Below are 72,089 nucleotides of genomic sequence, written 5' to 3'. Positions count from 1 at the left end.
ATATGTATATTATACCATAGAAAAGAAATGAGCAGATATTTATGCTGAGTTAGTCCTTCGGTGCTCCAGTCATATCAAGGCATTATTAGGAAGGACGCTGTGCAACCACCAAGAAGAATGGTTGAACCATCAAGACCTCACAAATTAAATGGAGCTCAAGAAACAAGAGGCGGTTATAACACAGAGGCAGGAGGAGTGTTACAGGAATTTGTTTCTGCCTGTGGAGCCGCAGGTGAAGCACGACCTTTGCATTTTGGCAGAACTATTAGGATACTGCATGGTCATGGGCTTTCTCCAGAAAGCTCTGTTATCCCATTTCTGGCATCAGCCAGATGTATTTATGGAATAAGCGTAGGTTCCAGAATTTCAAAGATGTATGGAAATAAAACAAAACCGCCGCCGACAGGAAAAAACCCCAGCAAATGCTTATTATTCCAAACTTCTCACAGTTGAGAAGAATGTTGTGGGAGGGAGTGTGTTTATATTGTGGATTGTGCGTTGAAGGCAAGTGGTCTTAATAGATTTTTGGAACATTTCTCTGAGAAATACACAGTGTAACTGCATCTCAAGGATTTCTGCTGTGTTGCTGTCTAAGCTCTTTGTGGTGGAAGAGATTCCGTGTGCCCAGTTCCTCTCTCAGTCAGCACGTGAGCCACTCCACTGGAGACTGTGGTGTTGCACCCCTTATTGTTTGTGTAATTAAGATGAGAATCTACCTCCCCATAATAAGTTTAAGGTGATGAACCAGTAAAATACAAACTGGAAACATGTGTGCAGCAGCATTTTTATTTTCTTACCCAACCACCTGTGGGAAAGCTGCGTAGAACTCTCTTCACTAATTGCCTTTCATTGCAGACCAAACTTACCTCCAGCTGGGAGTGCTGCAGGGGCCAACAAATCTCTACACATCTCATTAGAGGAAGTCTGATAGAGGGCACACCATGGTCACGGTGTTGAGCAGGAAATTGGCTAAACGAGGAGTGTCTGGCATCAATGAAAAGATCTTTCAAACCATCAAGTTATGGCACAGCTTTTACTGAGGTAAGACACATGGTATATTCCCAGGAGGAGCTACTGGGGAGTCTAAGCTAGGCATGAAAGGGATTATCTCCAGAGATCCTGTGGAAGGACAGGGGCTCCTCTGAAATACTCAGTGATGCTGCTACCAGAAAGCCATTCCAATTACAACAAACAGGGATGGACAGGGAGAAAAAGTGGGACAGCATCGGTCATAAGGCTGTTGTGGTTTGTTGATGGATTTGTGAAATACTTGCTGGTGTAGCACCCAAGTGCTCTGCTTTTGACATGAAATGGAGCCTTGTGAAGGGGTGGATGGCAAACCTGCTTATCTCCAAGCTCGTAACTATTAACATAAACCTGGAGTGAGGCAGTTGAGGTACTGATGGTTATCATATGTGTTCCTCTCTTGCAGTATGCATTGTCTCAAAGACCCCTTTGAAACTCATGTACTGTGATGAGGGGAGGGTGGCAGGAAAATGAAGGCCTGGCTGTAAAATGAAAATCATGCTTCACAATGTGTCAAGGATCTCTTGGCTTCCTTTTTGCTAGTCTTTTGCAAACTAGTATTTTATAGTTTTTTCTCAAAGAAACATGTAAAAGAGATGCATCTTGGAATATCAGCTTGGATAGAGCAGTAAATTGTAGCTTCATACACATCTACAGCGAATTTCCTAACCACCAGGCAATCAGTTCTCTGGTAATGTTTCCCTTTTGTCTCACTTGTACCCTGATGTGATACCTTTGTGTTTACTCATTGACTCACAGCTGAGACCTAGGAAACCTTATTGAATAGTAACCGTGCGCAGTGTACAGTTAAGAAAATCCTGACCAGTTCTTGCACATCCATTTATAAGTGTCAAACACTCCATTCATCCTCCTCTGTACACTGCTGTGTAGAAGGTCTTCAAAGATGTCCTCTTTTGAAGAGTAAGGAGTTAATTTATTTGTTTCTCTTTTTAGCAGACAGAAGGACTACCTGGGATTCTGTATTCTGAATCTGGTGGCAGAACTGATTGCAAGTTTTCCAGTAAATCTCCATTTACCTGAAAGCACGGTCTTATAATACACACTATTTGTGAGTAACGATTAAAAGGGGCTTCATTTTAATGTCCATATTCATGAAAGGAAAATAGGATTTGTGAATAAAGCAGGATGTTTGCCCACAAAGTCAGACAAATGTATTGGATTCATCATTTGATACTTGCTCATCTGAAATTTTCATTACATAGATGTGAAAGTATATAATTTATAAACAGAGTAAGAGTAAAGAGAGTAATGCTGAAATAAAATAATTTATTTGAAGGATGCCATGAGCAAAAAAAGCATCATATTTATCAGGTAACACACTGATGAGGAAGGATATGAGCCCTCTAGCCCATACATGCAACCTCAGATAGAGAATGTCTTGTACAACTGGTTGTCTTCAGATACTGTCTCAGAAGTTAAAATAAAGAAGCGAATGTGGATTTTTTAAAATTTGTTTCTTTCTTTCTATGCACAAAATTGTTTGTTAGAAATATGCTCTGCAAGAAAAAGTCCAGTTAATATTCTATTAAAAGATAACCACTCTGAATAAGTAAACATAAATTGATTTTCCTCCATTAGCTGTTGGTGCAGCAACTTTGATATCATACAATATCAGTTGGTTAGAAGGAGTTTGCTCCTCATTTGTCTTTTCAGTCTGCTATCCGTCTCCCATGACTTTGCAAATTTTACCTGCTCTTCTCGGAAGCAAAAATGCAGAATAGAGCTTAATATGTTGCAGCAAGTTATTAGAAGATTTTAACTCTGAAAGCTGATACAGCAGCACCAGGTGAGAGAGCGAACAGAGAGTGCCTGGCTTAAGTGATAATAATTAAAAAAAAAAAAAAAACCTTAAAATTTAATCAGGTGATTATGTGGCAATGAGATAACGCAATCAATCTCCAGTAAAACATCTGCAGTGTGCTGACATAGGTTTTGTAGCCTCAGGTCAGCCTCGGTTTTTTCAGTTGCAGATCATCTGGCTAGCAAGTTTGCTAGCTGGAATCATAAATCATTAAAAAGATATTCTGTTATTCCGGGCACTGATGCTCCAGTTTGTTGGTGCTCTTCTCATTCAGGGGCACAGCACAGCTAAACAGGTCATTGTTTGACTTATGCAGCACTTCTAAGAGAGGTTGGTAAAATGTTCAGAATCGCTAATGCCCATTATATGTCCACTGGCAATGACCTTTCTGTGAGATACCCAGAAAAGCACAGCTTGCGCTGGGATTTACCGCTAGGAGAAGCTGGAAGCTCTGTTGTTGCTAGGCAGATGTTATGGATGAAGGTAATGTTAGCTGTTAGTCAAGCAAGAGATGTTCAGGATGACCATATCTATGATATTTTATCTTTTCCACCTGGTATGCATTGCAGATGTGTGTGCTGGAATTTCCTGGGCGCATACTGTGTTCTTGCATCCCTCCTTCTCTGGTAAGGACTTATTATGGTCTCCATTGTAATGGTCCCTGTACTCCCTACCACCAACGATGGCTCCAGAACTGCCCCTCATAGAAATTCCCACATATGTATGAAGGAATACAAGCAGAGCAAGGGAAAAAGGAACAACGATACTGTCTGTAACAGTATCATGAATAACACTTGTGAACCTATCAGCTCTCTGATCAGTGTTCACTAACAGAGAACCCTGCATCCGAGTTCTCATGCTCTGCTGGAGGTTCATCAAGGCAGCTTTGGTCCTGGGGTGGAAGATGAGGGAAGTGAGAACACACGTTGTCATGTATATTAATCTTCTCAATCACAGAATTGTAGGGGTTGGAAGGGACGTCTGGAGATCATCTAGTCCAGCCCCCTGCCAGAGCAGGGTCGCCTACAGCAGGTTGCACAGGAACGCATTCAGGCAGGTTTTGAATGTCTCCAGAGACAGAGACTCCATGACCTCTCTGGGCAGCCTGTTCCTACCTAATTTTCTAGACCTTTACTTCCAATTGTCAATGTTAGTTGAGGCTGTTCCTACAGATGATTCAATGAGCTATTGTTCAGCGCTGGCACCTGGCTATGCCGGGGACATGGAGGGATGAGATGGAAATGTCAGGGTTACGCATGTATCAGAAGGGTCTCGTCCTAAAAACGGGTCCAACCAAATAAAGGCCTCTACCTTCATTGGCCTGCATAATGAAAAGGGTGCCATGGTGAGTTGTTTAATGTATAGAGCTGTAGAAGGCAGCAGAAAAATCTTGCACATACATCAGTAATGGGTAGTTTCCTATATAAAGGGAATGAAGGGACTTCCAGGCATGATGTATTTGGAGAACCCAGTGAGTGACTAATGGATGAGTAACTGTGCATGATGACTTAATTGCAATGCCTGGATTTGTGCATGTTGAGTCTTTGTGGAGACCTTAAATGTGTATCTTCAGCTTTCAACCTACTTCTGAGCCTCCCGTTTGATTGTTCAGATCCTCCCCCCATCTCTAGCCCTCTGAAGCACTCATGCAAATAGCACGCTTCTCCAGCAAATACCCTGGGCCACGAGAGAGGCAGGCTTTGCTAAATCTGTAAAACCTGCCTCTATAAAATCCCATGTAAGTGACTTTGTCGAGCTGCCTTCTCTTGCCGATGTTCCGAGCACACCACACCACCTACAGCACAGCTTCATTTCGCATGGTGTCTCTGGGGCAAGCTGCATCCTCAAGTTATTGCCCAGAGATAAAGAATGAGCAATGCTGCAAAGAGAGCAATCATCCTACCAGGCATGTGCAGAGAGCTGGGGCTGCAGAGGAAATCTGCAAATAAATGGGAAAAGTAAATGGGTGACTGCAAAACTGCATACCTGCCTCAAGTGTGGGACACCAGCCAGGGCCGAAATACCCCAACTTGGGGAGGTACTGCTGTCTGCTCGAGCACTTCAGAAGACCAGTTTTCTCTTGTTCATACTTTTTAACAGTAAATCACAGTATATAAAGCTGACTCTGCCATTAAATCAAGAGTCAGGTAATCTGGCTATTCACTTGGAAGGAAACTTCCTCGTTAGTTAACATAAATAAAGCCTTTGGGGCTTGTAGGTGTCAGAGCCAAGGCACAAGGGAAAAAGTGATAAAGGCAGGCAACTGGATGGCAAAATGGGAGGATCATTAAAAGGGTTGGAAATGGACCTGTCACATTTAGTTTTGCTGGTAAGTTGATTATTAAAAGATTTAAAATTTGATGATCTTAGAGAATAAATGGCTTGATTTACAGAGCTGGAAGGGAAGTGCAAAGTGGAGTGGAGGGAGCTGCAGATTCCAGTATATCATATTCATCTCTTTTTCAGAAAACTGGCAATTAAAGGAATGCTCTCTAGAGTTCGTCTTTGGAAGAAGAAAATTCCTTACCAAGGGCTCAGCTTTTTTTGTTGGTCCTCCATCACACCACTTCTGTATCACAAAAGTAACACCTGTGGCTAGTTCAAGCACCACTGAAATGCCCTGTCTAGGAATATGAACAGCGATGTTTCCTTGGGGAAAAAAGTTACAGAGCAGGTTATAGAGATGGACTCCTCAGGGGTAGAGGGCAGTGCAGGCTCTAGGTGCAGCTGAAGCAATGAGAGGAAACGGGGGGTTGTCCCCCTTTGGTTCCTCACTCAGCCCCATTGGCCTCTCCTCTCTGCTTCTAAAGTGATGGCGATGTACACAACCAGGATCTGGGGCAGATACATACACTCCAGACTGGGGACCCCTCTTTGGATGATACCAACCTGCAACAGCAGCTCTGATCAGGAAGGACACTTGGGAATCCCTCCTGAAGCTGCAGCATTGCAATGACAGGAGAAGCAGCTCCTCTGAGGACTTTTGCTCCTCTGTAACCCTCCCAAGGTGAATACCCGAGATGGCTGGTTTTTGTGGGGTTCTTGGAGACATCAAGGATAGAGCAAGGTGCTACTGTGACCTTTAAAAAGCAGATGAGGAACTCAGCCCAAATTGACATCATTGTGCTTTTAAATATTGCCTGAAGATTTGAAGATCTCTCCCTAGCTGGGAGAGAAGGCAGCATTTCCTTCTCCTTGAAAGAGTAAAGCATCACCCAGGGGCTCTGGATCTACTCAAGAAACAAACCAGACAGGAGATAATGCAGTTAAGTGTGACCACCCCTCAGTAGCTTGAAAGAAAATCCATGAAGAAGGGCTCCAACTCACAGGTGTCTGACAGTTTCCAGGCTGTGTCTCATCTGGCTTTGGAAGTAATCCAATTCAGGACAAAACTGGCACAATGTGCTTGGGAAGTTACCCAAAACCAAACAGCCTGGTGCCAGCAGGAGTACTAGCATCAAGGCATGGCAGTCAGATGTCACGCTAAGCTGAGACACCAGTGCACGAGTGAGGATCAGACAAAAGTTTGCATGGCTTCTCTTTTACTTTTTTTCCCTCCACTCCTTGGTTTTCATCAAAAGAACTCATGGGAATCATCTTAAAAAAAAACAAAAAAAAAACCTCTTGACCTAAAATCCCGAAGTGGATTGATTTTTTTCTTGCCTTAAGAGAGATTGCTGGTGCTAGCGAGTGACTCGTTAAACCAAAGACTTCCCTCTGAAGCATCTCTGTGCATGTGAGAGGAATAAAGGGAAATTTTCCTAGAAGAAAAGTCATTTGACTTTTTCACTCGAAGTATTTTAAATTTCCTTTCTTTCATTTTTTTTTTCTTGATGTATTTCAAACTGTTTGAAGGGATTGCTGTACAGCAGCCGCTATGGGAGAAATTAGTCTTTTCTTCAGTCATCAGTTACGTATTTAATATTTTAACAGTGGAAAGAACTTGTCTTTTAGTGAGAAACTCACCCTTTTTTTTTTTGTTAAGTTTTTTTGTTAAGCCTCTGAAGATTCTGAAAATGGACAGAAGATGAAAATCTTGGAACCTATGAAACAAGGGAAAGTTCTGCAGTATATTTTAGGGTTGAAATGTCTCTATTTTGTTCTCCATGATATGTATCACTGGAAATGGTGTGATTTTGCTTGAGACAATTTGGTTAATTCACAGCGACAGCATCCCAGAGCTTTAAGTTCAGCTGGTTCCCTGACAGACTCTGGATGACCTCTGCTTTCATAAACCTGAAGCTACTTGGAGTGAAGGTCTGTCAAACTGTCCTTCTTCATTCAGAAACAGGCATTCAAAAGGGTCTGTCATTAGTCTCCACAGTGTAAGAACTGACACCTCCATTACAAGGTGGCCGTAACCACTAGGTAACCTTGTCAGAAAGGTCAATTAATAAATCCTCTGATAATGGTGACAAACTGTAACGTTCCACATTGCTGAATGCTCCAGATCACTGAATGGGGAAAGATCTGAAAATTGTTTTCAGTCTGAGGTTTCACTCTGCTGGGGAAGCCTTTTCCAGGACAAGAGTTTTTTACAATCCTGAAACTATAAGCAGCAAAAAAACTTGGTGTGTAATATAAGCAAAACAGAAGGGAAACATCTTTTTATGGACAGGGGTTATTTAATTTCGGCTTGGAAGCAGGTGGGGGGGGTATGCTGGTTGGGGCATGACTTGTGCTCCAAGTTTCTCAGCTTAGGAAGTTCCTGGTGTGCTCCCAGAAGAAGAGGGGGACACTGGGTGTTAAGGTCCTCCCTGGGCACTGGGTCAGGAAACAAGAGACATTGTCCTCTTAACATCTGTCTGGAGAGGCACTGGTCTGATTTAGGTGGTTGTTACCAGCTTGATGTGTCTGAAAGCCTGGATTCAGCCCAAGGGAAGCATTAAGCCCAAGGCCATAGATGGGGCTTGAGCATGTGGACAGAGGCTGTCAGACACCAGCCCTTGTGCAACTGTGTGTGGGGAAAGTTAACTGAAGCTTCAGTCCACCAAATGCCATAACCCATATGGGGCAGAACATGTAAGAACTGCCCTTCTAACTTGAGCTGTCTAATTGCAGTTTGTCATCTACTTGCAGTTGTATCAAGGCAACGTTCTTAGCCTGAAGGATGTCTTATTTCTAAACATGGAGACAGAGGTGGCTGTGCCCCACGTGGGTGAGGATAGGAGGGGGACAGGTCTAGGCAGCTCACTGGTGTTGAAGATCAGAAGCTTCCGCATACCCAAGAAATGATTGTGGTATGAAGTCTGCTAATTCAGGGGGAGAAGTTCAAGTATTTCCATAGCAATGAAATTAAAGAATCAATTCCTAATGGATCCTTTGACACCATACATGAAGACTTGATTTGTTCCAGCCACTCTGTATAAGCTAAATTGGTATTACTGGAAGGTCTCCGACAGCCATTTCAATGTGTTGTCTCTATGCAATGAACAACTTTTGCACTCTGGAGGTAGATACAGGAAAAAGAGGGGTAGACTCTCGTTTGGAGTGGGAGTTTGGTTCAGAGTCATCTTTAAAATGAGGAAAGACTTTTAAAAGTCTTTTAGTCATAGAAGGCGGGGTAGAGGAAGCAAATAAATATTGATGAAGAAGGAATCTGAGCATATAACACCACATTCATTAGCTTGCTCTCTCCTGAGCTCCTGTAATATTTTATGCATTTTAAATCAACCAGTTTAGCAGAGGCCATGTTAATTCCTATCACCTGGAAATGTATATATATATAAACATTTTGAAGGTGTTTCTGGAAGCAGGAGGTATTCATCAAGTGTATGATTTGCTCTGCAAATTTTCATTTTAAATTGAAGAATGTTTCATAAATAATGATTTGAAGCCTCAAGAATATGAGGCCAACAGTAATATGAGATGCCCTGAGGCAAATAAACATCCTCACATGCAGAGAGCGACGACCACAACCAGGTCTATTGAATGCATTAAGGCAATTTTATGGCAACCTTGTTGTACCATTTGTGCTCTAGACTGCAGAGAAATGAATCAATTCAAAGTTTCCTGCTAAGTGCTTGGAGAATTTTTATGGCAAATTTGTGTTAAAAAAAATTCTACTAATTTTTTAACAGGTATGCTTCCTTGCTCTTATCCTAGCTTTGACACCGACTCCTTCTGTTGCCGTAGGCAAATTCTGTACATTGATTAAAACTTTGAGCTTTTCTAGAGTTCGTTTTCTGCCTTCTTGAAGAAATTAATGAGTGATAAAGTATGTGAGGTCGAAAACCTTCCTGATGGTTGGATTTGAGACATAACCTTGAGGTGGGACTTTGCTCTTTGATCTCCTTCTCACATAGCAGACATTGCATAAGCAGATTTTTTATCCAAGTGAAAATGTAACAGAAATGTAGGGAGGCAGATTAGGATGGCTAAAATGCTGAATACTTCTGTTTCACAGAATCACAGAATGGTAGGTTTTGGAAGGAACCTTCGGAGATCCTCTAGTCCAACCCCCCTGCCAAAGCAGGGTCACCTAGAGCAGGTTGGACAGGTGGGTTTTGAATATCTCCAGAGAAGGAGACTCCACCACCTCTCTGGGCAGCCTGTTCCAGTGCTCTGGCACCCTCAAAGTAAAGAAGTTCCTCCTCATGTTGAGATGGAATTTCCTGTGTTCCAGTTTGTGCCCATTGTGGTTGTCCTGTCCCTAGGCACCACTGAATCACCTTGAGGTTGACGGGATCTTCCTAGTCCAGATATACATATTGGCAATTCAATCTATTTTACTGTAATGTTTGAGGAGAGACCCATTTTCTATTTCTACAAAATGTCCATTGCAGTGGATGGACGGTTGAGTTGTAATTTCTTGGCATCATTCTGAGTGAGGAGCAGCAGAAATAGTTGCTGATCTTGTACAATGAGAGAAGGCAGGGGGGTTATTCATATCTTGCTGGGGAACTCCTTCATTTCATCCGACTCAAATGCTGTACCAGTCTCAGAGATGAATCAGACTTTAAAAAAAAAAAATTTAAAAGAAAAGGAAACATAACGAATGCTTAGGTATGCAAATTGATAGTACACATTTACAGTTTGTGATATCATCAAAATCTATGTAAAAATTGGAGGATTTTCTGATCAGCTAAACAGCAAGAAATAATTGAGGCTCTAGATGCAAGGTCTGACAACCTTAGAAGTCCTTGAACGCTTTACCAGTTTTACTGCTAGTGTTCCCATTGCCACATCAGTCCCCACATTGCTGTGAGACCAAACGGAAGGCAGTGCTGACAGAGCCCAATTCATTGCTTTCACCTTGAAACAAAAGTCAAGCTGGCAAACTGCTGAAATGAGCTGTTTGATGCAGCTTTTGCATGGTGCCTGGTTGCTTCCCGGCATGTCCATGGTGGTAGAGTCAGCGCGTTGGCCTGATCCTGCCTCCTCAGCACTGAGTCTTGGGGGGGAGTGCAGCAGAATTAAACATGAAAGAAATACCACTGCTTATGTCCTGTGGTATTTCAGGACGCTGTTTGCCTTCATCTCTTATGAAGACAGGCTGAGAGAGTTGGGATTGTTCAGCTTGGAGAAGAGAAGGCTCCAGGTAGACCTAATAGCAGCCTTCCAGTACCTAAAGGGGCCCGGGTTGCCCAGAGGAGCTGTGGATGCCCCATCCCTGGAAACATTCAAGGCCAGGTTGGATGGGGCTTTGAGCAACCTGGTCTAGTGGGAGGTGTCCCTGCCCATGGTAGGCAGGTTGGAACTAGATGATCTTTAAGGTCCCTTGCAACCCAAACCATTCTATGATTCTATGATTCTATGATTTTTCAGTCTCAGTGGTCTGTTTCAAGCAATGTAGCAATCCCTAAAATTAGAGGAGGCTTGTATGTACTCAGAATTGCCGCCTGTAGCAGCGTTATCATGGCTGGCACCTGCCATTGCCTCCATGTTCATGTAGCCTGAGAAAAGCCAGGCTACACGAACCTGTAATGCGTGCTGGTCTTTCCTCTGATTTGTTTCCTTTTGTTGGGGCCTAGAAAGTCCATATGCTTTCCATTGCAAGAAATGTGATGCTAGATACCAGATATGAGGGTATCCTGCATTGTACAATCACTCTCACTTCCCACATATTATAAATGAAAAGAAATTCCACCTTTGGCATGAATTTATTATATTTAGTTGCTACACCAAGCACCACCTTGAAAATCAGAGATCCAGCACAGTTAAAGGTACAACCAAGTAAGGAGAAGATACCAGCCCCAAACATTCATGTGTTTAATTCTCATTTTAATTCAGAAATGTTTCCTGACTTTCATGAATATGTGTGTTATTTATAAGCTTTTGCTAAATACTGTTGACGAAAACTTTTCAATCTGTGCACTGTTTGCAAACTGTTTACTCCAAATCATCACTATTCATCATATGTGTTAGCTCACGTGGCCTGTTTTTTGCATCCTGCTTGGATGCCTGAGATACATTCATAGGAAAATAATGAGTAGTACTTCTTCAGTACAATCTGTTTAACATTCAGAAATGTTTTCCGGAGTGGGAAACAGTTCTCCAATTCACAACTACGCAGAATATGAAGAGTGCGACCTGTTGAATAGAAGAGCTTTAAATTAGAATCTATATTAGATTTGATTATTCTGAAATATATTCATGAATATTTTACTTAGCCAAACGTATGCCGTAAAATATTTAAAAAGGTAGTCCTGACCCACGCTAGAAATAACTTCAGTGTTCAGTATGAATAATGACAGACACTTTATGCAATAGAATTTCTCTCTGCATTCATATTATGCCCGTGTACAATACTAGCATTTTTCATTACTGGAATATGTGACACCACAGAAATGTATAATCTTTACAAGTGAACGTGCTCAAAGATCCAAGTTTCAAAGCAATAAAACATGTGGGCATCTTTACTCGGATGACTTAAGTTAGGCTTAACATAATGTAAAGATGAGCCTGAACAGAACCAACTTTTCCCCAAGAACTGTTTCCCAGAATACCAGAATTAGAACCAGGTTCCTGACTTTCCAACATCATGCTCTGAATTTCTTTAAAATGGTACCTTCTCAATAATGTTAATTCCCAATTTAACTCAATCTAAAGTAAGTTTCTTTAATATTCCAAATTATCACTTTGTTAAGGCCTGCCATGATGTAATCTAGTTTTGTTACTTTTCATTGATAAATGACATGAACGCTTTTGACATCATAATTTCATAGTGGCAATAACCTGCAACATCAAATATATGTTTGTTCAAAGAATTTTAAAATTATTCAATTATTGAAAGAATCTGATTTCTGCAGTACTTTGGCATTGTTTTACCAAAACCAGTTTGTGTTGAATTTTTGTCACCAAAAAAGGGAAAGGCTTTCAGAAGTGAAGACGTATGTTTTGACAGTTATTTGAAAAGAAGAAAGAAATAATAGTGCCAGAAAATGAAAGTTGCAAAGTGCTGAGCTTTCAAAACTGATGTGGAAATCATATTGAAGAGGATGAAATAGAGTAAAGAAGACGGATAGCTCAAGAGTGAAATCTGGACAGAAAGTGTACTTTAGTATGGTAATCTGTTGAAATTCTCAAAAAGTGAATCAGAGCTGTATTTTAATAGAATATGAATGATTTATACATATCTCACAATCTACTCTCCAGAAGCATAAGCAAAAAAAAACGTTTTTAACCTTTTGACATGATCAACTCCACATCACATCTCTGCTGTGAAACTTTAATGTTCTTTCAGGCTTATCTCCAGCTGCAAAATGATTATGGCAAGTACCCGAACCTCTTTAGCTAGTCTTACAACAGCTCTTTTTATTTGTTCCGCTGTGTGGTTTTTGCACGTAAAGTACACTGTCAGCACCATTTAAGGGCACCATTTGAAGTTAGATGCCTCGCACTTTTTTCAGTGGCAATAACTATATATACTGTAGTAAATAGAAGATATAAAAGCAGACGTGTAAGTGGTCTTGAATCTATGCATCCTTCTGAGAAGCGTTTAGGCATTAACTCACGAAGGAATAGTGTGGAAATCTTGCATATTCTTTCACTATTCATTTCCCCAGTACCTAAAAATATTCCTTTGCTTCACCATTAAGTGAAGCGTGATGAAGGCAAGGTGAGCCAACATGAAATTGGAGGATACTCTTCTCTTTCAGAACTAAAATATCCAAATAGTTCAGTATGTACTGATATACGTAAGCCAGGACCTGGGTTCAAGGGAGCCATGAGCAGGTGGTTTCCTTGGAAGTGGGAGAGGATTTGTGTAACTTTAGGGAAGAAGCAGGATTTTGGGAATGGGCTTCTTTTAACTGCAAGGAGAAGAGAATGGAGACTTCCATCGCTCTGAGCAAACCTCAGCATCCAGCAATAAACAAAACTTTGTTAGGCCCTTTTGGGTCTGACGACATTCTGCATGTTTCTGTCCTCTCTTTTATGCATGTACAAATGAAGACTACAAAGATTATTCTTTTTTCTATTCCTTTTTTCAGTGAAACAAGTTAATCAGAACTATTTTTAGAATTTATTTTTTCCCCTTCTCTGTTCTCGCTAAACTTTAGTTGACAGGTTTCCAAGCCTGCTTTCTCATGTGCTGTAAATAAAACAAAAGAATCAGTGTTGGAAGATTTCTCCTACACTTATATAAGATGCACAGAGAACAAATTCCAAAGGAGACAATCACAGATGTCCTCAGTATGGAAGACTACATTTGGCTTAATTTCCAGGATTAATGACTGTGCAGTTAGTTATTGTTAAAATTGGATTTGCTGCCAAGTTTGTTAAAAAGTATCAGTAATTAAGCTTGAAAATATTTTCTTCCTATGTAAGCTAATGCGGTCATATCTTTGAAGTCATCATGCATCATTATTTGATTGGTACAGCCGAGATTTTAGAGGCATCCATGGCTATTCTTTTCAAATAATTGAAATGCCTTAGTGTTTTCATTTGATCAGTTAAATTTTTAGTTATTGGAAAAAAATTAGATATTCTGATGCCAAGTAGAAGTAGCTTATGTATAATGGAAAGTAATAATTCAGTGGAATGACTGTTCTTGATGATGAACAGTGCTTGGAGAGAAAAGCTAAAGACCACGACAGAGTCAAAGCTGCTCTTCAGAGTACTAATGAGTCTCCTTCTCCACAGCATAACGAAATAAATGGGACTTAAAGTTACTCGAAGAAACCCTTCCTATTAAGAGAGAGGAATGTGTTACAGTTGAATCAGATGCTGGCAGCAGAGAAATTCTGCAAAACAAAGGAAAAAATGCCTCCTTTGTTTGACCTAGAAATTGTATAGGAGATAGATGTAGTCCGTAGGGCTGTTAAGGAACAGTCAGGTTGGGATACACAGGAGAAAGCCACAGCAGGTTTTGTGAACCACAGCGGAACTCAGCTCAGTCTCAGTCAAGATTATAACAATGGTAGATACTGTAGACCTCCTCCTCCTTACTCTGTCTGCTCACACAAGGAAAGCAAGACACTCAAAAGACAGTAGAGTTAGACAGCAGGGATACGTGGAATTATCGCCTTTAAACTAAGCAGGCAGATTTTGTAGATGGGATTTTGGTAGGTTTTTTTCATTGTTGCTGTTGTTGCAAAATGGCTAATTTTATGACTGTCTGATGGAAGGGGAATACTCGAGTCCCAGGTCCAACATTCAGAGATGCTGTGGTTTAATAACTCCCAAGGGTCAGCCAAAACTGTTTAGTGAACCACTTATCTTCTCACTTGAGTTGCATAGCCAGGTTTCTCTTCCTGATAAAACTTTGATGAACTTTCCCTTGAACAGCTGCATGGAAGCAGTATTTGATGGAAGGCTCAATTTTGAACTGATGCAATAGGCTTCAAACTATCTTTCCAGAACCAAGGTCTTGCTAATTGCCCTATAGCTTCTTCTTAATGTCTGCAAATAAAACAGTTACACAGATTCCAAATTGCCTCTCTTAAAAGCTGGATATTAGTTAAGCTTGTTCCTATAAAAGCACCTTAAGCATCTTTACTCACTCATTTTCTTATTTGTTTATGCACTTGCGCTATAAAAATAGTTCATTAAAAGAAAAATGAAGATCATATTCAGATGCAGAATAAAGTCTCCTCAGTTACTGAGCTTGAAATGTTGCCATAAAAAACAATGCTTTCTGATGAGACACATTTTGTAATGTTTAATGAAAGGTAAAATGAAGACTTAAAAAAAAGATAGGTCATAAAAAAGCCCATACTTAATGCAGCACAAGGGAGAGAGATTCACGGTTCTGGTGCACGCACATTTGGGAAGTGGCATATCTGTTTTAACTCGGTCGAGTTTGCAAAATATGTTTTAGATGCAGAGTAGCACTGATTCATTTTTTTCTTCCTCATCTTTAGCACTGAATTCTCTCTCTTTCTTAAATTTTTATATACATATATACATAACCTGTGTGTGATATGTACATTTATATTTGTCATATTCAGGCGAACAGCTAGACAGCATCCTCTGTCTTAGCATTCTCTAAATTTCTACAAATATATGTGCGTGGGGTGGGGTGGGTTTTTTTTAGCTAATGGCAATGCTTTTATTTGAGATCCAGTGAGTAGGGCATTTCACAGGTCCCATGGCCACGTAAAAGATCCTTGGAGACATTCAAATCTTGACTGGACATGGCTCTGAACAACCTTGTCTAGTCTAACCACCTTTGAGCAGGAGGTGGGATTAGGGACCTTCAGAGGACCCTTTTGACCCAAATTATCCTGTGATTCTGTGATACTTTATTTCCTGTAGGCCAACTGGGACAGATTTAGCGCTAGTATGAACTTGTTTACAAGACTAGATTCCCTATATGGAATTATTTTGGAAGTGAAGAATTTAGCAGCATTTGAAATGCAAAGGAAGGCAGTCAGCGCTTCTATAGAAAAGACCTGAATGGGTTGTCTCAGTTCTTGTAATTTAAAATTAATAAGAGAATTATGAGGTTGAAATTGTTCAAGAGATATTAAAAATGAGTGGAATTCAGAGACAACTTATTGATGATAAAAGGAGGCAATAGTAGGATTATGAATAAATAAAGTGAGGGTAGTTCTTTTTGTTCGGGAAGTCTTTTGGTGAAATTAAGGGAAGTATGAGGGCAAGAGTGTGATCTAGGTTAGCAGACTGTTATCATCTGCCTCCAAAAGATATCTATCCAATCTTCTTTTAGGTGACTAGTGAAAAATTTATTCATTCTTTCTTGTTCTAGTCACCATAACACAGCAACATTTCAACAAAAACCTTCTCAACTAAATGAACTGAGATGTGTCACACGCTAGAGAGACCAGAGTTCATATGTCGTATATATGAACTCTTTCCTCTAGTATGACATTTAAAAACCCCAGATACCCTTTCTAAGTGGCTATAGGCTCCACATTAAAGTTCGTGTCTTAAAAATTCAGTACATAATTAACTTAGTATTTTCTAAAAACATTACTATGAATTTATATATTAGTTATTCAAAGATAATTCTTGCAGCTCATGTCATCTATTGTTTTCACCAGGCATATTGGCTCAAAAATAAGACCATATCAGCAGAAGTAAGTGATGACAAAAAATTTGGGATTCATTATCAAGGTAGAGAAGTATTGGATTAACATTGAAAAGGAATTTCTGGCTACAAAGACTGGAAAAACTGCCATAGGATGAAATTTGGGGGAAGGTTTAGAAGTTTTAAAGGTCTGTTATAAGATGAAGTCTCCTCAGCAGAAAAAAAAAAAAAAGATAGAGACATATGAGCTGTCTTACAATGGCTGTGACCCACCAGAGCAAGGCTGTCAGGAGAAAGCACACTGGGGTATTTTAGGTGGGATTTCTCCTTATAAAGAGGGAAATTTTAATGCCGTTGTAACAGACCTGGAATACAATGTATACCTCTCATCAACATTATTCAAGAGAGATATTAAAATTAGAAGAGGGTTACTAGAATGGAAGAATAGAGAAACTACCTTAAAAAAAAAAAAAGAATTAAAAGCTTGCTTTCTTCAGACTAGCAAAATGAAAGCTAGCAGAGGATGTAATCATTGCTTATAAATATCTACAAGCAGGTAAATTCCAGGAAGAGATAGAAGCTAAAGGACAAATGGGGTATAAACTGATCATAAATATGGTTAGGCAGGGAATTAGAAGAAGCCTTGGAGTAAGAAGATTAATGCAGATGAGCCGTTCACTTGGAGTAGTGGGTACAGATCACATAACTACTTTTAAGAGGGCGTTTGATAAATGCGTGACTGGGGTGATATGACATGACTTCCTGCCATGATTGAGGACTGGAACTGATTACCCAGGAGATCAGTTCCTAAGTGGATAGATAATTGGCGGAGAGATGAGGGAATAAGCCAAGCAGCACATAGTGTGGGGACCCGAATAGAGAGAAAGCCAGAGATTAGAATTCATTTAACCATTTAGGAGGTAGATCTATGGTTTAAGAGAGTTTTCTACGTTCACCCTGTAGACAATGCAAAGGAATCAGCAATTTCAAGGGGCAATTCATCCCACCAAAACAGAGGCATATAAAACTAGGGGATGAATTATCTTCTGAAGTGTGTTTTCTTTTTTTAAGTCCTTCTCTGTTGAAAATAGCATGAGCTTAAAGGGCAATCTTAGAAAGCCAAGCCTAGCTTTTTTGGTGGCTGTAGTTAATTGAAATAAATCTTGCCATATCTAAGGGAAAATGTGTGAACAAATGGGGAGTTATAGAGGGAGATGTGAGAAATTCTGCTGCAGAGAGGAAAATAAAGAAAGTGCTTTTGCTTAATTCCTGTAGTTTTATAATAACCTTGATAACTATTCGGCATTTAAATTACTTTTGCAAGTGATTTCCTTGGCAGGAGAAGTGAGTTGACAATGACAGCAGGTTCATCAGAGAATGCTTGCTAGAGATGTGTGTTAGAAGAGTTGAAAGGTGAACGTTTCATCTAAGGTTAAGAAAATCATTCTTTTATCTTCTGTCCACATTTCTTAAAGTTACAAAGCTGTTGCTACCTAATTTTTACTTGCATTTGATTTTAGGAGAAATAGAAGTTTATACGCGTATTTTAAGAAATTATTTTTGGATCAACTGACTGTCCCCTGTCACATTTACTATAAAAACGCAATTGTTTCTTATGCTAATCTGAGTGCTGAGTTCTGCACAAGTCTGCAACTGTGCACAGGATATTTTCCTTTAATATTATCCTTCAGTATATTATAGTTAATTACCATAATACAGAAAATGCACTTACAACAGCATTTTGCAATTTCCTCAAAACCATACTGACATCAAAGCTTCTGAGACACATGAATGAACAATTTCAAATGCATGCCAAATTGGGCAAAAAGACAAGGGGCAAGATCAATAGCATATACCAAGGAAAAGGAAAATGCTTCTTTCTTATGTAAAGAAACAGTGATTCTTAACAAAGATCATTAAACATTGTATTGTTCCTGCCATGCCACGCAGATGAAAGCTTTCTATTTAATTTCTGTAGGGAGTTGTTTGTCTGTGAGGGTTTTCTTCTCAGCTGTGACCAAAAAGCCCGTTCAAAGTTACTTTCAAAATACCCATCACACAAGCACACACATGAACGCTCTTTGTCCTTCCACTTCTTCTAGGGGTCCAACTCCTCACCTGGGAAGTATCGTGTCTTCCTACCTCCCACGCTGACCTTATTCAAATTATTCAAATGGAAGAACTACTTATACCTCTAGGGAATGGCTGAAATACTGATATCAGCTGTTACCCTCTCCCAAGGCAGATGCTAACAGCAGTGGTTTACCTTCTGTGTCAGGTGGCAGAAGCCAATAATGAAAACATCTATTGTTGTCTTTCATGGTTGCCCTCAACTTGTCACAAGCTCTATGTAGTTCCAGTTGAAGTGATACAATCCCTTATTGTAGAGTGGGATCCTTTCACCAAGAAGGTGAAAAATCACAAGCTTTGTGTTCTGATCATTTGAGGTGATGTCTTAATTACGTCAGTCCTTCTTTCAGTGGAGAAGATTTTGAGATTTTGTCATTTCAGAGAGAAAGATGTTGAATAGCAATGTATGAAGTTCTGCTGCTACATCAACTCATGCCACAATTTCCATTTCCCCTGGAAACAATAACTGATGTATAAAATTTGTATAAAACTTGATAGTATGCTGCATATTTCAAGCACTCAAGCTAGGGTAGGCAACACATAGTGCTATCTCAGCAGGAGAGTTACTTGTCTTTAAAGAAGTGGATGTCCAGCTGGCTTCCTAGAGCTGTTGCCTTGCAATTGGCGATTCCAAGGGAATGTTCACTGCAGTGAATTTACTGAGCCTAGACAAAGTTGGCCTGGTTGGGTTAGTTTGTTGGCACATTTGCATTCTGCAGCAGAAAGAGGTTTGTTTTAATTACTTAGAAATGTTGCATGCACACAAATCATTACCAACCATTTGCTTGTAATGCAGACACACTAGGGGAAAAGCTTCTGCCAAGCGAATATGACTAGGCCAGTATTGTACTGTGATTGCTGTCTTGCAACTGCAAAATCAGAGGGTTTTATTACTTTTTGGACTGTTTTTGGCCTCCCAACTGCCCCTAACATTGCTGGGTTATACACTTGACCTGAACATCTGCAGCAGAGTGAGGAAAGGAGAGGGTTCCCTTCACACGAGTCAACCTCCCTCCAGCACTGGAGCTGCCTTGTGTTTTAAAGGTTTCAGAGCAAAGGAGGACAGAGTAGGTAGAGCAACTACAAAAAAGGAGAACTGTTTTTTTAAAGTCTTTTTTCCAGTCCTAAAACTTTGTTCAGTGTGCATTAATATGTAGATACTTCTGGTTGGACAGTGCCTGGAGGAACCACCAGTAATAACTGATATATAAAGAGAGTGTTCAGACATCTCATCTGCAATCATGACAATTGTACAAATACAAAGTAAATGGTTGTGCCTACTCTGAGATGCCTTTTTCTCGATGGATGAGACATAAAAGGTGGCTGACACAAACAAGAGGACTAGATGGAAGAGAAAAGGGAAAGCTTTTGGCTGTAACAAGCCGCAATAACACACACCAGCTGTGTGCTCGATGTTTAGTCCATTGGTAGCAGAAAGCACACGAGTCCCAGCTTACTACATAGACAGTCTCTGACGTGATAGCCATAAATTTCCCAGCCACACACAGGGTTTTTTTTCTCACAGTCTGCCATTTTGTAGGGTTTCTGCCAAACTGGAGAGTGGATGGGGCCAGAGTCAATGTAGAGGCTGAGGAGATCCAGCCATTTAGGCTGGACCAGTTCACTGTTTTGAAGGAGATGGGGACGGTCAGACTTAGCACTACATAATGAATTATATCAAGTCATTGGAGCTGTGGTAGCTGTCTCTGTGCATCCTCTTAATTCGTTGCATTTTGTCCTCAGTAAAATTCAGGTTTGTTTAAATGACTGTGGGGTAGTACCGTGGACAGACTGTTACTACAGGCAGGAAACATGTGTTGTACCAACTCTGACTGGCAGAGGAACTGCATCGCTCTGGAGCAGCAGCAGGATAACACGCAGCACCCAGAGTGACTCCAGAGGCTGTGTTTGGGCAGCTGAACTTTATTCCCAAAATAACTGAGTCACAGCATAATTCCTTTGCTTGCTTTGAAGCGCGTAACACTTCTGTGCAGGGTTGGCTGAATCGATAGGAGACTTATAGTTGCTTAGTGGTGGTCAGACAACAGCCAGAATGTGGTGGAACACGTGAATATGGAGATGGTCTGTATGTCACAGTATTTAATGTGACCAACACCAAGTTTCAAAATGTAAAACCGCAAATGAAACCCTGATGGTAGAATTTATTTCCAAATCAAGACATCTATACATGGATGACACTTCTATTGAAACCTCCATGAGAGTCACAGGAGGAGTAGAATGGAGTTGTCTAACCACAGTTATCTGGTACCATCTGAGACATATTTGAGGTACATCTCAGCCATCTGTATATAGCTGTCAGATGTAACAGAGGGTCTGGAGGAGGTTGTTTAGTTTCTTGAGAGGAAAGTGAAGAACAGACAGGTTACCTGAGCATCTAAATTGGTTTACTGTGCCTAGGCAATGCAATAGGGTGAGATCTGGTCAATGCAACTTAGAGGGCAATCCTGGACACACTACAACACTGAGCTGCACCCAGTTTCCACTGATTGCATTGGCTGGATCTCCATTACCTGGAATGGGAGCTTGAGTACCTTGCTAACATTTACTAACCTGCATCTTAACGCCTCAGTTGAAGAGCCTCAGCCTGGAGGTCTGCCCCATCCAGTCTTCCCCTGCTTCATTTCTCCCAGTTATAAAATGTGTCTGACAATACTTCTTTCTGTCAAAATGTTCTGTCCTGCCTACTTGGACTATATTCTTTCTGCCCAGCCCATCTTTTGCTATGTATCTGCAAAGAGCCTTTGTCATATACAGGGGTTTCTATGAATTTAATACAAATAATCAAGAAGTACTTTAATACTTAAAACATTTATACAGATACTCAGAATTAAAAATACTTCAGGTGGTACCATAAGCACACTTTTTGAATCCCCTGTTCCCCTTCCAGTGCTCATCACTTGTCTGTTGTGTCTGGCTATTTTAGATCTTAAATCTTTAGAAGACTCCTCTTTGCCCGCTCAAAATATTTTATCACTTCAAAATTACTTTTCCTCATTGTCCCAGCAACTTTCAGTGATGTGACAGGCATGAAAACTACCAATTAACTTTATACAAGTCCTTCCACTAATTCCAATAAAAATGTAAATCACCATTAACAATTCCTTTGCATGGTTAAATATGAAAAAGGAGAAGAATGGCTCTTCTGTTTTAGTGGCCTAGACTGAAAATAAGGGTTTACTATGCTGATCAGAGATTTAAAATAAATGTACCTGCTCTAAAATCTAGGCAGCAGTTCACTGTACAAGTATGATATTTAATCACAGCAGGGTGGTCAGGCTTCCAGGGATGTTATAGCTGTGTTAAGACTAAAAATAGCGATGAGTTAGCACTAAAGTACCAGCCTGCTTTTTCAATGATGTGTACTCAAATGTTAAGCACCTTAACTTAGTGCCTTAAAGATATGTGGCTTGAATATTTATTACATGCAAAAGGATGAAGACATCTCATGTAGTGTTTGCCTCAGGTACAGCATTAGCTGGAGGCAGACCTTTTGTATTTTCTCTTACTGAGCTCTTGTTCACACAGAAAAACACCCTGTAGATCGATTTGAGCTGGGTTTTATACTTATGCAATCTGCCTGTCTTTGGGTGGGCCCCCAAGCTGTGAGCAGAGCTTGAGGGGAGCTTGGGTACTGAGCCAAAGTCAGAAGAATGGATGGGAAGCTTGGAAGAAGGAGGACTGAGGTTGCCTAAGATCGTTCCCAAACTTGCTTTTCATCAAGCAGGGAAGAGATAGCTGTGGTATGCTCTTTGGACTCACATAGCAACAACCATCTCTTTAGGCTCTCTGATGTCCTCCATGTAGCCATTAGCAGCGTGCACAGCTTTGGCAGGACCACTGGCTTGCATGAAGTGCAGGGAAGATGTCCTTATGGGCTGGAATGGATTGAAGCAATAATCTTCCTCCAGGGAAGATAGAAGTACCTCTCTCCCCTCTTCTCTGAGTCAGTCCTCAAACCTCTGTCTGCTCTTCTCCACGTCGTGGTGGCAGAACGTTTGGGCTGCTTGGCTGCAATTAGCACTGTCACTACGCTGATACAAAGTGAGGAGCAGCACTTTGTTGATGGCTCATGAAATTATGTGGGATAGAACAGAGTCATGTAGGTGGTTCTGACTGGAGCTGCCAGGACCAACTAGTAAAATGACTTTTTTTCTGCAGGAAAAGAGGAAAGAGGGCTTTATTCCATGTTAAAAAGCAAATTACAAAAACCCTAAATTGCACTTTTTGGAGCCTTCATCTGGTACGTTCTGGTGAAAACAGAATTATAGATGTTCTGGCTAGCAAGAAATCATTTCATCTTACCTCTCTACTGTATATGAGCGCAGGAGCCAGGACCTGGTTTCTGAATATCTGGAGAAAACAGACAGGTCTTGGACATATAATATGGGTCCCCATGTTTATGCAGAGGGAAGACCAAGGAGAGTGCCTCATTAGCAGCTTTTTACATCTTTCCAGAGGACTGTGGAGCTTCAGAAGGATTAATACTACTAACTACTTTTGGGAACTGAGTTCATACACATTTACTGGGAAAAAAGAATGCTGAATTCACTTCCTCTGTGATCATTCCCCTTTTGTGTTTGCTTTGGCAGACCTTCTAGCGAGCAAGTACATTGCCGTGTTGCTACATGGATGACATTTCTCCCCCAAGTTTCTTTTAACTCAATATTAGCATTTAAAAGAGGCATTGTAGTTCTCCAAAGTTACTTTTTTTAAAATTTCTAGCATTTGCAAAGAACCAGAAACATATTTAGCCTGGGCCTGAACGTCAGGTTTTCTGCCTGCACCTTAAACGGGTCTGTATTTGTTGTCTCATCTTTGTTGCTTATGACCTAAATTTTATTAATTTCTGTGCTATGTCTTGTTAGGGAAAGGGAGGTTTTGTGTCTTCAATTGCTTTTCAAAGCGAACGTTTATGGTGTCCAGCTGAATCTTTTCTGTGCCTGTTGCTTTGTCCCATCTCTAGATGAGGACCTCCCTATGGTGCCTGCAGGTTGATTCCCTCCCAGGATATCCTACAGATCCTAGTAAATATCTACCCTTCTTCCCATGGCTTCTTTCAGCCAGGCATCAGGACTTTGCTTCTAGTCAGGTCTGGGGTTGGCACTGGGAATGGTTCAGAGAATTTTCCTGTGGAGTCCTACTCTATAATTCTTACCAACAACTTAGAGTTTGCTTCCAGAAATGCATTTCCTCCCCTCCCATAATTTGTGAGCCTTCACAGATTAGACTAGAAGAGAGTAGACTATTTAAGCTGGAAGGGACCTACAAAGATCATCTGCAAGTGCCATCCTTGATACAGCACGCCTGCTAGGTGCAGTGAAATGTACAGCAAAGTGTGCAGGAAAATGAAGCTTCCTACTAGATTTCTGTCTTCATTCTGGTTTACTATGAGGTTTCCTGTGACAGTTGTTTATTTTATTTGTTCTCCCCACCTCACGACTCTCTTAACTCTGTGGATTGGGGCAGGGAGGAAGGGAAGGAAGTATTTTTCATGAGGAATGAACGGTCCTGTAAACTCATCCCACAGCAGCTGAACTCCCAGTTGGGAACATTACAAAGCCCTACTGGCAGCTCGCAACGTCCTGAAAGCATCACTGGAGAGACATGGATGCTGTAGATGGCTCTGAAGTGCCCTTCTGGGGTGTTTAATTCTCTCTATTGACCTGCACTGACTTGGCTATTACCTAAGATAGATGGTTGGAAGCATGCTGCTCTTGTTAAGCATTTCAACAGATGCCCAAAGTAATCACTCTATACATGGCCCTTACTTCCACATCAATAAGTGGGGATTTTAGAATTCCTGTGTCTAATGGAACTGTTATTAGGATACCGTGAGGTGCTTTGCTGCCTCCTTAGAGGAGCTGTATAATAGCTGAGATTGATGTGTGTTGACAACAGAGATCATAGCCTGAATTATTATTCATATTACAGTGAGTGAGACGCGGAGTGCTTAGCTCCATTGTGCTAAACCGTGCATGAAGATAAAACAAGAGAAGATCTTTGCTTTTTGCAGACTTGGAATAAAACAATTGAAGGATACAACAAAGAGAGGAAGAATGTTACCTGGTGATCATGAGATAATCATGGTCGCTGTGATTACTGGACTGTTGAAAGAATGGCCTCATTTTTCACATCAGAAACTATTTGCAGAAAATATTCATCAGAATTTTTAACATAACGAATTAAAGAAAATTGTGTTCTCCTGTACTCACAGGGCACAATTTATGAAAGAGAAGTGTCTAAATTTGTTAAATAAATTATTCACTTGGAAGTAACTGCCAGACTTTTTCTGATGTCCTTCACAGCACTGAGGTATGAACTCATAGCTCAAAGACACTGAGGAGTAAATTTAGATTTAGCTGAAGAACAGCATTCTCCACTTAAATGGCGTGTTTCAGTGCATCTTTCAGTGTGACCTCACTCACAACAGTGTGATGGCACTGTAACATCATCACTTCTCAAAATAGCTAGTTTCATGAGCAAATAAACAAGATGATAGCCTAGTTTCCTGTGGATCCATAAGGGGGAGTGGATTCTCTAACTTTTATTAAGAGTGAGGCCAGGTTGCAGTGACTGGTAGAGTCTCTCCCGTTCAAAGGCTTGCTAGACAGGCAGGCAGTTGAGACACACACAGGTTCATACTCATAGCCACTCACAGACCATAATGGCTTCAGCTTTATTTTCTTGAGAAAGCAGACAGAAAATGTTGAAAAATATCCCCCTATTTTTTCCAGTTCTTACAATTTTATTTATCTCCTATGTACAGTACCTGCTACTGATTCGAATAACTGAAATCCCTACCTAATTTATAAGCGCTCTTAAAACAAGAAGTGCAGACTTCATGTTTCAGACTCACAGTTGTCGTATTTCTTCAGAACATATATTTTTTCTTGAATTAAATATCTGAAGAGCAGAAATAAGAAGAAAAAAATTAAGAGGAGCATGGTCTAATCCCATGGAATATCAAGTTCTAAATGAATTTGAAAGGCAAGGGTGACTAAAGAGCAATAAATGGGGTAGAAGGCAAGCTGGACTTATGATTAGGAATGTATTAAGTTACCCAGCAGCTGTCTTATGGGAAAGAACTAGATATCAACAATGTGGAGTGTTTTCTACAGCTCTTCAATGTGAATTAGCGCTATAATGGGAGAAATGGAGATGGGTGCAGTACTTAGAGAGGTTGCAGAGAAGTAACTAACTGGTTGCAATGACAATGAGTATCAGCACCAGTGGGTGTTACTAACAGAATTCCTTAAAGAAAAATTTTAAGAGTAGTCATATTTAGTGTTTTATAATGTTTAATATTTTCTTTTATAAATTGGCATAAAATTGGGGGTTTGAAAATAACATTAACTTGCGATAGTAATGATGCAGCCTCAATGCAAAGGGAGCTGGGTCTATCATGAGTGAGGTAGGCGTTGGATGACTTAGAAGGTTGCAGTGTAGGAAATAAAATCAAATACAATCCGAAGAATGCCCAGGTCATGTGGGACTGAAGACAGGAACTCTGGCAATGTGGCAGAGCTCATCAGCTGGAAATGACTGAGGAGGATAAAAACATGGTTGTCTGCAGGTTAGCAATGGAATACCAAGGTGGTTAAACCACGGAAAGGGTATTAAAGGGTACTTGTGTCTCAGGGCAGCGGACACAGGGAGTTAGAGTGCACTGAAAGCACGTTATCTTTATGCTCAATGCAAATGAACTCCAACTGGAACTTGCAGCTAGGAGTTAACTTCAACGTTAACAGGAGTGGGGAGCCTTTCTTAACTGGAGCGTCTGAAAGAGCTTGGCTTGCTCAGACAAGCAAAAACCAGTCTGGCCAGAGCCGAGGCTGTCTTTTAGCTTAAATAGTTCTTTTGCCACCCAGGTATTTACCCTCCTGGTGTATTTATAGGCAACAATGTTGGCAAGAGAGCAAACAGTTATAAAGTGACCAGAAACGCATTTTGGCTAGGAATTGGCAGAAAGTTTCTATCATCAGAGGAATTAAAGCTTTTCAGAATGAGAAATGGGGAAGAATCAATCTGATTTGTTTAATGAGGGTGGTACATTGTAACTCTGAATATAAGGGAGCTGGACTTGCTGACATAAGACATCGACCTTCATTCCAAGGTCATAAAAATTTGTTTCACATGGATGTTTAACTGTACATTTTGTTTCTGTATTGCCAGCAGACTGGCTGGATGGGAGTTCTCCTGAAGTTCTCTTATTTATTTGTGTACAGACCATTTATTGAATTTTTGAAATTCAACTGAAAGGCCTTTGCCTTTTTAAAAGGCACTTGTGAATGGACTTGGGCTTGCTTGTGCATTTATTACTTATGATCATCTCTGATGGGAGAAAAGATAGGCAAGGCATGATTCAACCACTTTTTTTTGGTGTTAAGTCCCCCAATTCATGTTGTGCTAATACTGATGCTGTCAGAGGTCATCACATGGCCAGTGGTGAAGGACTTTGTCTCTTCTCAGGAAAGCAGAACTGGGCATGGGGGCTGCATGCATCACACACATTATTCTTTACCCAATATCAAATGTGTATGCTGCTTTCTTTGACCACCACTCACCACAGGCGTAGGCATTCAATAACTACAAGGGCATGCATATAAACAGAACTAGGAATTGGTAGTTATTGCTGCATCAGACCTCCACTTAGAGGCATAGGGAACATTTCACCATGTCTCTCACTCTGAATTAGTTATCCATATCTGTTTCTGTTCTGTCCCTGTTACCTTAATGAATTAAACAATCCAGAAGAGAGACATGCATGGAAGAGGAATAAGCCCTTGTATTTATGGATCCATGTACATACAAGAAATTTGACTCCACTGCCTGCAGTCAAAATGGTTTGGATACAAGCTTTTGGTTTTTACTGTTCACAGATGTCTACACTTTAATTTGATCATTTTTTTCACCTTTCTGTTACAAACCAGGAGGTCTAGATTTTGGCCTGAAACATTCCCTGTTACAGAAAAATCCATTTAACGGTGTTGTGTATTAATAGCTCACGTGAACCAATGTATAACTGATTCTTTAGTCCACATTAAGTGTGTTGTCCTGGGCATGTTGTGTAAGTTGCACACTAAAGCAGGAGCTCTGGCCTCTGCTCTCACGCCTAGTACATGTTCTCTGTCTTCCCCTTGTGCTCAGTCTACTGCTTGAAGTTTGGAACAGAATAGCTGAAATAAAAGGTCTATTACGGCATTTGGGGAATTATTACTGCTTGCTGTATCTTCAGTTCTTCCCTTTGGGCTGTTTTCCTTTTGCACTGTTTTTCCTTTGCTGTTTTGAAAGGGCTGATGTGTACTCACAAAGTCATGTCTTCTCAAATGTACTCAGGAAAGGGACTCCCACCAGCTCCCTTGGCAATGTATGAGAGCAGCCCTTCTTCTCTCCAAGCGACGACTTTCAGAAAGTTACTGGAAATTTCTCTAAGGTCACCTTATTCATCCTTCCCCACAAGAGCTTCAATGCTGTAAAATCTAGGTCTGAAATATGACAATCCAAGGCTGTCTTTCCTTTTTGCAGATTACCTTTTCTATAAATATTACTTCTCTCATCCCAGTCCTCCCCACATTAGTAGCTATTAATGTCTTAATAACACTAGCATTCATTAGGAAAACGCATTTCACCTTCTATCACATTCAGATCAGAACCCATCTTTTTTTTTTAACTTCAGAGAAGAGATTTTTTCCAGGAGATGCTTGCTATTCAGAGATTGTATTTCACGTTGCAATTGAAAGGGATTTAATGACCCATTTATAATAATTAGAGCTGTCGTGTTTTTGTTCTTAATACATTTTGTGAACGACTAACTGCAGCACCTCCCAGCTGGCCTCAGTAATGCTTGATGGGGCTTTTTGCCCCACCAGGTCTGGAAAGTTTCATAAAAAGAGTAATTTCAAATAATGAAAGTTCAAAGGGTGATGTGTAAGTCTTTATTTGACACACCTATACAAATCATTTGTCATGCCATGGAATTACTGGAATAGACTAAAAGAATTGAAAGAACGAAGTGTTATGTTGTCTTCCACAATTCAGTGTTTTATTTACTCTATGACCTTATTTTTGAATAACATTTTAGACCTACCTGACCTAACACAACTAGAAATTTTAGCCTCAGGCTGCATTTGCCAGCTAAAGAGCATGACTGTGTTATACCAGGGGAATCTATAATGGTATAATAGCTTCATAGGCAGGCTAAAATGTAATTGATCATCTATTAAGAACTGGGAAATAACTGTAGTTGGTCACCCAGCAGGAGCTGGTTAGGAAGAGAATTAATGAATTTAAAGTTATTTCTCTCACCACTTTACCTAAACATCGTACTGTAGTCATTCACTCATTCATTGATTCATCTTTTCATTCATTCATTTATGTTCTCAGTATCACTAAGCATCGGTCTCTTGATCTCGAAATCTGCATTTTCTTTTATTTCTGTCACTTTTCACCATGTTACATGGGCTTGTACTGGAGTGTTTTGATGAATGGAATATGAAAGTGCTAAGGGAAGAATAGCTCTTTACCTGACTAATCACACTCTAAAATTCAAAGCAAAGAATAATTAGAAAAGGATGTCAGTGAAAAATATGTTTGCCAAGTGGCTTTACCAGCACTTAGAGCATGCCAGACCCAGCTGGTTACTTTCTTGATAAAAGAGACGCAGTATATTTCTGGCTTCTGGATGTCAGTAGAGTGATTGAATTGACGCAGTGTCAACTTCCCTAATGATGCAAAAAGATCAGGAATTAACATATGCGTTGTAAAATGTTCAAGGAGCTGGATAAACTGGGCATGAATGTGGATTGTATGAAAAAAGAAACTAACTCGTTTCAAAAGGGAACTTGATCCAGTTCCAGAATAGTTTAGCTGATGTGTGTGTCCTACTGGAGGAGGTCTGTGGATCTGGAGACTGAGGAGGTTCTTCTCAGGCCTGCTTTCTTGTTGAGGGAGGGAAGGAGGTGACATATTCGGAGTCACAGAGCAGGAATAAAACTTTAGTAATAGCACCTTGAATGCATCTGTGCAGCTGAGGCAGTAGTAGGCAAAGTCAGAGGAAATTTTTTTAAGATAAGGGACACATCTGCTCCTGAACATCTGTTAGTTGTGTGGACTCAGAAGAAAGGTGTGTCCCAGAGGTACTGCCAGAGAAGGTACAAAATGTTTCAAGCATTCAGCACAGACAGAGCACACCGACACTTAGATATTTTAATGTGTAGTAAGTGCTGAACGTGGATATTATTATAGGGGGACACTGGATCCTTCAGATGCTGTTGGGACACGAAAAATAACCATAATACAAACAATAGCACGCACCAGTAGACTTTAGAATGGGGTGTTTCAGGCACTGTCTTACACTCTGCCAGTCTTAAGCAGATGAGCACAAATTAAATTTCATGCTAACTCACTCTGGGCAATGAGCACCCAAGTTTTTAATTAAGTTTTAGTGAATTAAGGTAACTTAATTAATTTATTTCCCCACACATTTCATAGATACAACAAAAATGTTTTGATAGCAATATTAATCTGCTCCACAGTCTGCATATGCGACAGGCAATGTTGCTGGTGTCATTAGTGGTATTGGTGCAGTGACTACATCCTGGTTGTGAAAGTTGGCAAAGCAACTGTAACAACTAAATTGCCTGGTATAGAATAAATTGGTAAAAACAACAGAATTCAAGTTATTTAGAAGCAAGTAGATGGGGATGGGAGGAAAAACACTGAAAACAGAAAGGAGAGAATGAAACTTTTTACTGTGAGGGTAGTCAAATTCTGAAACAGTTTGCCCAGAGAGGCTGTTGAGTCTCCAATCCTTGGAGATATCCAACGATCCTGAGCAACCTCCTCTAGCTGTTCCCACTCTGAGCAGGTTGGTTGGATGATCCACAGAGGTTCCTTCCACCTTCCAGATTCAACTATTGTGTGTGATTTTGTGTCAAATTATGGGTGCATAGAAACCCTAATTTCTGAGGTTTGTGCATTTTTAATGAGTGCTTGATTTTAGAACATTCTGGGTTTTTTTAATGTAAAGTGTATATGAACATGTGTAGAGATGGGCAGTGGGGACACACACACACACACACACACACACATATAAAAATACAATAGGTGGATGCTAACACTTATATATAGCATGTGACATAGAAGTTGCACATCGTACATGATTACCAGGTCTGTGAAGATCAGTTCTTTCCCTTAGGATGGGCAATGGGGAAAGCACAGGTTTATAAAGAAGGAAACCAAGATTTGTATCCACAGCTGCTTTTTGACCTGCAGCACAACCATGGAAAAGACTCTGACGTTTTGTTGTCTATTGGTAATGCCAGAGTCAACTGTCTCTCAACATGTGTGTATGGAGTAAGATCTCCATCTCAGCAGGAGCTGCCAAAGATACCTGGTATTGACTTAGTCCTTTGCGCAGTAGATGAGAAGAACAAGGGATCACTCTCTAAAAATAAAGTTGTGTTGGTCCATTTATCACGTCAGGATATGCTTGAAAAATGGTGTGGTTTTGGCAGATGTTGCGAGGTAAAGGCTGGGGCAAGAAAATAAGTACAGCCCCATATATTTGTGCGTAAGGTCTCTGGATTGCTCTAGCTTGTCCTTGTATGCACCTTCTTCAACCAGAGCCACAGGGAATTAAGCAGGCAGCAGGCTCAAGAAGGGCGCTAACTAGTGAAATCACGTTTCAATGTCAAAGGCTGAGAGGATGGCTCGTAAGCTCCATCACTTTTTCTCCAAATCTAGAGTGGGTCAACATTGACCAAATTGTCTTCACTTGAGGAGAAAATGAGTGCACAATTAAGTCCTGTTTTAAAGGAGACTGTGTGCCTCATAAATCACTGCTCTTTCTATCATTCTATACAATCAGTCTATCATTCCTACCAATCTCTCTCTGACCACAGCGTAAGCTTGCGGTGCAGAGCATGGTCTGTGGGGCTGCAGTCCAGCCTACATATTCTGTTCTTTCTGGTACAGAAAGAGGAAAGTGTGAGAACAGCATTTCCTGGAAGAAGTCAAATGGACTAAAAGTATCAGGGAAGAGAAAAGAAATGTGGGGTTATGCCCTCTGATTTTTTGATTTTTTTCTGATTAATGTTTCAATTATGTATGTAGTGCTTAAGGCTGGTTATGCTAATATTTTTCTTTTTAAAAAATCTCTGAGTATTTTTATTGGTTGTTTTTTTTTTTTTTTTAATTTTAAATAGTGTCTTTGAGACATGCAAAATATTAACAGGAAGCAGAAGCTTGACCAGAAGAAAGAGAAAAAAATGAAAAAGAAAAAACAAAAAACGCTAAAACCCCCAAATGAAACCCTTGAGAATTTCAAGAGAGGTTTTTTAAATTGATGTGTGGGGAAGCAAGTACTGTTCAGGCACGTGGAAGCAATATCATTCTTAGATCTTATAGATGAGAATGCTGCATGAATAAGGGGAACAAAACTGCCAAAACATGGGATCTGAGTGCCAAAGTCACAAAGAAGATATGGAATAAAATGCAGCATCTGCAGACCGGCTCAGTGCCATGGAATGAGAGACAATCCTGAATTTGAATGGGGAACCAGATTGCAGAAAGAGCCTCATCTGGTCTTCTGCAAACATCTGACTGTAAAAACCCAACTAAGCTGTGAGTTTCCATTTGGTTTTGTTGTCACTCCTAATGAATGGGGGAAAGAAAGTTGCAAAGGAGGGAAAGAGCATGGTACAGAAAGCTTTTGAGAGAGGAGGAAATATCCGAGTGTTTGGACAGTCCTGTGAGTTTTGGAGTCAGATGAGAAAGGAGTCTGAAAACAAATAGTGTGAAGTGTATCTTGTCGACAGACTGCAATTTTCATAGAATCACAGAAGAGAGAAGTGTGGAGAGAAGGACAGAAAACTCGTCCTGGTAAAGAAGTGCAGCCCAACCCAGCTGTGTTTGGGACAGCGGTGCTATCTCTTCACAATATAGTAGGATTTTGGGCAGAAAAGAAAGAGAAACATTTTCCACCTTCAAAGAGGGCTGGGTGTCCAAAGAAAGGCCTAAGAAGAGTTGTGATATATTATGTTTAACTAGCCATCAATGATGACCAGACTGATTTAAGGCCGTTACAGATATGCCCAAGAGGTAGGACAGGGAAATGTGAGCCAAGATTACAGATGCCACCAAGAAAAAGGGAAAGAAAGCCTGATGGGTCACTGACCAAGGGCTGTGGAAGAGAAGTCACTCGGGGCGGGGGGGGTGTATGTGTGTGGGGGGGTATGTGTGGGCTCTGAAGCAAGAGAAGTTGCTGAAAAGCCCTCAAAAGGGAAAAAAATACAAATTAAAACTAGGACCAGTGGCTGTTAATGTTGGAGGAAGCTGACAATCTGATACACAGAAATGAAAAAAAAATCTTAATTCTGTCCTTGTACAGTAATCTTCCAAGAGAAACAGAAAAACAATGAAAGAATAAAGCATGGAGTGAATATTCATGAAAGGAAGAAAAAAAAGTCTTGTACCATTAGAGATTTGTCTAGAGATGGGATGTTGTCCTCCTGCCTCTATTTGTTACAGTTCTTGGCCTGAAGTCCAAAACAAAAGCAGAAAAGGAAGATCCAGCCAAACTGCAGCTGGCAGATTATCATGTATTCCTGGCAAACTGCTGTGAATGTGCCTCGCTTGCATTTTCTTACAGCCCTCACCAGCAGCTACTTCAGCCTCTCCAGTAATGAAGATGTGTCTCATTTACACATATTGAAGCCATTCCATTTTAGCATAAATAATTAATTATTCACTGGAGCAGGAACTAGGAAAAAGTGTCCTGCATCCCAGGTGAATGCCCAAACTACCGTACTATGGAGAAATTCCCACTTTCTCTTGCTCATTAGGTATTAATTCAGCTATGCAAAGCAGAGCAGTGTCAACAGAAACAAATGAAATGGCTCTGTCCCAAATAACCATGCAATGCACTGAGGAGGGCATCTGCAAAGAAGGTGAAAGGCCTAGTTACAAGCTCTCTGCTACTTCATTTGAGAAGAGCTTTTAACGTTGTTGTGGTTTAACCACAGCCGGCAACTAAGCCGGCAACTAAGCACCACACAGACACCGGGCACTCTCCCGCAGTGGGATGGGGGAGAGAATTGGAAGGGTAAAAGTGAGAAAACTCGTGGGTTGAGATAAAGACAGTGCAATAGGTAAAGCAAAAGACGCACACACAAGCAAAGCAAAACAAGGAATTAATTCACTGCTCCCCATCGGCAGGCAGATGTTCAGCCATCTCCAGGAAAGCGGGGTTCCATCATCCATAAAGGTTATTTGGGTAGACAAACATCATAACTACAAACGTCCCCCCCTTCCTTCTTTTTTCCCCAGCTTTATATGCTGAACATGACATCATAAGGGATGGAATATCCCTTTGGTCAGTTGGGGTCAGCTGTCCCAGCTGTGTCCCCTCCCAACTTCTTGTGTACCACCATCCTAGCCCCGGGTGGGGCGGTGTGAGAAGCAGAAAAGGCCTTGACTCTGCGTTAGCACTGCTCAGCAATAATTAAAACATCCCTGTGTTATCAACACTGTTTTCAGCACAAATCCAAAACATAGGCCCATACAAGCTACTGTGAAGAAAGTTAAATCTATCCCAGCGAAACCCAGCACAAACACTTAGGAAGATGTAGCCACATGAATCTTATGTCTTTCATTCTTAAAGAAGAATTTCTAAGAAAAAATGAGAGAAAACGTAGTGCATGGAGACTTTCCAATCCCCTACCCACAGGGACATCAGCAATTTTTGTCTATCGACTCTTTTTTCACAAGTGAAGGTTGCGGGTGGAAAAGAGAAACAAAATAGCAGGACATGAGTGAATCAGAGTGACGCTGGTTTAAATAGGGGCGTTTGATGTGCCTGCTGTACCTCCTACTGCCTTGGTACATGGAACACTATGGGACATCTTTGCAAAAGGTAAACCAAAGGGTAGAACAAATCAGATAATTTTCATGCCTAGGCTAGGCAATGAAATATGGTCATGTAACACTTATATCAACATGCAGCAAACGATGAGCATTTTGAGGAAAATCAGATGTAATATCACCGTTGCCATGAAAGCCAGGTCTGTGGGAGCATGACTCACTGAAAGATCTTTATAGAGCATGCATGTTAGATGGCACAGCTGCAATGACCCCAACTTCTCCAGCCTCTGTTGGGGACTTCCTCACTATAAAAGATAATTGAAAAAACACATCTTCGCCCATATGGAAAGGCTTCCATGGCATATCTGTGCAGTGCAGAGAGGAAGGTGCAGGAGATCAACAGGAAGAGAAGTACAGGGAACAGGTTTGGTGTGAGGGTTTGGTGCCAGGACTGACCTTGAACACTTCCAGTGATGGAGCATCCACAACTTCTCTGGGCAATTTGGTCCAGTGTTTCACCAAACTCACTGTAAAGAATTTCTTTCTTATATTGAATATAAATCTACCCTCTTTCAATTTAAATCATTGTCCCTTCTCCTGCCACTACAGGCCTTGGCAAAAAGTCTCACTCTGTCTTTCTCATAAGTCCCCTCTATACATTGAAATGCTGCAATAAGGTCTCCCCTGAGCCTTCTCTTCTCCAGGCTGAACAGCCCCGACTTTCTCCACCTTTCTTCATAGCAGAGGTGTTCCAGCCCTCTGATCATTTTTGTGGCCCTCCTCTGGATTTGTTATAAGAGGTCCATGTCTTTCTTGTGCTGGGAACCCCAGAGCTGGACACAATACTCCAGGTGGGAGCTCTTGAGAGTGCGGAGGAGAAGAAAGAGGGAAAGAATCACCTCCCTCGACCTGATGGACACTCTTCTTTTGATGCAGCCCAGGATACAATTGGCTTGCTAGCCTACAAGTGGATATCATGTCATTCCCCAGCCTGTGTTGATATTGGGGATTGCCCCAACCCGGGTGGCAGGACCTTCAATTTGGCCTCTTTGAACTTTATGAGGTTTGCTGAGGCCCACTCCTCAAGCCTGTCAAGGTCACTCTGGATGTCATCCCTTCCCTCTAGAGTATCATCTGCACCACTCAGCTTTGTGTTATCTGCAGACTTGCTGAGAGCACACTTCATCCCACTGTCTATGCCATTAGTAAAGATGCTGAACAGTACCTGCCACAATACAGACCTCTGAAGGACACTACTTGTTACTGATCTCCATTCGGACATCAAGCCATTGACTGCAACTCTTTGGATGTAGTCACCCAGCCGACTCTCTATCCATAAAATAATGTATCCATCAACACCATGTCTCCCATTTAGAGACAAGGATGTTGTGTTGGACCATGTCGAAGAGGTCAGGATGGTCAAGATAGATGAAATCAGTTGTATGTGCCTCTAGTACCTTGAGGTCTGACAGATTCCTGTGCCTTTCTCTCCCCTTTTCCTGGGTGAAATTGTGAGATGCGGAATGTTTCTTGTCAGGTCAGGTTTGATTTTGCAGGCTTTGTGGAATGTGAGACAAAGAAACCTCCACATTTCCTATCTAAGCTATGTACTAGGTTCCTATTGGAATTTGGATCCCTCTTGCCTGATGATCAGTAGAAAAAGAATATTTTCCAGGAGGTTATCTTTATTTTTTACATGTATTTGCTATTGCAAATATGACCTACACCTTTGTTTTCTGTTTCTCATAACAACCTTACAATGCTTCTGTCAGCCTTCCATTGCTATATTCGTTTAGGGCTGCCTCATGTGGTGTGGATGCTTTTTTCAGATAGTGCCAGTGACAAAAATGAGCTTTGATGATGAAGGCAGTGAAGCAAATCTTTAGCAGTAACTTGTTACTTCTGGGTTATGGTACAGAGGAATTGATAGCACACCCATGTTTTAAGATAAAAGGAGGCTTTTTCTCAGGAAAAAAAAAAAAGGTAGTCAAACCCAGTGTTTTTATGCATTTGATACTTGCTGTTGTGTTTGAATACATGATATCCAACAAAGCACTCCCCCTAAGCCCATTACATGGGAATGCTGGGGAGTTACAAAAATCAAATGGTTAGATGGTGTCACAGGGGAAGAGTGAAAGAGCTTTTCACCCTGCAAAAGCGAGAATACCTGGGAGTGCTGTGTAAGGATGGGAAGTTGCTTTGCAAGAGAAAGTTCTTGTACAGCACAGTGTCAGGATGTTGCTGGCTATGTGACAAGCTTTGCAAATAGTTTTGAACTGAAGTAGGGTTTGATATATTAAAGCTGTAAACTAATTGAAGTAGGTGCTTAATATGTTAGAACTGTAAATTAGAGTAGATGCTTAATTTAGGAGACTGGGTGCTTTAAGGCTGTACAACGAGCAGTTGCAACAGTTGTACTACTAAATGTCAGAACCTATCTCCTATTTTTTAAGGAAGAATGCTTTAGGACAATATAACCTTGTAGTAGAAGCTTATCTCTCAAAACAAGGGGCCCAGGATTACTGAGAAATGCAGAGACTAGTCAAAGCTAACACTTTTGATGCGCCAGCAAGAATAAAGGGGTAGAGCAGAGGCTTGCAGTTGACCCAGAAGTCACAACGATGAAGAGGAGTGGAGGAAGTAAACTACCACCAGATGTCTCTGAAGACCACCGACAGACTCTAGTGTGCATGCGGGAGTGGGCAGTAACCTGTAATAATGAGTTAATGAATAAGTAATCATTTCTTGGAAAACTGGTGAATATGCATACATAGTATGTATTTAAACTGTACATCTAAATCAGTTGGCGCACACATTAGGTGGACCAATCCCCTATGCGCCTGGCACTGCAATAAAGAATACCTGCTTAATAGTCACCAAGGCTATTGAGTCTTAACTTCGGCATTTCACTGCATCAGTTCCCAGCTTGAATATATCAAACCCTACTTCAGAACATTGCCCAGAGCTGACCACTGCATGGAAAGTTACCTAATGCCAGCAAGAAAGTGCTGTCAAAGGGATCGGATGCTTCTTTCTGATGGCAAGCGGCATCCTGTATATTAGTGTAGGATAAAGGGCCTTTTCCATTCTGCACCATGATCTGGTGGGTGAAAAGTCACAGTGCCTGAAATGAAATGCCTTTAGTTTTCTCTTTTTCTTCATCTGCTGAAGCATTTTCTAGCTTAGTCTGTTTTCGGTCACACTTTCTATGAATTTTTCATTATAAACAGCTAAAGGTTTAGTAAATAATTAATTGCTCCTATAAGCATCTTACAGACACAAGCACCTGGATGAGAGGCATTTTTAATTACGAAAACTGTGGGGTGGGCAACCTATTGGGCTGCTAGGCTTTCTAAAAGCTAATTTCAGAAGGCTTATTAAATGATCAGTTATAAATTAACCCTTTACAGTTAATCTTCAAGGATTATTTGACCACATTTATTTTCAAAATGAGAATTGCAGAGGTTTGGGGCAATTGGTCTAGGCTCCTTCTCTGTCTGAAAATACCTGTGATGGGGCTGGTTTTGGGGCTGGTTTCAGATCAAAGCTGGTTGTATGAGATCTGATCTGCAGTGGGACACGGGGTTCAGTGAAACTTTCCATTGTAGCTCTTTGGAGTCGTGTAGAAGTTCTGGGGGTGGCACCGTTGAAGTCTCGGTCTGGAGAGAGAGGAACGTCTGTGGTGTTCCCGTGGCACTGCACCACCCAGAAAATGAGAAATTGAAACAATCCTTTGCCCTGTCTGTGCCTGGGTCCCTGCAGCCTGTTCCACTGAGTCACGCTTCCCTCTGAAACCTGGGATCTTGTCCTAAGTAAACAAAACTCTTGTGACAACAAAACAAGTGCAAAGAATTAGATCACAGGAGGAAATAACGAAACCTGTCTTGAAAGAGGAACCCAAACCGAACCCAACTACAGGCCTATCCCAAGAACCCTTCTGCCACAAGCGAAGTCTTCGATTGACAAAGACTTTATTTAGCAACAACTCTAAATTCACCCCCTCGCTCACATTCTGAGAGGGATTTCAGCACAGCCACACCTGTGGGAAAAGGACAGTAGCTTTTGCCAGCAGTTGCTTTAGCTCTTTCCATCCGTATCCCAAAAGGTTTCTGGTATGGCTACATGGAAAGGGCAGGGATCAACACCTCTTTCCAGGGTCCTTGATCGTGAGATCAGGGCTGTAAGCTGTCGGAAATCAAGCTCTCCTTGAATGTTTTGAGACCCTACAGTTGCTTCAGCCTCATCTTCTTACAGACTGGGTATTTCTTTTATAATCAATCTCCTTCATATGTTGATAAATGGAGGTTTGAGAAACCAAGGGGAAAAAAAAAAAGAAAAAAAAAGAGAAAAGGCTTCTCACCTGTTTGAAAAATTGCTTCACAGACCAGTAGCCTCCTTTCCCTCCTCCACCCTCCTCCCGTGACTCTCAGCACATTGCCTGGCTGCGTTATTCCCGGTTCAGCTCCCCTCTCCCATGCTGGGGCCAGTCTCCTTGTACAAAGTCAAGTGGCGGCAGAAGTCACGCAAGCAGGTCAGCCCCTGGGCTGTTTGCTCTCGGGGGATGGATCCTGCATGGGAGGTTGGCTTGGGCTGCTGTGTTGGAGCTTCCCTCAGCACCTCTCCTGACGGAGCTAAAAACACAAGGCTGGATTGATGGAGACGTCAGAAGTACATTTTCCCAGAGGTCAACTAAATTCAGGTAATGATGCAATGCTGCAGTGCACTCCTCCTAATCCAATCAAATAACGTAATGTTTTAGGCTCTATCAAATAAAGTTCAAGGTAAGCATGTGAAACGTGGCTGCTCCTCGGCTGCTGGCAGCTTTCCTAAGTGCTGAGAATCAGATCAGAGGAAGAAAAAAACCTCCCATCTCCAAAGAGAAACTTCTACGCAGACACACACTTGGAAGAAAGACAACACTTGAGTGCAGCTTGCTTTGCCAGGCAGTTCTTTTTTATTTATTTTTTTTTTATAATAACTTTTGTTTTACTTTCATCTTCCCATTTTAAAGCCTATTTGCTTTAGGTCCAGATGATTTCTAAAATCGCTGATGAATTTGGGTGCCTCAGTTTATGGGTTGAAACCTTGTCTGGAGTGGGGAGTCCTGATTTGTTCTCAGACGTGAGCAGACTCAGTATGTTGAGGAAACTCAAGCCCTTTTCAAAACACCTCAAATTGAGCATCCAGAAGTTGGTATGCCAGAAAATATTGTTAATTTCTGGAACTCTTTGGCCTTTGCACTTTGGCAAGTGCCCATCTTTGCTCAGTAAAGTCATTGTTGTTCCTTAACCAGTTCAAAATATTAGATTGGGGCATACAAGTCTCTGTATAATCTGTCTGGTATTGCGTAAGTACTGTAATATTATTTCTGTATAAATTTAATCCATCGAACAGTAAATGCACGAGCAAAAATTCATGCAGCTATTGATCTGATTTGTTCCTTATTAAATATTAATTGAAGTTTCTCCATCATGCCCTATGAAAGTTGTCCAGCTGTGTGAGAAATATATGCATATGTATCTTTTACGTAATGCAGTGCATTCATCCAAATAGCAGGCAGCATCGACTACACACTGGTTATTTCCCATGCAGAACATTTGAATAAAAGCAAATTGGAGGTACTTTAAAGATCTATCTATCCGCCACGTCTGTTTAACCCAGTATGACACCAAAAAGATTTTTCTGGCTTTGGAGAGTGCCCGTCCTGCTCCTCTCTTTGCATGTTCTTGTCCCCAGTGAAACACATTTAAGTGCCCGTGGATGTATTTTCAAAGGAGTGAGCCTTGCAATGAGCAGGGTGCTGTGCACCTTCCTCAGGCGATTCCGGGATATGGTCAATTCTTAATTACCCGTGAGGGGATTATCCACAGCACGGATTAACCCTGCTGTGGCTGTAAACCACTCAGGCTGGACCTGCCGGAGGGGGCTCAGATCTGCATCCAGCAGGAGGGCGCTGGCTCAGCGCTGCGGATGCTCCCAGGTCTGGGCTCCCCTGGGATGTCCGGCCGCTACAGGCAGGTTGAGCTTTAGCCTTGCTTGGTTTCGTGCTTGCGTGCTACCTTGCAGAATGAGGACAGAACCGCAAATCACTGTCATGGCAATGAGTTAATCATACTGAAACCCTGCTAAACCCAACTTATTAATATAAAACCTGCCTTGAAGGAAAATGAAGGCCTGAGCTAATTATTGAAGACTGGATTCCTTCTTCTGTTTCAGAGCCCCTGACTTTTGTTTTCTCCTGAACTCGGTGCACATCTCGCCTTTTACAAGCACTTTCCCAGGTTCTGCAATACTGTTATGACAGTGCGATGTATAAGGAGTGAAATGGTTCCTCTCCTCTGATTTATTTGTGTCTCTTGCCTGCTGCAAGCTCATGTGCCGGCCTCTGCCTGAGCAAGTGTTCCTTTGGAATCTGGTTGCTCTCTCTGAGTAAACTATGTGGTTGCCAGTGTTTACTGAAGGGATTTGTTGTCTGGGAAATGCAGCCATTTCTTCCACATTGATTGAGACTCTCGCCAGCCACCGTTTTGAACTGTGCACTGTTTTCTGAAGAGCTCGTTACCCTGGCCAAAGATTTTGTTTCACTCAACTGCAGCTCCTAAGTCTGCTGTGTGGGTCTCAGTTACTTCAGGAGGGCCACAAAGATGATCAGAGGGCTGGAGCACCTCTGTTATGAAGACAGGCTGAGAGAGTTGGGGTTGTTCAGCCTGGAGAAGAAAAGGCTCTGGGGAAACCTTATAGCGGCCTTCCAGTACCTGAAGGGGGCCTACAGGAAAGAGGAAAGCTGGGGAGAGACTTTTTACAAGGGCATGTAGTGATAGGGTGAGGGGTAATGGCTTCAAACTGGAAGAGGGGAGGTTTAGATTAGATATCAGGAAAAAAAAAAAATCACTCTGAGGATGGTGAGACACTGGAACAGGCTGCCCAGAGAAGCTGTGGCTGCCCCATCCCTGGAAGTGTTCAAGGCCAGGCTGGATGGGGCTTTGAGCAACCTGGACTAGTGGGAGGTGTCCCTGCCCAGGGCAGGGGGTTGGAACTAGATGATCTTTAAGGTCCCTTCCACCCTAAACCATTCTATGATTCTATGATTCGTCTATTGGGGTTTTTTGTAAGCTTGTTATTAGATGACTCACTTGAGCACTATGGAATAGTTGACCATGACAGCTCCAGTCATCCCAGGGCTAACCTTGAATGGTCTTAGAGCAGTGGACAATGCACCAGCCTCCATCCTACATCCAGACCTGATCCCTTCTGAGCGCCCCTGGGCACTGCCAGGGAGTGCCTGATGGGATAATCAGGCTAGATCAAGGAGAAGCCATGGCAGGCATATGCTTTGCCTTATTCTGGGCCATATGGGCTTTGATGTTGAGGCGGAAGTGTCTTGCTGTTCCTGAATGATCAAGCCACTCCTGGATGTTGGCAGATACTTCCCATCTACTGGCCCATTGCTTTCCCCTGCTGATGGAGTACTCCAGCCTCACCTGCAGATGCCCTGGGGAAACAGGGATCATCCTGACAGCACAGAGCATGAAGCTGCAAAAGCAAGTGCTGGTTCGCTAACAGCAGCGCAAACCACCTCTGCTAGAGAGGAGTCCTGGATCAGCCTTCTAACCAGACTCCCTCTCTCTTCCTTGCATGGCTAATAAAACACAATATAAGAACTGTCTTTTTCAGGAAGGGAGCTACATTAGATGATATAATCTTTCCTAAAGTTTTATTCTATAGAGGAATGAACCAACATGTCCCAAGGTCTGAGAAATTTTGAGGGAATTTGATTTTGACAAAGTGTGTTTGTTTGGAACAGTCTTTTCAAGGCATCTTTTCTTTGGTTACATTTAGTGTTCTAAGTATACTCCAGAGTGAAAGATGTGCTTTTCAGGGAAGAAATGCATTTAAAGCTAAATTTTATCCTGAGATCTTCCTTTGTAATGCCCATTGCCGGGGCTAAGACATAAATGCAGGAATCTCAAGTCAGAATCTGCCTCTCATTTCTCAGAAAACAGAGATTATGGTAACCTCTTTTTTATTCTTGGGAGAAAGTAACTGGGACAGCTTTAAAGTACTGCAAGAACCATTCATGCACATGATTTAAATCATGCTGTTCTGCTGACAAGCTGCAACCTACTAGGAAATGGGTTTTACTTGCTCTTTAAGTAGATAATTTTTTAGGGGGGAACTGTGAAATGAGGGAATCTGACAGGAGCAGCAGTTATGATGGTGAAAAAGACAGACAAACTTCATAAAAAATATGTTCACTAGGCATTCAGAAATAAACAATTCTTTACTTTCTGAGTAAAAATGACATTTCTAGATAACATTCCCTGAATGCTTATTTTTGTTTCTTTTATTTTTTCTGACAATTTTGTGGGTGAAAACTTCCTTACCTTCTCCCCATTTTACTAATCCTTTGAGCCACAGGGTAGGAAAAAAGTTCTGAGACTTGAATTCAAGGAATAAAGGATGAATGTGAAGCAGAAATGACCCATTCTTGGCCTCACCATTGACTCTTTGCTTTCCCTCTAGCAAGTTTCTCAAGGCCATATACAATACAGTATCCAAAAGATGAGAAAAGTATCCAAAACATGCAGCACGCTGGGTGAAGAGGGGTAAGTCATCCCTGTGCTCAGCACAGAGGTGTCCAGAGTGAGCCAGCAGAAGATGCTGACGACAGGGATGTTAAAATCTTGATTCAGAGCTGCAGAGCTGATTCCTCTGAACCCAGCCTTCAGCCATCCCTCGGAAGTGTCACAGGTCCTTCCTGGCTCCACATTATGTCCAGCCAGATGAGATCCTTCTGGCTTCTCTGTTTTGATTTATGTGGCCTCCACCCAAGTGTAGAAACAGTTTTCAGACATGACGGAGAAGGAGGGGAAAGGAGCTTCCTTCACCCAGAGATGCAGCGCTGGGAAGATATTTATTCCTGCACAGGGCTGGATTAAGTATAACTGTATCTCATCAATGATAAATATCCGTCTAACCTGCTCTTTAAAAGCTCTGTAGGAGGAGCTCTCCAAATTGTCTGAGGTCTTTCTGCTGCCCTTCTTCATCAGCAACCTCTAACAGTCTAATGTGAGCTGTCTATTCTGAAATTTCTATTTCCCCATAGGCCCTTGCATGGGCTGGAAGACCATTGATATAACCCTCCTCATATCATCATTTCCTGAACAAAACAAAGCCACTTTCCCCACGGCCCATTTTAAAAACTGCTATCCTTGCTGTTATCCTCTGGACTCTCTCCAGTCTTTCTACATCTTTGTGGGATGCCTGATACTAGACACAACACTCCAGGTGAGGTATCACCACCAAGATAAAGGAGAATAATTCTAATTACTTCCAGTGTCTTCCATATGTTAATTCAGTTCAGAATGAGATGTGCTTTTTCTGCAACAGCAGCACATTGTTGAGTCCTATTTAGTGGTCAGCTCTCACACTGAGTTCTTTTCCGCAGGATTACTGCTTAGCCAGTTACTTCCCATTTTGCATTGGAATTCTTCTTCCTAAGCAGAGCACTTATTTATTGATTTTGTTTTTATCAGAGCAACTCCTCAATATGTCAAGATCGTTTTGGTTTGTGATCCTGTCCTCTGGGGTCCCTGCAACAGCTTGACTTCATCAGGATATTTTATGGGCCTTTTCTATACTATCCAAGGTATTAAAAATAATACTGAATGAGCCACATACATGAAAGACCCTCACAGGACCCCTTGTAAAGCCGTCCAAGTTTGATATCGAGCTCCAATTAACTTTTGAAATCATAGAATCATAGAATGGTTTCGGTTGGAAAGGACCTTAAATTATGTATTTACCTGAATCCAAGACATGTCTGTAATCTAAACTTCACACCTGTGCACAGCGTTCATTAACGGGAAAGGTTTTAATGCGTGGACACCACTCATTAACTTCACCAGGTCAATGGCCACTTCCTATACACAGAGTGGCAGACAGGGGAGGCTGAAGTTTTTTGCATCTCCTGAACTGTCCTTGTGAAGAAACAAGTTATATGTTCTCACCAAGGCAAAAGATGATAAATCACCCTTCTTTAATAGGGTGGCAAGGCACTTCCAGCTGCCTCACCTTTATCAATGGGAAAAGACCAATTCTTCTGAAGAAGCTAATGCGTGTCAGCTTCTTGTCCTGCTGTCTTTGCCCCAGGTAGCTGAGATAGTCTGGCTAAACACAATTTGAATGTTTGATCTTCTCGGGGCAAAGAAAATAGCACCCTGAATGTGAATAAATATGTTTGCAACGATGAACACACATTTTAGAAATATCGTCTACACCATCTTCTTCCCAACTGCTTATAGGATGTTGTGGGAGACTGTAAGAAAGCCTCGGTGAAGTCAGCTTAAATCACATCCACCACTGCCTCCTCATTCAAGACTTGTGCTACCTTGTCAAGGCAGAAATTTGGTCATTCTGACACGATGTATTCTTCACAAATACCTGTTGGCTGTTTCCTATCACCTGTTTTTTGCCATAGTGCCTATAGATTGTTCAAGAATTCCCTCCAGAATCAGCCTAGGGATAAAGGTGAGGCTAACTGGCCGCATGGCTTTGGTCCCCCTTTCTTTATGTATTCTCCTTTCTCTGCTTCAGGCCTCTGGCATCTCTCGTGTCTACCACAAGTCCTCAGAGGTAATTGCAAATGGTTCACAGATTATTTTGAACTCCTTTAAAATCCTTTGGAGAATTCCATTATACCTTACAAAGTTGAATAGCTCTATCTTATCTACATATTCTTTAACCTATTCCTTTTCTCTGAGCTTGTCCTCTTGTCCTCTTGTTAAAATTAATTGCCTTAAGTAGCTGTTCATAATTAAATTTTTACCATAGTCTGCAGCAAAGAGAGAATTGAATTCTTCAGTCTTCTCTGGATCATGTGCTATTTATTCTCCTTCCCTGTTAAGTAATGGACTGGTACTTTCCTATGTTTTTTCCTACTTTTAATGCATTTACAAAACCTTTTCCTATGGCTCTCATGTTCCTTTCAACCTGTAACCCATTTTATCCCAAACCCGCCCTGAGGTTTTTATCCCTTGTCCTTAATGACGCACTTTTTTTTTGCCTTTTGTGTCATTTTTTTCTTCTTAGTTTATTTTCAGGCCCTTAAAAAGCTCCTGATGCAGTCATAATGGCTTCTCACTGTGCTCTCTGTCCTTCCTCTGTATCAAGATAGGCTGCTATTGTGCCTTTAATACACTCTCTTGCTATAACTGCCAGCTCTTCTGCCCTCCTTTATCCCTTAAATTACCTTCCCAAGATACCCTACAGATGAGTTCCCTGGATTTGCTGAAATCTGGTTGGTTTTTTTAGGGGGGAAGTCCATTATCCTTACTTTTTGTCTCCGACTCTTTCTTTTTTCTTAGAACAGTGATTCATGGTCCTTTCACCTGTCACCTTCCCTTTTTAGATTCTTCACCAGTTCCTCTCTATTAGACAGAACCAAATTCAAAATGCTTTCTCTCCTCTAATTTCCTCCACCATTTGATACGTCCCTGATTCATTTCAAGGACTTTATAAATAGTTTGAACCCACCGTGCTCTCCCATCAAATATTTCAGTACTTGATGTTCCTTATTGACACTACAACCTGTCCTTCAAGTGTCCACAACCTACAGAAGACCCATCTCCTCCCATTACTCCTTCTCATACTCATGTGGAGGCAGCAGCAAACCTGCATCACTTCTGGACTTCATGGAAAATGCACATGCTCTTGACATAAAACACAACACCCTCTTTTCTTTCTGTCCCTCCAGAACAAGCTGTCTCAATGTAAACATATTGCAGTTTTCATGCTTATCCCACTGTTAAAGTGGGATAGTCCTTCTCATGGGGTACGTGAAGGATTGGGTTCCTTCATAATTTCTTCTTTAAAAAGTCTGGAAATGTCTGGGGGGAAAGACCAACTTTAAGGTGGGTGTCAACACTTCTAGTCTGCAAGAATGGTCTCTGACTTCCTTCTCTGTTTGGATGCATACAGGTCTCAGTTCTGGTTGATTCAGACATAGTGGAAGGGCTGAAAAAAGTGTTTCTTGAGGTAACACCTCATACGTAGATATATTTGAGGCTCCAGGGGTGGCGTTAAGACACCAAAGGGTCATACTGCATCAAATGATGGTCCTTTGCGCTCAATAACCTCTCTCTGTCCACGGTCATAGAAGATGCCTAAGGAAAGAGTAAGGAAAAATATAAAAGTAGAGCAGGTATATACTGATATCGCTCCACTTCTGTGGCATACTCTCCCACCTTCAGGCACACTCCAGCTTGGGGTTTTCCCATGCTGCAGGTTGTATCTCTGCCTTGATTTTAACAGGCCCTGATAGTCTTTTCTTCCATGCAGTTCCTAATTGCTTTTTGAACCTATTTACAACTTTCAGAGCATCTTATTGCAATGAATTCCATGATTTAATTACGCACTGCGTGAACAAGCACTTCTTTGTGTAAATCTTCTGGCTGATCATTTCATCTGGTACTCACTAGTTCTTGTGTAATGACTCCACGCTGTGCAAAATTCTGTTACAGCCTCTCCGCATCTTCTCCTTTTCAAGGCTAAAGACTCTGCCATTGCTCAGAGCTGTTCATTACCTTTGATCCCCTCTCTTGTAGTCTTTCAAGTTGTTCTGCACCTTTCTTGGGATAATCAGAAATGCACGTGTTGCGCTGGGAACACTAGTAGTATACCCTGGACTGGAAGGAAATGTTCTGGCTGGTTCTCTATTCTTTTACTAATAATCCCTGATGCTCTTAGACTAATGGCCTCATGGTCACATTGTGTTGACAACTCTATGGAGCTGTATGCATCAAATCAACCTCTCTTTCTGAAGGTATATTTAAAATGTTAGAGTCCACTGTTACGTAGGTACAACTAAGGCTGGTTTTTTTGTTTTGTTTTGTTTTGTTTTCCCGTTGACCCACCACGCAATTCTTCATATTTATTTGTGAATTTGATTTGCTAGTTTCTCTCCCACCATCAGAAGACCATTCTGCAATGTTTTGCAATTTTTATGACAGCGTGTAATATCATATCTGCGGTAAAGTTTCTTGTCCTATTACTCAAGATTTTCTGCCTCTAGTCAGGTGTTGTCTCTATTGATTATGTGGTTATTCTGGACTGTCACATCTATTGATTTTTTTATTTTTTTATTTTTTAATCAAACAGTCTGAAAAATTGATTTGGAACAGAGCCTTTTTGTAGGCACTATAGACTCACATTCAAAATTTTTAAAGTGCTTTTCTGGTTGCCCTCAAATAATCCCAATGAAGTGGAAGAGTTTGGTTTTGTGTGTGGCTGCTCAAGAGCAACTCAAAACTGGTAGTTTACAGTCTTTCAGTGATCTAGAGCCTCATGCAGCTCTGACTTCTATAAGCTACTCTTAGTGCTGAAACAGTGGTTTTCCTTTAAGAGTTCATGTAATAAGTGTTAAGGGCACTGACAACAAGGAAATTATTATCTTTGGTTTGAGGAACTGTGGCATTTTTTGCAGCTGCAGTTGCAAGCAAGTGTTTAGTAAGTGGGAGGCACTACAGAGCAAGTCCCTTTATCCATCACATTACCCTAATAATTAAACTGTCAGCCAGGGATGTCAGGCTTTAATAGAAAAAGAAAAAATTAGAATCAAACAGTGGTAAAAAAATTGTGACTATTCCTCCAGTTAAGCCTATAATTTTTTTATCTTAATCATTATGTTTGCATAAGGCATTGCTCAGAACACACATTTTAAATTTTTTTTTTTAATACTTTTTATATGTTTTAAAATAACAAGAAGTTATTTAACCAATCTCCATTGTTCCTGTGACTCTGGGAAACAATTATCCTAAGAATCATCAGTATTTTTTTTACTGTGGTTTATTTCTAAAATGAACTCCAGGGATGTTTTCTAGACTCTCCAGGCACCTTTTCCTTGAGGATGTAAATCCACCTGATGGTCTGCTTCTTTTGAACTGTCCCTGTGGACTTGTTCTCCAGGCTGTCAGGTCAGGTCTCTATTAGAGGGAGAAGTCACCCAGCTGCTCTGGTCCCTTTGCAGCAGGACATGGATGGCTGTCCCCCATACTTCTGTTCTAAACATTGGATTTTCCAGGGTCATTTCCCTGTTTTCTGCTTCCCAGCTTGTGGTTCAAGTAGCAACATACTTGTCTATAGTGAAATGCGTGTCCCTGGAGTAGGGTCACAGATCCTAGTTAGAAGACCATTAAAAACCCAAAGGGTGAAGTGAGGTATTTGTCACTGGCTCTGCCCTGACTCGGAGGCATCATCCCTCAAAAAGATAGTGTTCTCCCTCTCTCACCTTTGCTTTCAGGATCTGCCCTGATAAATGTTACCTAACTGTAAGGATGAACTTTAAGATAAGAATAGTTTTCCTTTGGGAAAGAGACAAAACCCTCTGACACCTTTTTCTCTGATCAATAAGGCCACTGGACATCACCATGCCCAGCCAAAAGCTGTTTAATGCAGAAGACTCAATGGTGTATCTGATCTAGATGATACCACTGGCCACGGAGGGCTGACTGCTCTTTGTGAATTCACACCTAAAGAAAAAGACCAGAAGTCAAAATTATAATTTACCCTTAGAATAGTCATGAAGAAGATAATAACAATGTCCGCTTCTACGTTTTGACCCATATTTTTCTACACTTGGAATAATAAAGGAATACAGCACACGCCACACTGTGTGTGTGAATAGCTGGAAAATGCTGATTTCTTTATGTTATCACTTTCTTTAATGGCTCCCTGTGGTATACGACATTGTGACTGTCATCACCTTTGTCCTCTTCTAACTAGGACCAGACAGAGAGAAGTGCAAGGTTTTAGTATCCCATTACCAATTTCCTGAGCAACAGAATGCCAAGTTCCAATTTGCGTTCTAATTTTAACTACAGTATAGATTTTTAAATAAGCCTCAAGCTTCCTATTAACATGATCTGTCTGCTCCTTTGGTGCTCTCTCATCCCATTCTGATCGACCCATGAATGGGCTCCCTGTATTATTCATTGTACACTAAATTAAGCTTTTAGTGTTAAAGGCTTTCAAGTGTAGCGTTCCTTCCATAGAACTCATTACCTGTGTCAATACACAAAGCAGAAGCGCTTAATAGATTTAAAACATCTAGTATCTGCCCCTTTTTTTCAGCTGTTATTAAGACTCAGGAGCATTTGTTATTCTGGTAATATTCCTTATTGTCCTGATGTTCATTTCATTAGTCAGTAAGTGTGCACTATGGAGTTCCAAAGTGTCTTTGCATCATATGAACTTTAATTAGTCTTGAGGTTTTCTAAAAAGGGTTAGGTAAATGAAAATTATTATGTCTGATCGTGGCTTTGTACATCTTCAGAAATTAGGAAATCTGTTTTCATCACCTGTGGGTCCTTACCCACAGGATAGTAGCCTAGGAAAAACTCCGTCTACAGCCCTTGTTCCAATCACAAATAAGCAAAAACGACATGCAGGTTTAGATGGTATACTGTTGGGTTTTGTTACGGTCCTTGAACTTAGATTTTGTGGGGAAAATTTGAATAAGCGTGCAGCTTCTTAGCTGCATTTCCCTGCATTACTCACTGAGGCACCCTACAGAAGATGTCACCCACAAGTCAATGACCTCCTGTTTAATTTCTGGCAGGAAGAACCAAAGAGTTAACTTTAGTATATGTTCACTAACCAGTCAGGTAACACTTCATGAAGATGACTGGACAGGTTTACTTCTCTCAAAGATGCTGTTCCAAGCCTGTGCAGAGCTGTGGCTATAGTAATACCTAACACTTTCTTTCCAACCCCTTCAGCGCCCCAAATGCATCTCCCTGCTCTCAAGCTGCAATGTACTGTCCCCTTGCTTTACCTGTGCTACCGTTTATGGGCCATGCATTAGACCGAATCACTAAAACAAAAACTTTTAAAACCTGGATCGTTTTACAGATGTAGGTCACAGTGGTTTGGGTTCAACATACTCCACTCCTTCCCTTGCCCAAAGACCCAACTTCCAGCAAAGCCTCACAAACTATTTTAGTAGCTCAGCAGAAGCTCTGGAGTTGAAAACTGTTATGGGGAAGAAATGGCCAGCAGGGCTCTAAAGGGGGCTGGAAAGATGTGAACTTATCTGCTGTGGGAAAGAAGCGTTAATGGAACAACACCCTCAGATGCAGCTCTGTGGGTAAGATTTTCTTGACAGACACAGCACGCATGAGTTATGGGCGTTTGGGGGTTTGCTTCATTTTAAAAGAAAGCTGAGGTACAAAAGAGCAGCTTGCAGAGCAAATGAACGCTACCAGCTATCTCAAGACTTCAGTCTGCTACTTGATCCAAAACTAAACCCTCCTGGGTTTTCTGCCAAGCCGTTTCTCTTCTGCTAGTTGAGGAATAAACTCCTACTGTACAAACAGTGGCCAGCCAATGTCTTGTTTAATTGACCTTGATGTAAATGCCAAGGAACCAGGCAGAAACAAAGCTGCTGCACGTCATAGGGGACCAGTGCATGGTTAAGAGCAGAGCTGGCATTTAGATTCAAAGTATGAATGAGCGAGGAAAGTTAACCATTTTGCTTATCTGAGCTCCTAATGTGAGTTTCTTTTTTTCTGTTCAAGGATGACAGGAACATTGAAAAAAAGGTGCCCCAAGGGGTGCCTGTGTCTAGTGGCTAAAGGACACAAACCTTCAGGTTTATGCCTCAGGGTCACAGCTTCTCTGTCTCATCACTGGCTGCGATCAGACACTTTTGTTGTGGATTTGGTTTTTTTAGAAAGGCATGTACAAGCGCATTCTTTGCAACATCAGGGTTTGTAAAGACTGATGTATCAGGGTTTGCCTCCACCCAGAAGATTCGAGTTCCTTCCATTTTTTCCAACTTGATAGCTCCCATAAGACATTTAAATAGTTAAAACAGGGATCAACTTCCCTCTTTTTTTTTTTTTTTAATAACAGAAATCAAACACGGAGAGAGAAAACATTAGGGGTTTAATGACTACATTGATTGGGAGCTGATAGTCAGACTCCAGGAGCTTAAACAGGTGACCTAACAGAGGTGGTGGGTGTAATGCATTCTGTTGCACTGGGTAATGTATTCTGAGCCTCTTGGCTTCAGGGGAGAGAATGTGGGGAAAAAAACCAACCAAAACCAACAACCAAAACCCAAAACAAAACCCAGAAATAATCCTGGTTAGGGGAAGAAGTGATTTCGGCTCTGTTGCTGCAGAGAAGCCCCTCCCTGCTTGTCCCCATCTTCACTCCTATATCAAGGTGAAAACAAGAAATCAGTAAGCCAGGAGTAGTGTCAGCGTGGAACATTTTCCAGGCTGCCTTTGTCTGCTTGCTAATAATGAAAGTCTATTTATAGCTCTGTGCAGAGCAGGGAGAGTGTGCTGTGGGTGACAACGTGATATGGATTTCACAGTCCATCAGTTTGGATTTCAAGTTTACAGTCCGCTCTCAGACTAATTGAGAAGTCAGACACTGTTTTGGGATGTTACAGGCAATGCAAAACAGGGCGCTTGGTGCTTGCTTAGCGAGCATTTGGGGTCAGGTTGGCTGGGGCAACGTCAGAACACTCTGAGATCAGTCAGGCTTTGCACAGTGGCCTGAGAAAACCCATCTCATGGAGAGAGGCTTTGCAGGCTGAGCATCAAGGTGCTCACGGGCTTGATATCTGTCATAGCCCATCGGAGAAGTCCCAGATTAGACTGCAGCCTGGCCCTGGGTCCAGGCACGGTAGACACGATGGGGGCATGGTTGCACCCATGCAGCAGAGCCCCCCAACTATCTCTCTTCCTTCTGCCCCTCCTGGGTCTGGCCATTTGGGCCACCAGTGCCCCGTCCCTGCAGCTGTTTCTAGAGTTTCACAATGAAAGGGTGCCAAAACCCATGTAACAACAAAAGGGAAGGGGAGATGTTTTGGCACAGCCCAACTTCATCGTTCCCCCTTTGCTGTAGTGGCAGAGATGAAGGGTGGCACCACGACAAAAGTGGGGAAGTACTGGGAGAGAGAGATGCAGTTCCCTGCAGGGAAGGAAGGGGACACATCGGGAGCTGGTGAGCAGCAGATTGCACTAGTGGCACTATTCGTAAAAACAGTTCCTGCTCCAGAAGATTAACATTTTAAGTTGACAAAAACTGGAAAGAAAAATAGAAGCACAGAGGATGAGTTGATTTCCTGGCAGAGGGAGAAATAGAAGTTGACTCTTCTCCATCTCAGTCCAGTCTATCACATTGATCCACTCATGAGTGAATCCTGCCACCACCATGTAGGACCAGAAATACACTTATCCTTTCTGTGCAGGGGCAGAAGAAATGATCTCAGACCGATCCATGGGTTCTGTGCCCTTCCCATATAAGGACCACAGTGAACCATGCCCCAGAAGTGGGTCTGACGTGCTGTGGTCATTGGTGTGGTCATGTGGATGGGTCTTATCACATCTGCAGCTTCATTGCTGTGCTGATACCACAAAGCTGATGGACTGTGCTCCGATCAGTGTAACTGGGGCCAAACTAACAGTGAGAGGAAATACTCGGGTTGGATACTCAGTGGTCCTGAATAGCTCCCAAACTTCTGGGAACAAGCTACTGTTTGTTTGCAGTGCAGAGACCTGAGTGCTTCTGCTTCCACTTTCTCTCGCTATAAATTCAGTCCTGTGGGCTTATTTCCATCCACGTGACTCTTTCTGGATGCGTTTTCAGTGAAGTGCTGTCAGACAAGTGTCTTGATGAAGCACTCCTGCCTAGTGCCTAATCTTTTCCCATTGCCATTTCAGCTGGTAACCGCTCCCTTTGAGGGTGAAAACCCACACTTGGAGCTCCAGCTCCTCACCATGAAAAATCGAGGATGGACTCCATGCCAGGGGCTATTTTGTCCAAACACTTCATTTCGACACAGATGGTCCTAAAAGTCATAAGTTGAAGTACAATTGCCTATAGCTAGGCATGGCATACCGCTGAACTCTGGTATCTCTGAGTTATGGGATCTGTGCCTTGAATGCACTACCTAATTTTAAGCCCCCGGGTTTCAGAGTTTTAGTCTTTGCTTTTCAAGTTTTTGCCTCTCAGAAGTGAGTCTGATGTTATTTCAGGCAGCGCTTATGCTGTCTTGGGGCAGAGAGATAGACTACATGACCTTCTGCATTTTGACTCTACTTTTTATGTCAAAAGACCATCGTAAGGCTCAGTAGTTTTGTGTAAGAGGAATCTGTCTAAAGCATTGCAAATACTATCTTTATTTAAGAGTCACTTCCAAACTGTTTTACCTTTCCCTAAGTCTTTAAACCCAAGGTGGCATAGTTTAGTTAACGACTTATGACTACAGCAATGGCTGCCATCAGCTTCATGGTAAGCTCCTTCAAGGTCCTATGGGATCCTGGACACACTCAGCACTTAGATATTTCGGTAGGCACCTGGGCCAACATTCACAAGCGTATTTAAATTATAAATTTCATTAGCCCAATGGAAATTCAGGTGTCTACATTTCTTTGTGGGTCTGACCACGAGTGATCTCGCAGTTTGGAAGCTGCTTTTTGATCTAGGGCTGAGACTTGTCTTGAGATGAGCACTTTCCACCGCCGTGTTCAATTTTCACTTGAATCCAGTATTTTCTGCAAATTAATTTAGGGATGAATTGAAGATGTCATCTTTTGCTTGTTCTTACTTGTGATGTGGTGGAGACTGCCATCCCGAACTCACTCTCTGCAACCAGTGGCGGGTTATCAGCACCCAGTTCCCCTCCTTTCAGGCCCATGATGTCATTGCTTTGCTACGTCTTCTCCTGCTGACCGAAACCTAAGAATGAATTAGGTCTGATCAGCTTTATTTTAAAACTACAGGGAGATTTTGAACACAGCACTCAGATAATACAAACTCTAGCATCCACTGAGCTTTAATGCAGCTGGATTTAGAGTCCTTATTGCCATTTCCAATTTTCTTCTCATTGTCTCCTCTATGTTTTCAGTTAAGTTCATACCTTTTCCTGTCTGTAATTCAGTTTACTTGACACAGTCCCAATATCTGATAATACAAAACTTCTTGGCTATGAGAAAAGCAAACATACTGTGGCTTAGCTTCTCGACATTCCCAGATCTTTCCTTCTGCTCAAACACACACAGAGTATTTTTTTCAGCCTTCGAAAGAACAGCACTTCAGCCACAAGTTACTGTTTTCGTGTGTTCATAAGGTCAGTTATCTGATAAAGCCTCCACACCTCAGATCATGTTTGACAACAAAGGCCCTGAGATACACCCGATAAGTGAAAAGTACTGGATTATTCTGCATCTTTGCTGTCAATGACTTGCAATAAGGATATTAAGAAAGGATAGAAGGTAGCTAATTTAGTCAGTGAGGCTAAAAATAAACTTTTAGAAAATGGAAGAAGTAAGAAATTCCTAAAATGTTCTGATAAGAAGCAGTCTGAGTACAACACGTTGTCACTTGTCAAAAGCAGCTTATTTCTTCCCTTTGCTAAGTAGCCTTTGGGTTCTGCTTTTGCACTGGGTAAAATGCAACCTAGATCATCTGGTAACGGCTGTACCATTTCCTTTCTACTGAAGAATAAAATAACGCCCTGCTAAGAGAAAAGTACAGCTGCTTCAGGTTTACCAGTTTTATCAGTTGTGTTCCAGGCTTGTAAAATCACCATCTCCAGCTATCAAGGAGGTGAATATCTGTACGGCTTCGTTCTGTACTTTGTTCCAAATCAATGGGATTTTTTTTTTTTTTCTAAAAGAATCCTAATCTTTTTGTTAAAAGGTTTGTCTTCCAAAAGCAGCAGGTCTGCTCACTAGACTTTTGCAGGGGCTGGATGAGTTTGCATGCTTTATCTTGCATAAAGATTCTGCCCCTCTGCTCTGGTGAGACCCCACCTGGAGTACTGTGTCCAGCTCTGGAGCCTTCAGCACATGGACCTGCTGGAATAGGTCCAAAGGAGTGCCACAAATATGATCAAAGGGCTGGAGCACCTCTGATGTGAGGACAGGCTGAGAGAGTTGGGGTTGTTCAGCCTGGAGAGGAGAAGGCTCCATGGAGACCTTGTAGCAGCCTTCCAGTACTTATAAGAAAGGGGCTTATAAGAAAGATGGGGACAAACTTTCAGCAGGGCCTGTTGCAATAGGACATGGGTAATGATTTTAAACTAAAAGAGGGGAGATTTAGACTAGATATTAGGAAGAAATTTTTTACAATGAGTTTGGTGAAACACTGGAACAAGTTGCCCAGAGAGGTGGTAGATTCCCCATCCCTGGAAACATTCCAGGTCAGGTTGGATGGGGCTTTGAGAAACCTGATTGAGTTGAAGATGTCGCTGCTTATTGCAGGGGGATTGGGCTAGAAGACCTTTAATGGTCCCTTCCAACCCAAACTATTCTATGATTCTATAAGACTCCATGCTTTAGCATTACTTGAATTGTCCATCCTTAAGGACAATTCTTGTCAGAAGACAAGAATTCTTATTTAAAGAATTGGAAGGATGTTGTGATCACCGTCAAGCCCTTGACACTAAAAGTAAACTTTTGCCTATGCCAGGTACAAGATGCATCGTTTACATTGACTCCACCTTTCTCTATAGTAACAATTGTTATGTGCTCAAAGCAACTTGACCTTGTTCTAAGACTGATTGACTGGGCCAGTCAGTTTTTTGGCTTTTCCAACTTGCTTCTTCCTCTGTGTGTCCTGGAGGATGTACGATGCCTTTCTCCACAAGGCACAGATGGCTTATCTGCTCCATATTGAGGGTTTCTCTTCTTATAGGTAAGCTCCTATTCCTAGGAGGTGTGTCATGGGAGGCAGAGGGAAAGAAGGGACAGAGGCAGAGACATACTTGTAGGCACAAAAAGAAAGTAATGACTTCTGATGATGCCGTGGGTGCCATAGGTGTGGAAATACTGATTTGATGTACTTGGCACAGGGAAGCTGTGTTGGCTCAACTTCATCAAGGATAAAACAACTTCTTTGAGCCACTCAGGGTCTTGTTTTTTACTGTATTTTCCAATTCTGCCAGTGGTGAGGGGTGAAGGGGAGGGAGGTGAGGGGGAGCCTGAGAGAGCTGGCAGTGAGTAAGAACATATCCAAGCTTTGACAGACTCTGGTGGCATAACTTAATTAACTAATGGCCTGCATAGAGCTGTAATGGGATCTGAAAACAGAAAGCTTTTAAGCAAAACTTAAAGCCAATGGCATTAATAATAGTGAGCTGAGGGCACTTACTCCCTCTTTTTTTTTCCTGTAAGGCTGGGGACACAACCCCTCACCTACACTCTATCCCTAAAGGCATTTCTCCATCTAGTGTCCCTGGGCAACAATTACAGCCGTCTCAGTGCCAGTATCCCACTTTTGCTCCCCTATGGCTCAGGGGTTTCGTCATAAACCCACGGAAGCTTTAAGCAGAGAGAAAGAAGATGGATTCTGGAAGGATGCTCCATGGAGCTGGCCTGGGCTGCAGCCACCTCTGCGGGTGCCTCCAGTCGCCAGCTGCTTTTCTGACATTTGAGGGCGATTTAGTTTGTCTTGTCATCATGGAGCACACATGTAAATTTTACTCTTCCACTTTTTCTTCAGTGGTACTCACCCCTTCAAAACTCTTGGTCTCTCAGGTCTGACTATTTGAAGTTGCTTCGTCAAGCTGATATTGAAGGCAGGGTTTCAAGCTGCTGGGGAACACCCTTGCCTGCATGCATTTATCTTCAAGGGCGATTTAGTGCATGGGAACTGCCTGCTGCTCCCCAGCATAACCCGCAGACTTCCCACAGCATTATCCCAGCCTGTGGCATACACGTGGGTGTATATTCACATAGCTGTGAAGTCTAATGATGCGCATGTTTTAGGCAATATCATGTCTAAACTAGGTAGGCTAGCAGAACCTGTCACGTCACCTTCAGAACTTGCCTCCTCTGCTGAGCTTTTAGTGTGAGTAATTAAACGACAGTCTTTATTTGCACCACTGTTATTAATTTGTTGGATGAAGACGAAGACGTCGCCTCTCTTCCAAGCACAGTATCCCTGGGGCCCTGAAGCGTGCACATATGGTGACACACCGCTCTGTTCCAGCAAGGTAGGTGGTCATGTTGTTCTTCCTCTTCTCCCTAATTTCCTCTCACATGCCTACCTCTTTTATAAAGGTGAAGGTTATATGCTTGTTGTCTCATTTCCCTCTCAGCACCTTTTTTTTTTTTTTATGTGAGGCCAAACGCAGTTCGTTCTGCAGGCTTTTGGGAACTTGCTGGGCATCAGCAACAGCAGTGGCAGAAAGTAAGCGTGGACAGATGGTTCTCGGCCGAACCTCCTGCCTGTCAATGGCTGGCAACTCCTCTGGTATCTGTGGTGTTTCAGGGAGAACGGGCAGAGCACTGCCAGCTCCTAAGTTTAGTGTTGCTGGTTGCAACCTGCCAGGGACAGCATATGGTCCACAGTTGGAGAGGAGATGGCTGCAGGTCCTCCACTGCGATTCAAGGCATGCCTGATTCTGCAGGCTGGCACCACCTGAAATGCCACACAACAAAGTGTCTTGGAGTGCTCCTAAGAGGGCATCCCATAGGCTGTCCGAAAAGTGGTGAAGACATCAGGGAATCAAAAATACTGAGGCTGTGCTCTGCTCTACTTAACGCCATTTCATCAAAGGCTTTTGGGAACCAGGCTGCACGTGTTTCTAATGAAAATATGACCTGAAGATTATGTACTTGCTCTACCTGTAGCTGAGAAGAGGAAAGCCATGATACAGCATGGACAGGGCAGTATCATTTTCTTGCAGAATGATTTAAACTAACAGTTTGCATTCTACTTTTGGATAAGTATACTGCTTGGGGGTCTGTCAGCTTTAGACATAAAATCAGGAGACAGCACTCTCTCTCCCCTTAGGATGCAAGGGGACTGCACACGGGTCCACAGCACATGTTTCCCAGCAGCACAGCAATGCTTTGGAGCTCCAGGAGGAGATCCCTAGCCTGGGATATGTTAAGATACTTTCAGCTGCATTACAGGAATCCCATTTAAGATATGGGGAGATTTGGTCCTGTGGCTCTAATGAAATTGATATTTGAGGGTCCATCAGACAGAGCAGAGAGTCCTGGCCTCTTGTCTGGATCTTGGATGGACACCCCTGGCATGGCTTGACAGGTGTTCTTGGAGGTTAAACTTCTGCCCATTTTGATGGAAGGCAAAAAAGGAAGACTTTGTTCCTCTGTGAAAATGATCTGACTCTGGACTCTTCCCACAGGAACAGGAAACCTGCCAAATTAGGGAATTTTGATTCCAGACATGAATTGCACAGCTGATCACAAGACAGCAATGGCCATAACACAGGCACAGGGATAGATACTGCTGCAAGGGAGCAGCAGACTCAGAGAACATCTCTGCTGAGGTTGATCCTTATTGCACATAACTGATCAATAGCAAGAGCAGAAATGCTTCATAGTATGGGAAAGACTTTATGTCAATCAAAAGTGTGACTGCAGTTCTCAGGCACATACCTGAAAGAGCATTTAATTAAATAGCATCAAGGAGCTTAGCACAAGATGTCTTCAGAGTCCCAGGGGGATTGTGCTGTGACTACACTGCAATTAATATTTAAGTTATCTGGTTTAGAGCTTACTCACATACCTGCCTCTTGCCGTACTCACCACCTCTGTGTGGATTGGGTATCTCCATCAGAAAGAAGTGATGTGATGTACATGGGGCCTACAGGAAAGCTGGAGAGAGACTTTTACAAGGGCATGTAGTGATAAGATGAAGGGTAATGGCTTCATACTGGAAGAAGGGCGATTTAGATTAGATATCAGGAAAAAAAAATCACTCTGAGGGTGGTGAGACATGGGAACAGGTTGCCCAGAGAAGCTGTGGCTGCCCCATCCCTGGAGGTGTTCAAGGCCAGGCTGGATGGGGCTTTGAGCAACCTGGTCTGGTGGGAGGTGTCCCTGCCCGTGACAGGGGGTTGGAACGAGATGATCTTTGAGGTCCCTTCCAGCCCAAACCATTCTATGATTCTATGACACCCTGGTATTCTTCTCTCTAAAACCCACTGGGAAGAGAGTAAAGTACTCTTTACATTTCTGGCCAGGAGAAGTGTCTGTGTGTCAGCCTGATGGCTTCAGTCCTGTAGTCCTGAGTCTGCTTTATTATGAGAAGTGACTCTTTACAAAGCAGTTAATACTTCTGATTTCCTTCCCAGTTTTTGTTTAGGTTAGACAGGGCACTGTGTCTTTCTGTATTGAGATGTAGAACTTAGCACAATATGGTCCAGATCTCAGGTGGGTAAAGACAATGTTTCAGCATAACGAGGTGATGACAGTAATTGTCTGGATCAGAGAGATGGATACCCTTTGTGATAGTCAATAAGACTTCCACGTGCCCTCTGGTTGTCATTAAGCACACAGCTTTGAAAGCAGCAAGGAACTTAGCAATTCTAGAAAACCTGAAAATCATTAAAAAGGGTTAGTTCATAATTAATCACAATTACCAAATGAAAGGTGAAATGCTAATTATTTTCCCCTAATTATGCTAAAATCTTCAGAGGATTCAAATATTGGCATGACCTATAGTTTACAGAGACCCAGATGACACCCACATACCACCTAATTAGCAATGACTTTCCACAGAAGGCACCTCTTTGAAGCATTACATTTTCCACATGCTTTCTCATATTAACACTGCAAAAATAATACTCATCACAGGGGATGAGTCAGACACATCATTGCAGGGCACCCAAAACCTTCCCCGACCAGAATAATCCTTGTAACACTTGCTAATAAGTAAAAGCGGAGGGGGTCTATTCTGATCTCCCTGTCAATGGGAGTTAAGTGTGCGTAGGGAGGAGAGAACAAAATCAAAATGAGTAATTTGCATTAAATACACATTATAATGAATACACATTAACCATCAGGGATAATTATCTGGTTGTATTAGTAACGAGGTCCTGCTTTGGTCCACGACCCTGCAGCCACAAGATATGACTTGCCTTGGTTTCCAAAGAGCAGCAATGCTTCAGAGAGATCCAAGTCGAGCACGCTGCTGCTGGGGAGACCAGAGCTGGTAATTAACCACTAGTGTCAGACCTATGTACGTCCCTCAGCTCAACTATTATTTTTTTTTGCCCTGGTAGGAGGCAAGAAAGGTGGAACTTCACAGACACAGAGGTCATGCTTTAGACTGGTTACCTTATGAAGCAGCATCTTCTTTTCCCATCCGAAGCCTACAGAAAGAAAGCAGGAGTTTCACTTTGTGTTCTTGATGGATTTGTCAGCTCTACAAGTTGTTCTGTTTTGTCTAGGATTTAATCAGTACAGCGATGTGAATAAAACATTCTCATGACAGCACTTAGGAAGCAGGAAGTAAACAACCGGCAAAGCTGGAAGTCAAGCTGTATGGAATCATAGAGTCGTAGAATACCAGGTTGGAAGGGACCTCAAGGATCATCTGGTCCAACCTTTCTTGGCAAAAGCACATGTAAACAAGATGGCTCAGCACCCTGTCCAGCTGAAGCTTAAAAGCGTCCAATGACGGTGAATCCACCACTTCCCTGGGGAGATTATTCCAATGGATGATTGCTGTCACTGGGAAAAATTTTCCTCTTGTGTCCAACGGGAATCTCCCATGGAGTAAGTTGTACCCATTACCCCTCATTTTTTCCATGTGACTCCTTGTAAAAAGGGAGTCTCCATCTTCTCTGTAGCCACCCTTTAAATATCGGAACATGTTGATAAGGTCTTCCCTAAGCCTTCTTTTCTCAAGGTTGAACAACCCCAATTCTCTCAGCCTTTCCTCATACAGCAGGCTTCCCAGTCCTTGGATCACCTTGGTGGCCCTTCTCTGGACCCTCTCCAGCCTGTCCACGTCTTTTTTGTTTTCTTATATGTAAAGAAGATTGACATTTCCTGCAGAATGATGCTCCTAGTTGCAGTTACCAATAAAGAAAAATGTCCAGGTGCATCAGGCACTGCCTAGGAATTTAGCAGAAGAGAGGAAAACCATGAATGAAATAAGGCTGATGTGGAAAAAGTTTGAATTTACCTCCCCGATCTGTCTCCCCAAATCTAGTTAACACAGGTAACAAATAATGCCATAAGAGGGCACTTTACTTACGGAGTTTTTGGCTTTGTAAAGCCACAGTTTGTACTTTGACAGAGAAATCATTTCATGTTTTTCTCCACCTGCCTAATCCTAGTGGCAGTCTGGGACATGGGACAGTGCAACTAGGACCTTCTGCACAAACATTTCCCTTCAGCAGAGGACCTTAGTGGGGTGGGGTAAAGCACCAGTAGGAATGGGGACTTCCACTTGTGAAAGTTTTTTGTCCTTTATCCTGGTATAGAGTAGATAGATTCACCTGCCTTAATAGAGATCCCATTTGTAGGGGAATGGAAACACAAAGGAGGTTGTTGTTTCAGTGTGGGGCAATATATGTAGAACTCATTCCAGGCTGAAAAGGAGAAAAAAAGAAGGCAATTATCCTGACGAGTCTTTTGAAAATGAATCATGGAATCACGGAACTTTCAGAGTTGGAAGGGACCTCTAGAGATCATCTAGTCCAACTCCCCTGCTAGAGCAGGATTGCCTAGAGCACATTACTCAGGACTGCATCCAGGAGGGTCTTGAAAGCCTCCAGAGAAGGGACCCCACAACCTCCCTGGGCAGCCTGTTCCAGTGCTCTGTCACCCTCACTGTGAAGAAGTTTTTTCTCATATTTGATTGGAACTTCCTATGTTCCAGCTTGTGCCCGTTACCCCTTGTCCTGTCACTGGGAACCACTGAAAAGAGCCTGGCTCCGTCCTCCTTAAACCCACCCTTTAGATACTTGTAAACATTAATAAGGTCTCCCCTCAGCCTTCTCTTCTCCAGGCTGAAGAGTCCCAGCTCTCTCAGCCTTTCCTCATAAGGGAGACGCTCCAGTCCCTCAATCATCTTTGTTGCTCTACGCTGGACTCTCTCCAGTAGATCCCTGTCTCTCTTGAACTGGGGAGCCCAGAGCTGGACACAGTATTCCAGTTGTGGCCTCACCAGTGCAAAGTAGAGGGGGAGAAGGACTTCCCTTGACCTAAATGAATTGCCAGACATTGGGATCCTAAACCCACGTCATCTAAATGTTTAAAGAAATCTGGATTATTGTACTGGTTTTGGCTGGGATAGAGTTAAATTTCTTCATTGTAGCTTGTAAGTGCCTATGCTTTGGATTTGTGATGAAAACATTGCTGATAATGCATTGATATTTCAGTTTTTGCTAAGCAGTGCTTACACAGCGTCCAGGCCTTTTCTGCTCCTCACACTGCTCCACCAGTGTGTTGCCTGGGGGTGCACAAGGAGTTGGGAGGGGACACAGCTGGGACAGCTGACCCCAACTCACCAAAGGAATATCTCATGCCATATGACATTGTTTGCAGCAATAAAACTGTGTGTAAGGTGAAGGTTAGCCAGGGCTGCCTTTGCTTGGTGATTGTCTGGGCATCAGTTGGTTGGTGGCAAGCAACTGGGTTTTTTGCATCATTTGCTTTTCTTGTTTTAGTTTTGTTTTGTCTTCAGCTTTGCTGTTTTCTTTTTTCTTTTTTTTTTTCCCCTCCCTTTTCTATTTATCTCTTTTCATTTAACTGTCTTTATGTCAACCCATGAGTTTTCACGCTTTTCCCTTTCCATTTCTCTCCCCCATCCCACTGGTCAGGGGGATGAGTGGGTGATTGTGTGGTGCTTAGCTGCCTACTGAAGTTAAACTACAACATTAGATAATCTACATTTCTGACCCGTGATAATCCTCAGCACCCCACAGCCCATCACTGATTTCAGGTCACTGAAGACTATGATCCTTCAAGCAATAGTCATAGAATCATAGAATGGTTGAGATCGGAAGGGACCTCTTGCGATCTAGGCCAACTCCCCTGCCGAAGCAGGGTCAGATACAGCAGGTTGCCCAGGACTGTGTCTGGTTGGATTTTGAATATATCAAGGCATGAAGACTCCACAACCTCTCTAGGCAACCTGTTCCAGTGTTCCACTGCCTTCACAGTGAAAAAATTTTCAATGTGTACTTTCTCTCTGTATTGAAATGTGCATGAGCTCCTCTAACGTGAGTACCTGGATTCTTAAGGGAAATCATAGGGCAAAAACATGTAGATCAGTAAAAAGAGATTCCAGTGCTGCTGGAGGGCTGCTTATTTTAGTCCTAATCTTGTAAGCTGTTTCTGCTGTGGTAAGTAGACATCATTTGCTCTGTCAGGTGCCTGTGGTTAGATGGGCACTCTTTTTGTATGAAACTGGAGGACCTGCACTTACACAGAGCAAGCTAATGAAACAAATTAATACATCATTATGAGTAAACATCAAAAAATCGTATTCTCTAGGAAGAAATGATTTGATAGAAATTGAATCTTCTACCATTAAGGATGAACAACAGCATGCTGGGGTTGGAGCATCCTTTTCCCCAAAACAGAGCAGAGGTAAAAAAAAAAAAAGTACTTTACCTTATATTTTGCAAGGGCATGTAGCGATAGGATGAGGGACAATGGTTTTAAACTAGAGCAGGGTAGGTTTAGATTAGACATTAGGAAGAAGTTCTTTCCAATGAGGGTGGTAAGACTCTGGAACAGGTTTCCCAGAGCGGTGGAGGAGGCCGAAAGCAAACATGATGTGGGTTAGAGTTGGTGGTGAAGATGATAAAGGATGCATTTTTAACCTTTTTTCCCATTTTTGGCAAATGGATTATTTGAAGTGTTATTAGTTTTGCTCTGTAGCTTGTACAGTCCTATTTTATTGAGTAATTTACATGACATATAGTAGCTACATTCAGATAGATAATATTTGGAGTTATTTTTCATGTTCTTCGATCTCCTCTTGTATCTTCCATCAGCAGAAATACTTACACCTATTCTACATAACATCCACTCACTCATTTTAATCCACCCCTCCCTCTTAACAAAGGACTTAAAGAAAGGAACAATTTTATTGAATAATTAGCATCATTAATCCTTTCCTGTTGATACCTGAGTTGTCATTCCAGCCCATAAAATTGCTTATATCGCAGCTTTCATGCAGTGCATCACAAAACACTTTACAAATAATAGCTTAATGAAACACAATGGAACAACAAATCATTACCAGAGCAAAAGGACATGTCATAAAATCTTTTTTGAACAATGCGAGCAATATCAGACGATTTAAAAACAGATACAGTCTGTGCTCCTTGTACTTCTCAGCAGAAGGCAATTCTGTGCATGAGGTGCATAGCAAGTAAGAGCTTTTGAGCCATGCAGGATTCAGGCAAACTTTTCTGCAGGCAGATTTTCCTGTGATCCAAAGGGATGCCCATAGATTTAAACAGGCAGATTGTGCTTCCATTTAGGATTTATTTTGTTAAGACATTTATGATTTATTCATATCTCAATGTAAACAGGACAGGAATTTAAATCACATGAGTATCCCTAGCTAAAGTCCTTATATCCAGCCTTTCGTTAATTCCAAGCACTCCATTTCCAAAGTGGAGGTGGCAATTTTGCCCTTACGGGTATTCTAGTGGGGACAGGCTGAGAACTGTACATTCAAGGACATCCCAACTGAATGTGTAGTGACGTTAACCTTCAAGTATATCTCTGATCTGCTAAATCTCAGGGAGCTAATCCTAAGCAATACCAGTGGGAGCAAAAATAAAAGTCTTGTTCTTCTGGACAATAAGACGCAAGACACTATGCTGAATGTGACGTAAACCTGCTCTTTCTTTCTGTTACTTTGTGTAAAGGCAGATCGGAACCACAATCAATCATAGATGAGCTGTTTCTTTTGTTTGTGTTGTCTTTTCAAAGTGGTGGAAGTAACCAAGGTGCAGTGACAATTACACCCTGGCAAAGCCAAAACATTCCCAGGATCCCTGATCCATCCTGGTGCATTAAACAATGGTGCCTTGTGTCCTCTTACAGGAAAAAAACATATGAAAGTTTTTAAAATCTGACAGATTTCTCTCCAGGAACAACCAGAAAATGCTTATGATTTACCAGGTGTACTGAAAATGCTTTCCAGAGACTGCAAACTGGTGCAACTGTGGACAACATTGACAAATAATACCATGAAGAATTGCAGTAATATCTGTGCGAAATACGTGGATAATGTTTTCAAGTCCCAGGTTAAACATCAGTAGTAACCACCCAGCAATACGCCTTCAAATAAGATATAGATAATGTATATAGCAGTACTCATTGCACAGTCGGTTATGCTGAGGCAGCCCCAACGCGCTGAATGGATGAACACCCTCAGATAGATGCTGAATCAACTCTTTCCTCTACTGCTTAAGGGCAAGGGCAGATTTCCACAAACTGGGGAAGGATTCAGAGTTGTTCAGAGTACAAGAAAGGTGATCAAATGATATTATGATACAAAAGACTGTATTACAAAAGCATCTATATCAAGTCAAGGGAGGTGATTCTGCCCCTCTACTCTGCTCTGGTGTACAGTGTCCAGCTCTGGGGCCCCCAACATAAGAAGGACACGGACCTGTTGGAGTGGGTCCAGCAGAGGGCCACGAAGATCATCAGAGGGCTGGAGCACCTCTGCTATGCGGACAGGCTGAGGGAGTTGGGGTTGTTCAGCCTGGAGAAGAGAAGGCTCCAGGGAGACCTTAGAGCCCCTTCTAGTATCTAAAGGTGGCCTACAGGAAAGACGGGGAGGGACTCTTTATCAGGGAGTGGAGCAACAGGATAAGGGGTAATGGTTTTAAACTAAAAGAAGGGAGATTTAGATTAGATATCAGGAAAAAATTTTTCACTCTGAGGGTGGTGAGACACTGGGACAGGTTGCCCAGAGAAGCTGTGGCTGCCCCATCCCTGGAGGTGTTCAAGGCCAGGCTGGATGGGGCCTTGAGCAACCTGGTCTAGTGGGAGGTGTCCCTGCCCATGGCAGGGGTGTTGGACTAAATGATCTTTAAGGTCCCTTCCAACTCTAACCATTCTATGATTGTATCTATTTTTTCATCTAGAAAATCTAGCTGAAGGTACAACTGGATGCTACAGCAATATAAATGGTCTGCTAGGCTTAGTGGACAAACGGGAGAAATGTTTTTCTTCAAATCCCACAAGACGTGTGTGGTAATTTTGATTCCAGTGCCAACAGCCTGATTTCTTGGCAATGTTATATCTATATGTATCACATGTAACTGGTTCCTAGTCAAAATGGCATAACTTAAATACGACAAGAGAGGGCATGGGTTCTAAGTCAAGAACATATGGGAGTTCTGCTGCAAACAAGGATTGTTTGGTATTCTAAAGCAGTTTCTAACAGCTCTAATGACCTGGAGATGAAAGGCACTTTATAAGAGTCTGAGATGATTATGAAACTTGGTGCAAAAAATGTTAATTTAGTTGAATTTTCTGTGAAACCGATGAATGTTGTTATTAAAATGCTAGAATCTATCCTCCTGTTAGATTTCAAAGAATCATAGAACATAGAACCATAGAACAGCCCATATTGGAAGGGACTTCAAAAGATCATCTGGTCCAAACTTCCACATAAAGGGAGCCTAGTTGAGAATATCTAGCACCCTGTCCAGTTGTGTCTTGAAAATCTCCAGGGATGAGGGCTCCACCGCAGCCCTGGGGTGAAAGATGAAACCTTTCCTGGTGCAGCTTGTACCCTTTGATCTTTGTCTTCTCCATGGGGCTTCTTGTGAAAAGAGAGCCTCTGTCCTCTTTGTAGCCATCCTTTAGGTACTGGAATACTGTGATGAAATCCCCCTGAGCCTGGTCTTCTCCAGGGAGGGTAGACCTAACTCCTTCAGTCTTTCCTCACAGGTCGGTTTCTCCAGGCCTTTGATCATATTTGTGGGCCTTCTTTAGACCTCTCTGGTCTATCCATGTCTTTCTTGAATAGTGGGGACCAGAAGTGGACACAGTACTCCAGGTGCAGTGGGATGATCATGTCTCTACCTCTGCTAGCAATGTCCCTGTGTATGCAGCCCAGGATACCATTTGCCTTTGTTGCTGCAGTGACGTACTGCTGACTCCTCTTCATTTTACTGTCCACCAGGACCCCCAGGTCCCTTTCCAACCACACAGGTCCCAGTCTGTCCCAGGGTCTTTGATTATGTCATCCCCAGTGCAGGATCTTGTGCCTGTTTTTGTTAAACCTCATACAGCTGTTGCTTGCCTGTCCAGGTCTCTCTGTAAGATGGCTCTCCCTCCTGATGCGTCCTTCTCACCACACAGTTTAATGTCATCAACAAGCTTGGTGAGGGTGCTTTTAATCCCATCACCCAGATTATTTATGGAGATATTGAACAGCGTAGTGGCCAGTATGAATCCCTGGAGGGCCCCACTTGTGACAGGCTGCCAGCCTGAGTAAAAACCATTGATCACCACCCTCTGAGTGCGGCTTGTTAGCCAATTCCCTACCCATCTCCCAGACCACACATCCAGTCTGTATCTCACCATTTTGTCTAAGCAGAGGCTGTAGGAAACTGTTGAATGCTTTGCTGAAGTCCAGGTACCCACGTCTACAGAAAATATTATTTTCTTGTAGCAGGTGATCAGGTTAGTCTGGCACGGTTTGCCCGTGGTAAATCAGTGTTGTAAGCCAAATGAATTCATACTCAACTACATGTATGTTTTAAATTTTGGTGTGCTGCCATATTTATGCATTAAACCCCATTCTCCAAAAACCTATGTTCCCTTTCTCTCAAAGTAGAACAGCCACTACCCAGCTCATGAGACGGAGGAGAACAAGCACTCTATAACCTTGAGTGGGCCCAAGTACATTCTGCAGTGTAATATGCTCTGGAGCTGGTAGTATCTTCCAGAATGGGTACAATGACATAACTCATATAAACAGTCCTTCTACTTTTATAGTTTGCTATTATGCTCTCCACTCACACTGAGTATACTCAATAGCTTTATCTACATGAATTTCAGAAATGTGGCCTCATTCCAAGCATAAAAGTAAGGTAACGGAAGATAAAAAGTGTTTTAACAAAGCCAAGGACAATGAAATCAAAATGTTGATATACAATGGGGAAAAAATTCTCACAGTTTTTCCCTCCCTTGTTATGGATTTGGACAACACTGCATATGCATGTCCTTCCATTTAGCACCAAATCAATTAAAACATCTTATATTCTTGTCAAATAACTTTTTAAGGTATTTGAGATTCAAAACAAGACTTCTTGTAGTTGAAGTGCGTATGGACTGATGTGAAAAGCAACACGCTGGAATCACAAAGGTGTGTAGGCTCCTAAATCCTATCCAGCACTTACTCTATCTTATAACCAGGAATTGTAGGTCTTGATCCTTATCTTTTACAGAGAAATAGGAATTAATATTGAATAAACAATCCCTTGCTTTTTTCTTTGGAGTGAAAAGGCCATCTAATCTTCTGGCTGACAGTCAGGTGGCAATAGTCTTTCCTTTTACTTGTAGCGACTGGATGTCGCATCGGTTCATGGGGACAGATTCATTATGAATTGCACGCACAAAACTGAGAAAATAACCTCATCTATCATGTAACAATCCCAATAATTTTCTGTGCACCCAAACCACTTCCTTTCCACCCACTTCTGCAGATGTTTCTGCGCTTGAAAGTACTAGCAAATTCTTATCTTGGAATAACATGACACGTCAGCTTAGCGCATTTGCCCATCAAGCTTAATGTTCTCTCTGTTTTAGGGGTCAAGTCTAGCTTTTAAGAGGAAAGAGCCACAAGTCATCCATATGACAACAGGGAAATTCCTTCCTGCCTTCTCTGCCCTGAGACTTACATCTCAAAACAGGATGGGAAAATGAAAAATACCTGGGTCCTAACAGGACTTCTTTAAAGCAAGCACCATGCAACTTACCCAGCTGGCATGCCCCCGTTCTCTATTGCCACTGGAATGATCCATCACCTCTGACAAGCAACTGGGATACTGGCATGGCTGGGTTGGTTTACTGGCATCTGCCCCCCAAAATATGCCATTCTTTTCCTGGAAGAAGGCTGCTGCTGGCAGCATAATTGTCATTATTACGCCCAGACAGCCCCATACTGCTGTCACAGCAGTGCTGACCTCTCTACAATCATCAGTGGTAAGTTCCTTAACTATAGCAAAAACTGAAAACGAGACAGAGAATCCTGAAATCTCCCCAAAGCTCTTACACCCAGGGAAAAACTTTTCCTTGAGAAAGGGATGTTTGAGGCAATAACTCTGGCTTTACAGTTGCAGTGCTTCTCTCCTGCAAAGCCCCTGGAGCTGTGAACCAAATCCTGGGATGCCATGAAATCCTTACCCAGCAAAGGTCTCATTGACCTCAATGGCCACTTATTCAAAGGTGACGCTTCAGTGGGATATGAGAAATGTAAAGATATCTTTATTCTACTTAAACCAAGCCAGCTTTGGGGTGTAAAGGGACAGAGGAATAAAAATGGTGCAGATAAAAAATGGCAGAATAAAATTAGAAAAAAGACAATGTAACTGACACTTGAAGAACAAATGTCTAAGAGAACTCTGCGAAAATTGTGCTTGAAATTTTTTTTTGTCCTTTTTAGCTGTTAATTAATAAGTACATAATGATTTAAGTTCCAGAGCGTCTAGACGGTCAATTTCTGCTCTTTGTGCCCCACACATGTAACCGTTATGCAAACAATTGCAGCATACAGATATTTATCCACATTAAAATAACCAGAGATCTGAAAACTGCACAATGCTTTTCTCTAGAACTAACAATACTTGTAATTTTCACTTTCTTCCTCCATCTTATGCAATGTGGAGAGTGCTGAGGCAGTCACATATTTTTAATATTGGTTTAGAAGGGTCCTGTTAATATTCTGCAGAACAGCAAAACTCGAATTCCATGGACTTGCATCAGATGAGATGTCTTCACAGAGCCCACCATGACCATAAAAATCAATAAACCATATTGAAATTAATAAACTGTGAAGGGCAGGATATAGATCCCTGGTTGTATAGAAGCAATCAGCGTCCTGTCTTCTACATGGATTAAGAAGACGTCTTCCAATGTCTATAGCTTCTCCTGAGAGGGTTGGGCTGGGGATGTTTAGCATGACCAGTGAGATCCATCAGGAGGGGATGTCAGTAGAAACCTCAGGGGCAGTTTTAGGTTAGCACAGTGCAACTGAATGCAGTTTTATTGCTATAAGTAGAGTGGATATGGATATCCACATCTATTCCGGGAAAAAAAGACTGAGACAGGGGTGTTAAGCTCTCAGTCAGTGCAATGGACATGCAATGCGTCTCGGTGCTTGTTTGAACAAGGTTATATGGGAAAGAGCGACAGAGTGCTATTACAGGCAGACGCTGCGGTTTTTTTTTAGCTCTGGCATTAGTTTTTCACCGTGTGTTCCTTCTTTTCAATTTCTAGGAAGAAAAGAAACAGAGCTAGCCATGCAAATGTCCCTTTGCTCTGCCTCCAGCTATAGGCTTAAGAGTAATAAGCTTAACAACACTGAATTGTAGACAACCCCCCTCCAATACTTTCTGGCTCAGTGGCTCCGTGAAGACCTCTTGGAAGGTGCAGCTCTTTAAAAAGCCTCTGCGGCAGCACAACAGGAGCGTTCGCTGCTAAATATAGAAATGCACTTGCTTCAAGTGTGGTTTGTTTGCTACCGGTTCACGTTTGGCACAGATTTTAAGGAGAAACAGTGAGAGGAGAAGCAAGAAAGGAAAGACTCGGACAGTAAAAGTGCCTGCTGAGGGTAGAAAGGCTTGGGCTAGTGAGGCTGGGCTACTGTCCATCATTCTGATGTGGCCACGGGAAGGTAAACGCATGGTAAGACACAGTAGTTGGAAGGCTTTTTAAATTCACTGTAGCCAAATATTAACCCTATCACTTAAAACAGTGGCAAAATGGTGTCTGTGTGCAACTCCCCAAATTTGAAGAAACACACGTTCAGATCAGGAGGAGTGCAGGAATAAAGAGCAGGTAAGTGAAAGATGGGGTTGGAGTCTGAAAGAATTAAATACATCTCAGGACAGTAATCACGGAAAGAGCAATTTTATCCTTTTAAGCTGTAAAGTGTCGGCAACATGAGTTCAGTAAACTGAGCTTTCCTACCCCATTTCCCACAGGAAAATGGACCCCTTTCTGATAGTTGCAAACAGGGGTGACATTTCCTTGTGATATTTTTGCTTTTGAGGAAGACTTGCACTCAGCTATGGTTGTGTTTGGGTCTGGGAGCAGACATTTTAAGGCAGGTGAAAAAAAATGAGATTGCTTCAAGCATTCACATTGCTCACAAGTGTTTCCTATCAGATCCCCATCTTGAGCAGCAGCGGAGCTTTCAGTCCGTTGGGGAGAAGAAAAAAGGCCAAGGCAGGTAACCTCTGAGGGAACTGAAGAACAGAGTTTGTGGAGTATTTCTTCCTGTTTAATATTGGTGCAATGTTGTCCTTGTGTTCGTGTAGGAGTGGCACTGAAAAACCAGACATTGGCACCTGCCTGATACCACATGGAACTGGGTTCCTGGCTCCTCGGTACAGGACTTTTGGGAGGTAATTCCATTCAAACCCAAGAGACTTAGGAGTCAAATGGGAAATTTTTCACTCTGAGGGTGGTGAGACACTGGCCCAGGTTGCCCTGGGAAGTTGTGAATGCCCCATCCCTGGAGGTGTTCAAGGCCAGGCTGGATGGGGCTTGGAGCAACTTGGTCTAGTGAAAGATGTCCCTGCCCATGGCAGGGGGTTTGGAACTAGATGATTTTTAAGGTGCCTTCCAACCTCAACCATTCTAAGATTCTATGAATGTGTCCCCTCTCCAGCACCACAAGCCCTTCACCCCACTCTCCTAAACACGTGTTATCCCATTTGGATGTTAATTGTATGGAAGCAGGACCCTTTCAGAGGTGCAAACCGTCCTTCCTGTCACGCAGCCATTTGGCATCTTGCTCTGA

Source organism: Larus michahellis, chromosome 2, assembly GCF_964199755.1.
Source record: "Larus michahellis chromosome 2, bLarMic1.1, whole genome shotgun sequence".
NCBI classification, from domain to species: domain Eukaryota; kingdom Metazoa; phylum Chordata; class Aves; order Charadriiformes; family Laridae; genus Larus; species Larus michahellis.
The sequence above is the reverse complement of the archived record's forward strand: the minus strand, read 5'-3'. Positions refer to the sequence as shown.